This window comes from Nicotiana tomentosiformis, chromosome 6 (genome assembly GCF_000390325.3).
Source record: "Nicotiana tomentosiformis chromosome 6, ASM39032v3, whole genome shotgun sequence".
Classification (NCBI taxonomy): domain Eukaryota; kingdom Viridiplantae; phylum Streptophyta; class Magnoliopsida; order Solanales; family Solanaceae; genus Nicotiana; species Nicotiana tomentosiformis.
The window spans coordinates 79,746,694-79,818,782 of NC_090817.1; the positions used below are offsets into that span (position 1 = coordinate 79,746,694).

At 38.3% G+C, this 72,089-nt stretch overlaps 3 protein-coding genes across 6 annotated transcripts; all 3 read right to left on the reverse strand.

Annotated features, from left to right (window-relative positions):
- Window positions 1–14,042: 14,042 nt before the first annotated feature.
- LOC104107134 (inositol 3-kinase) lies at window positions 14,043–18,140 on the reverse strand. 2 transcript variants are annotated; one of them, XM_018774466.3, is made up of 3 exons: window positions 16,610–18,140; window positions 15,411–15,545; window positions 14,464–14,593 (listed from the first exon to the last, which is right to left on the reverse strand). In XM_018774466.3, the coding sequence occupies exons 1-2, from the start codon at window positions 17,462–17,464 to the stop codon at window positions 15,453–15,455; spliced, it is 948 nt and encodes a 315-aa protein (XP_018629982.1). In that variant the 5' UTR covers window positions 17,465–18,140; the 3' UTR covers window positions 14,464–14,593; window positions 15,411–15,452. The 2 variants fall into 2 exon arrangements, with proteins under 2 accessions (XP_009614157.1, XP_018629982.1); XM_009615862.4 differs by lacking the exon at window positions 15,411–15,545 and having other exon boundaries at window positions 14,043–14,593; window positions 16,610–18,126.
- Window positions 18,141–19,723: 1,583 nt separating this feature from the next.
- LOC104107133 (uncharacterized) lies at window positions 19,724–23,946 on the reverse strand. The gene is made up of 5 exons (XM_009615861.4): window positions 23,676–23,946; window positions 23,429–23,577; window positions 23,294–23,342; window positions 22,643–22,785; window positions 19,724–20,036 (listed from the first exon to the last, which is right to left on the reverse strand). The coding sequence occupies exons 1-5, from the start codon at window positions 23,722–23,724 to the stop codon at window positions 19,950–19,952; spliced, it is 477 nt and encodes a 158-aa protein (XP_009614156.1). The 5' UTR covers window positions 23,725–23,946; the 3' UTR covers window positions 19,724–19,949.
- Window positions 23,947–47,515: 23,569 nt separating this feature from the next.
- Window positions 47,516–66,146, reverse strand: LOC104107132 (ABC transporter G family member 31). Of its 3 annotated transcripts, XM_009615860.3 has the most exons (24): window positions 65,589–66,145; window positions 64,622–64,742; window positions 64,433–64,521; window positions 63,296–63,380; window positions 62,278–62,440; window positions 61,158–61,234; window positions 60,901–61,045; window positions 60,274–60,575; window positions 59,926–60,207; window positions 59,001–59,317; window positions 58,726–58,886; window positions 58,550–58,653; window positions 58,270–58,426; window positions 58,110–58,172; window positions 57,907–58,037; window positions 57,494–57,826; window positions 57,093–57,383; window positions 56,927–57,010; window positions 56,421–56,554; window positions 56,087–56,314; window positions 51,370–51,541; window positions 51,112–51,199; window positions 49,525–49,691; window positions 47,516–48,161 (listed from the first exon to the last, which is right to left on the reverse strand). In XM_009615860.3, the coding sequence occupies exons 1-24, from the start codon at window positions 65,918–65,920 to the stop codon at window positions 47,895–47,897; spliced, it is 4,293 nt and encodes a 1,430-aa protein (XP_009614155.1). In that variant the 5' UTR covers window positions 65,921–66,145; the 3' UTR covers window positions 47,516–47,894. The 3 variants fall into 3 exon arrangements, with proteins under 3 accessions (XP_009614155.1, XP_009614154.1, XP_033514792.1); XM_009615859.4 differs by having other exon boundaries at window positions 58,726–59,317; window positions 65,589–66,146; XM_033658901.2 differs by lacking the exons at window positions 64,433–64,521; window positions 64,622–64,742; window positions 65,589–66,145 and adding an exon at window positions 61,670–61,709.
- Window positions 66,147–72,089: the final 5,943 nt, after the last annotated feature.

Below are 72,089 nucleotides of genomic sequence, written 5' to 3' on the forward strand. Positions count from 1 at the left end.
CCTAGTATCGAGATAGGCGCCATCACGACATGTTGGGATTTTGGGTCGTGACAAGTTGGTATACATAAGTCTCACGACTCATGAGCAGGTTTAGTAGAGTCTTGTAGATCGGTACAGAGACGTCTGTACTTATCTTCAAGAGGCTGCAGAACCCTTAGGAAATTTTCACTTTCTTGTATTCTGTCGTGCGAATTTGTTGATTCCGGAAACTAAATTTCTATTACTCTATTCTCTCACAGATAGTGAGGACACATACTACCGGATCGGACGGTCAGCCACCAGTGCCACCAGTTAGGGCCGCGAGAGGCCGGGGCCGTGGTAGAGGCCGGGGTCGAGGTAGAGGTCGAGGTGTAGCTCGTACCACAGTTGGACCAGCATTTGTAGTACCACCAGTTGCTCCATCTCAGGAGCAGATTCCAGATATAGCTGAGCAGACAAGATCAGCTCAGGAACCAGTTGTGCCCATTGAGATTCCAGGGCTTCAGGAGACTTTGGCCCAGATTTTGGCAGCTTGCACTGGTCTGGCTCAGGTGGTTTCGGCTCAGGCCGTACCTGCCACTTCTCAGGATAGGGGAGGTACTCATACCCCTGTTGCCCGTACTCCAGACCAGGTAGAATAGGGACTTCAGATACCGGGGGCACTACCAGCCCAGCCGACTGTAGCTGCTCAGGCCCCGGTAGTTCCTGTTATGGCAGATGTGAGCAGAGGAGACTTGAGAGATTTGAGAGGCTTCGACCTCCATCTTTTAGCGGTGCGGAGTCAGAGGATGCTCAGGGTTTTCTGGATAAGTGTTAACGGATGCTTCGGACAACGGGTATTCTAGAGACCAGTGGGGTCTCATTCACTACTTTTCAGTTTTCTAGGGCTGCCTTCAAATGGTGGGAGGCTTACGAGAGGTGTAGGTCGGTCGGTGCAGCACCCTTACCTGGAAGCAGTTCTCCAGTCTATTCCTGGAGAAGTTCGTGCCTCAGTCTCGCAAAGAGAAGCTACGCAGGCAGTTTGAGCAGCTTCATCAGGGTGATATGTCTGTGACACAGTATGAGATGAGATTTTCAGAATTGGCCCGTCATGCTATCTGGTTGATTCCCACAGATAGGGAAAGGATCAGGAGGTTCATAGATGGCCTCACTTTTCAGCTGCGATTACTCATGACTAGAGAGAGAGAGTGTCTGGTGCTACTTTCGACGAGGTTGTTGACATTGCTCGTCAGATTGAGATGGTTCGCAGCCAGGAACGGGTTGATAGGGAGGCTAAGAGGCCTCGTGGTTCAGGTGATTTCAGCGGTGTTCCTTCAGGGGGTCAGTTTTACCGCGGTAGGGGTCGTTCTTACAGACACGCCCAGACGGGTCGTCCAGCTCAACGTTGTGCATCAGCTAGCCACGGTTCTTATAGTGCTCACTCAGGCCAGTCTTCATTCAGTGCACTACCAGCGCAAAGTTCTCATCATGCCTCGTCCGCTCAGGCTTCTACAGGTAATTCTTCGGGTTATCAGGAACAGCAGTTTCGTCAGAGGAGGGGTTGTTTCGAGTGCGGAGAATTAGGTCATTTCAAGATAGATTGTCCTAGGTTGTTGAGTGGGGCTCGGCAGTAGAGTTCTCGACCAACGGCACCAGTGCCAGCAGTTACACCACCTGCCCAGCCAGCTCGGGGTGGGGGTCAGGCACCTAGGGGTCGCCCAAGAGGGAGAGGCCGGTCAGGTGGCGGTCAGGCCAGATTCTATGCTTTTCCTGCAAGGCCAGATGTTGTTGCCTCAGATGCGGTGATCATAGTATTGTTTCAGTGTGCCACGGGGAGGCTTCTATATTATTTGACCCTGGTTCCACTTATTTATATGTATCATCGTATTTTGCTCATTATCTGGATATGCCCTATGAGTCCTTAGTTTCACCTGTTTGTGTATCTACATCGGTGGGTGATATTATTACTATGGACCGTGTGTATCGGTCGTGTGTGGTAAGTATTGGGGAACAGGAGACTAGAGTTGATCTTTTATTACTCGGTATGGTTGATTTCGATGTAATCTTGGGTATGCATTGGTTGTCTCCATGTCATGCTATTCTGGACTGTCACGCAAAAATCGTGATGTTGACGATGCCGGGGTTGCCAAGGGTTGAATGGAGAGGTTATTTAGATTTTGTTCCTAGTAGGGTAATTTCTTATTTGAAGGCCCAACGTATGGTTGGAAAGGTATGACTGTCATATTTGGCCTTTGTGAGAGATGTTGATATTGATACTCCTATTATTAATTTAGTACCAGTCGTGCGAGACTTTTCAGATGTATTTCCTGTAGACCTGCCGGGTATGCCACCCGACATGGATATTGATTTCGGTATTGACTTGGTGCAGGGCACTCAGCCCATTTCTATTCCTCTGTATCGTATGGCACCAGCTGAGTTAAAAGAATTGAAAGAGTAACTTCAGGAACTCCTTGAAAAGGGGTTTATTAGGCCTAGTGTGTTACTTTGGGGTGCACCGGTTCTATTTGTGAAAAAGAAAGATGGTACTATGCGGATGTGCATTGATTATAGGAAGTTGAACAAAGTGACAATCAAGAATAAATATCCTTTGCCACGTATTGATGACTTATTTGACCAGCTTCAAGGAGCGAGGGTGTTCTCCAAAATTGATTTGAGATCTGGGTATCACCAGTTGAAAATTCGGGATTCGGATATTCTAAAGACGGCATTCAGAACTCGTTATGGCCACTATAAATTTCTTGTGATGTCTTTTGGGCTAACTAATGCCCTAGCAGCATTTATGCATTTGATGAATAATGTGTTCCAGCCATATCTTGATTTATTTGTCGTAGTATTTATTGATGATATTCTGGTGTACTCACGTAGCTAGGAGGAGCATGCACAACACTTGGGTATTGTATTACAGAGGCTGAGAGAGGAGAGACTTTATGCCAAATTCTCTAGTTCTGGCTTAATTCGGTGGCATTCTTGGGACATATAGTGTCCAGTGAAGGAATTAAGGTGGATCCGAAGAAAATAGAGGCAGTCCAGAGTTGGCCCAGACCATCTTCAGTTATTGAGATTCAGAGTTTTCTCGGCTTGGCCAGTTATTATCATCATTTTGTGGAGGGATTCTCGTCTATTGCATCGCCTATGACCAAATTGACCCAGAAAGGTGCTCCGTTCAGGTGGTCGGATGAGTGTGAAGAGAGCTTTCAGAAGCTCAAAACAGCTTTGACTACAGCTCTAGTCTTGGTGTTGCCTACAGGTCTAGTCTTGGTGTTGCCTACAGGTTCAGAGTCTTATATTGTGTATTGTGACACATCGCATATTGGTCTCGGCGCAGTGCTGATGCAAGACAGTAGGGTGATTGCCTATGCGTCCAGACAGTTAAAGGTACATGAGAAGAATTATCCAGTCCACGATCTTGAGTTAGCAGCTATTGTTCATGCCTTAAAAATTTGGCGGCATTACTTGTACGGTGTCCAGTGTGAGGTATATACCGACAATCAGATCTACAACATTTATTTAAATAGATGGATCTTAATTTGCGGCAGTGGGGGTGGTTAGAGTTTCTTATGGATTATGACATTACCATTCTCAATCATCCCGGAAAGGCCAATGTGGTAGCCGATGCCTTGAGTCGTAAGGTGGAGAGTTTGGGCAGCTTAGCATACTTACAGGTAGCAGAGAGGCCTTTAGCCTTGAATGTTCAGGCCTTGGCCAACCAGTTTGTTAGATTGGATATTTCCGAGCCGAATCGAGTTTTGGCCTGTGTGATTTCTCGGTCTTCTTTATATGATCGCATCAGAGAGCGCCAGTATGATAATCCACATCTACTAAGGACACAGTTCAGCACAGTAATGCCAAGGAAGTCACTATTGGAGATGACGGTGTATTACAGATGCAGGACAGGCTATATGTGCCTAATGTAGATGATTTGTGTGAGCTGATTCTCCGGGAATCTCACAGTTCGCGGTACTGTATTCATCCGGGCGTCACGAAGATGTATCAGGATTTGAGGCAACACTATTGGTGGAGGCGAATGAAGAAAGATATAGTTGGGTTTGTAGCTCGTTGTCTAAATTATCAACAGGTAAAGTATGAACATCAGAGGCCATGAGGATAGTTTCAGAGACTTGAAATTCCAGAGTGGAAGTGGGAGCGTATTACCATGGACTTCGTAGTTGGGCTCCCACGGACTTTGAGAAAGTTTGATGTTGTTTGGGTGATAGCAGATCGGTTGACCAAATCTGCGCATTTTGTTCCAGTTGGTACTAATTATTCTTTGGAGCAGTCGGCTGGGATTTATATTCGCGAGATTGTTTGCCTACACGGTGTGTCAGTGTCCATCATTTCAGATCGGGGCACGCAGTTTACATCACAGTTTTGGAGAGCAGTGCAGCAAGAATTGGGCATACAGGTTCAGTTGAGTACAACATTTCACCCTCAGATGGACGGACAGTTCGAGCGCACTATTCAGATACTGGAGGATATGCTACGCGCTTGTGTCATTGATTTTGGGGGTTCTTGGGATCAATTCCTACCACTCGCGGAGTTTCCTTACAATAATAGCTACCAGTCAAGCATTCAGATGGCTCTGTATAAAGCTTTATATGGGAGACGGTGTCGGTCTCCAGTGGGTTGGTTTGAGCCGGGTGAGGTTCGAATATTAGGTACTGACTTGGTTCAGGATGCTTTAGAGAAGGTCAAAGTGATTCAGGAACGGCTTCGCACAACGCAGTCTAGACAGAAGAGTTATGCCGACAAGAAGGTCCGTGATGTTACTTACATGGTTGGGGAGAAGGTTCTGCTCAAGATTTCACCCATGAAGGGTGTGTTGAGGATCGGGAAGAAAGGCAAGTTGAGCCATCGGTATATTGGGCCTTTTGAGATACTTAAGAAAATTGGAGAGTTGGCTTATGAACTTGCTTTGTCACCTAGTCTATCAGGTGTTCATCCAGTGTTCCATGTATCCATGCTCCGAAAGTATGTCGGGGATCGTCTCATATTCTGGATTTCAGTACAGTACAGCTGAACGGTAATTTGACTTATGATGTGAAGCCAGTGGCTATTTTAGACCGGTAGGTTCGAAAGCTTAGGTCAAAGAACATAGCATCAGTGAAGGTACAGTGGAGAGGTCAGCCAGTCGGAGAAGCTACTTGGGAGATTGAGCAAGAGATGCAGAGCAAATATCCACACTTATTTGAGACTCCAGGTATTGTTCTAAACTCGTTAGAAGACGAACGTTTGTTTAAGAAGGGGAGAATATAACGACCCGGGCGGTTGTTTTAAGTATTATAACCCCGTTCCCCCATTTACTGCTCAATTTATACTTTATAGTTATTTTATGACTTACCGAATTAGTTGGTTCGGGTCAGGAAAGAATTCGGAATGAAATAAGACACTTAGTCTCATAATTAAAAATTTAAGTTAGAAAAGTTGACCGGATGTGGACCTATGTATAAAAAATCTCAGATTTAAATTTTAATAATTCCAACAACTCCGTATGGTGATTTTGGACTTAGGAGCGTGTCCGTAAAATTATTTGGAGGTTCGTGGTGGAATTAGGCTTGAAATGCCGAAAGTTTAATATTTGGAAAGTTTGACCGTGGGGTTGACTTTTTGATATCGGGATCAGAATCCGATTCTGAAAATTGGAATACCTCTGTTATGTCATTTATGACTTGCGTGTAAAATTTGAGGTCAATCGGACATGATTTGATAGGTTCCGGAGTCATTTGTAGAAATTAGAAATTTTAAAGTTCATTAGGCTTGAATTGGGGTGCAATTCATGGTTTTAGCGTTGTTTGAGGTGATTTGAGAGTTCGACTAAGTTCGTATGATGTTTTAGGACTTGTTAGTATATTTGGTTGAGGTCCCGAGGGACTCGGGTGAGTTTTGGAGGGTTAACGGATCAAAAATTTGGACTTGAACAGTTGCTGGAATTTTCTGATATCTGATGTTATTTTCCTTCTATGCGATCGCGTGAATGTGTCTGCGATCGCGTAGGCTTAGTTGGTCAGTGGAGGTTTTTGTTCGACGCGATCGCATGGGGATATCTGCGATCGCGTAAAGCGGGATGCGATCGCGTAGCTATGTGAGTTTGTTATTCGCGAACGCGTGAAGAAGGTCGCGTTCGCATAGAGGAAATGGGGCAGAAATGGAAATCACGCATTTGTGCTTCGCGATCGCGTGGTTAGGTCCGCGATCACGTAGGTCTGTGATGTTGTGCATCGCGATCGCGTGGGAAAGTCCGCGATCGCGTAGAGTTAAATCTGGGCGATGGAAAATTGTTCTTCGCGATCGCGTGGGAATGTTCGAGATCGCGTAGAGCAAATGTCTGGGCAGAGAGTTTAAGTTCTGAAAATGGGACTTCGTTCCATTTTCAGTTTTTAACGGATTGGAGCTCAGGAAGAGGCGATTTTCAGGAGTTTTTCAAGGAAAACAACAGGGTAAGTGTCCTTAACTCAATATTGGTTAAATTACTCGAATCCATGGTTGTTTTTATCATTTAAAAGTTGGAAAAGTTTGAAAACCCTCTTGGTTTAAATTGAAGATTTGAGGGTCGAGTTGGGGCCGGATTTTGATAAAATTGGTATGGTTAGACTCGTGGTTGAATGGGCTTCCGGATTTTATAACTTTTGTCGAGTTCCAATATGTGGGCCCCACGGGCGAATTTTGAGCTAAATTTCGGATTTTTATGAAAAAGTAGCATTTTCTTATGGAATTAATTTCAATAAATTTTATTGACTGAAACGAATTATTTATGGCTAGATCCGAGGCGTTTGGAGGCCAATTCACGAGGAAAGAACATTGCAGAATAAGAATTTCACAGCTTGAGGTAAGTAACAGTTTTAAATCTGGTCTTGAGGGTATGAAATCCCGAAATTTTGTGTCATGTGATTATTTTGGAGGTGACGCACATACTAGGTGACGGGCGTGTGGGCATGCACCGAGGAGATTGTGACTTGGTCCGTCCCGTAAAAACTGTATAGTTGAATACTTTATCGTTAGTTATATGCTCTCTATGTATTGAAGAAATTTGACTGTAAATCATGTTAGAAATCATGCTTAGGCTATGTTATAGTACTGTTGGGACCCACAGAGGTCGCGTAATTATTGAATTATTTGCTAATTGTTGTCTTGTACTCAGTCATGATTTTTCTTGCGTATTATACCTCAGTCTTTCTGGATATTTGTTGATACACTATGTTATCTTTTTTTGGGCTGATCTTTGTGATTTCTGAGAGTCCGAGAGACTAGAGAGATTGAGAACTGAGTAAGATCGAGGGCCTGTCGGAGAGGTAAGGATATTATAGTACGTGAGTTATCCGTGCAGGATATTATAGCACATGAGTTATCCGTACAGCACGTGAGTTGTCCGTGCAGATTATGGCGCTTGGGCTGTAGGAGCCCCGCTGGAGTCTGTACATCCCCCAGTGAGCGCGGGTACCTATTGAGTGCAAGTGCTGAGGGCTGAGAGCCGAGTGGTTGAGTTGTTATGACGAGTGGAGTGATTGCTGCCCTGAGAGATTGTACTTGCTTTTCATTTGTTGTTGCACTTAGTTGCTATTTGTCATTGTTGTGAATTTCTTTAAGAGATTTTATATCCGGATTACATGAACTTAAACTGTATAAATTGATTTGACTTAAACTGCTGGATTTGAAAGCATGTCTATTCTCTGTTGAAATTACTGAAAATGAACTATAACTGTATAGCTCGTCACTATCTTCAATTCCTTATTTATTATTGTTACTTGCTGAGTTAGTTGTACTCATACTACACCTTGTATTTCGTGTGCAAATCCAGGTGCTTTTGGACATAGCGGGTGTTGATTTTCTCTCACAGTTGAGTTTTCGGAGATTCAAAGGTAGCTGCCGTGTTTCGCAGACCTGGTCTCTCCTTCCCTATCTCCTTGTTTACTGTATTTAGTCTTAGACTATTATAGACTATTTTTTTTTGACTTGTACCCATATAAGATGCTCATGTACTCAGTGACACCAGGTTTTGGGGAGTGTTCGTATCAGTATTTGTGGGATTTTATATTGTATTTAAATTATATTTTCAAACTTAAGAGAAATTGTAGTTTATTGAGATTATCGGCTTGCCTAGTATTGAGATAGGCGCCATCACGACAGGTTGAGATTTTGGGTCGTGACACTCGGTAAGTCATAAAATAACTGTAAAGCATAAATTGAGCAGTAAATGGGGGAATGGGATTAAAATACTCAAAACGACCGATCGGGTTGTTACAAATTCTTATTGATTTAAGTCTAAATTTTCTTCTTTGCACGTTCATCCAATACCAAATAAAAGTCAATACTATTCTAACTCACTCAGAATGCACTCTACTAATAACAACTTTGAAATTTCAAGAGTTCACAATGTTGAGGTCAATTTTTCAAAATTATAGGGGGGAAATGACAAATTTATAGTTATTCCAAATTTATAGTTATTTCAAGAGTTCCAAATACATTAGTTTAACTTAGGTTTAAAAAATTAACTATAGTTGAAAATTCACATAGTATGGTTGTAGCTTAATTTATTTCTAAATTAACACCATTTTAGTTCAGACTTCTATAAATTTAAAGTTAAGATTAAATCAGACTCTTAAAAATTTAACAGGAAAAAGCGAACATACATTGCTGATGGATGTTCCATATATTTAGGTAATCAATTATTGGCAATTTGGAGAAAGAAATACTATTATATACCTTAGAAGCTAAGAATTAAAAAAACTTTAATGGCCACGTACTAAATTCCAAAAGAATATTTATAAAAATTGGTCAAATAAAGAAAAAATAATAATAAGGTAAATTTTAATTGAATTTGAAGACGTAAATATTAGGATCTTCTTAAATAAAATTTTAGTTGATTTTGAAGTCCTAAATATTAGAAAAATAATTAAATGACTACTTTGTCTGGTGTGAAATTAATTTTTAAAGAGTAAAAAAGACGAACGATATTTCGATAGGGGCTTCGTGCTTTTAATATAGTACTAGTCTCTATGTTCGTGCGTTGCACGAAATATCTTGTTTCGGATATTAGAAAATGCATTGCGTGATTATACTAAAACTACTTATTATTGAATATGTATGATACATTTTTGGTCTGTGTTCAATAATACATATAATATTTAACATTATTGAATTTCATAATATTTAGTATAACTAATAAATGGGTCCTAAAAATATTTAAAAACCCAAGCCATTTATAACAATAAAGAAAAAACTATTTCAGAAAGATACTAATGCTGACAAAATATATATATGCTTTTGCCGAAGTAGATTAATTGTTTCTGAGAAAAGGTTTAGTTAACAACTTAAAGTAACAAATCAGTATTCATTTGCGAATACCATATTCATCACCTACATGTTTAGCTCACTCCATAATCCTTTACCTTGTATTGGCGTCAAGCATATTTTATCAATCAGCTATATCTATCTCATATAATAAGCATCTATCTCAAATTTGTTACTCGTAATTATCTGATACCTTTAAAGAAGAAAATTTAGTTGTTACAGAGATGGCCTTTTGCCAAAATTTTACATATGATCAAGATTTATTAAAAGCATATCCAAATATTACTGAATAAAAGAAAAGAGTAGACATTTTAAAGCTACGGTCAATGAGAATAGTTGGAGAACTTCACCAGACAAAAATGTTATATAATAAAATATACAAAGACAATAATATGTCAAAATAAATATTGTACGTTAAATATATTAATCAAACAAAAGAAAATTTATGTGAGTAAACTCTTTTTGCATTAGAATTCGGTAAAGGCTCTTTTAATCATAAGAACTCCTTGTGTGAGTAAACTTACGTGATTAATTTGGTTGCAACGTTTTGATTCCTAATGAATATTGAATTCTTGAATATTAGTGTCTATTTTTTGAAAGAATAATTTAGTTTTAAAGGGCATAAAAATCTAATTAATTAAAATCAAAATACTGAGAATGTAAAGTATAAATATTCTTCAATCTGGAATTGGCACTCCAAAACAGTTGGGCATACTCAAAAAATTAAACTCCAATGGAGTTGGAAGTTATGCAATTCACTTTAGGCCTAGCAATTAGGAGTTTATGCAAATTCTTATATGGTCTAGTTTTACAAGTTTATCCTATCTGAAATTAACTTTTTGAAGACATATTTTAACTTTTAAGGATATAAAAGTCAAGTAATATTTTGAAAATATTTTTGTCGTTCAACATTTAGCGTTGAACATTCGTGCTTTTATAATAACTAGTCTCTATATACGTGCGTTGCACGTAAATCTTCAATCAATTATTTTTATGATATAGCAATAAATTAAAGTTATTAAAGTATTTTATATACAAGAGGAAAGAATTTCTTTGAATATCAATATTATTACATTAACATAAAACTTGAATTCCAACGATTGGATGTTCGTCTTAACCTGCAAAGATGATCTATTTGTTATTATGCTATAAGAACAAATACTATCTAAAGTACTTAACTAATTATATTACCTTTGCAGGTTAAGACGATATCCAACAATTGAAACATAGTTCTTGACGATGCTATAACAATTTGCAACTTTTACCTTTTCATGGAGTACATTAAGTATAAATATTAGTTAGAATTTGCATATTTGGTTATTTATAAAAATTCAAAATAAAGTTGACTTTTCGATATAATTTTTACCCAATTACTTATCAAGGAGATGTAATTAAAAATTTATTAACTTAGCTTGATGCATGACTATATATCTTTAACTTTATGACATCCATTTATAAATAAAATATGTATTCAAGTTAATAAAATACTAAAAGTATGTATTAGCTTGTAGTCCGATTTTCGTTGTCAAACACCGTATAAGATAGAGACGAAGGTAGGGATTACAAAACCAAGTTTGCTCAACCTTCGGAAAGAATTATATAATAATAATATTAAAAGAATTGACTATTTAGTAGCCGAGTAATTATAAAACACATTTGGTGACTATTATATATGCTTTCCGTAGCTTTTTATGGCTTCTATAACTTAATTTCTTTATTTATCTTCTCAAAATAAAATACCAACGACGTTTATAATTTTTTATTACAACATTTTTATTTTTTTCCTCGTGTAATCAAGATGAAACTTTGATTTATAAAAGAAAAAGGACAATTCTAAGTTTTTGGGTTAATTGAAATGAAAACAATTGTCAATTTGAATTGGAAACGATTTCAAATTCATGGCCAGTTGACCAAAATTTAGGGAGGCAGAATTTTAGTTGAATCAGAATTCGACATAGTTGATGAGGTTAATATTACTATTCTATCCAATACCTTATCTTTTTGAAAAACAAAATTTAGATTTTAGGGGCATAAAAGTCAATCAATATTTCGAGAATATTTTTGTCGTTCAAGATTTAACGGTTAACATTCGTGCTTTTATAATAATATAGATATAGATAGATAGATAGATAGATAGATAAATTTAGGCTCTAATAATTTTTTATAATTAAATATGATATTAAACAATTATTTTGGGTGCTTAATTGAACATGAATTAATTACTTTATATGATTAAATAAGAGTACTTAAACTACATATTTAATTATTCTGCATTGAAATAATTTTAATTAGACGTTATTGTGTTAAATAATTTTAATTTAATGTATTTGATTTTATGTCTCCATTTTTAATTTTTAATTAGAAATTAATTGAAGTCGCCATCGTTCTCATCTTGATTTTATACGTATTGCACAAAGGATGTATTGTCAATTAGTACAATTTACATAAGGTAAAATATTTATTGATTTTAAATTCCTAAATATTAGTACTTCCTACCTATTTTAATAAGAAAAGATTTAATATGTAAAATTTTAATTAATTTCAAAATCCTAAACATTAGAAAACTAATCGAAGTTATAAATTTGTCCATTGTAAAAGTTATTTTTAAGGGTAGAAGGCGAACGACATTTACTATTTTCTGGTCATGTAATATAATAGAAATAAATTATATATATATATATATATAAAATAATTTGGTAATTTTTTTTTTCGATTCATACCCTCGTCCTCCCTTTCTTTTAGCCAAACATATATTAAAAAACTCCTAAGTAAAAGGATTGAAAGTAATGTAAAAATAGCACGGGCTAGCCAGTTTTCAAACTGGTAATAGAAAAATAATCACTATTTTGCTGCAACACGGAAAGTTCCAGCATAATATACTAGAGATTGGTGCACCTGTATATGAACTTCCAGCATATTATGTTGGAAGTCCAACACGCGAAAAGTTCCAGCATAATATACTGGAGATTGGAGTACCTGTGTATGAACTTCCAGCATATTATGCTGGACCGGTATATTATACTGGAACTCCAGTATATTATGTTGGAAGTCCAGTATATTATACTAGAATTCCAGTATATTATGCTGGAATAATTTTCGAATTTTGAAAGTGTTTTCGTTCAGAATTATCTTTACATGAAAAAAGGCTAAATTTCAATTACTTTTGAAACTGTGGCTATTTTCAATGATCACTTATAAATCTGGCTATTTTTGAATTTCTCCCGAAAGTAATGGATTATAACCTAAAATATATATGAATACTTAACGAAACTTTTGCCTAAAATATTTATAGAAATATAATTGGTTAATGTTAAAAAAAAACTCCTATAGCTAAAAGGATTCCAAAGTGCTCATACGTTTTCTAATATGACTTTAGGAATTGAAAGTGTTCTCGTAGGCATATAAATTTTATTGAAATTAAATCCGTAAAATAATTTGGACTATATTTTAAATTCAAGATATATTAGTTCAAATAAATTTATTGGGCTATATAATTAGATTAGTTATATAAGTCCAACATATATGGATTAAATAAATAAGTCTTAATCCATTGGGCTAGCCCATTTAATTGGGCTAAAGTGATGAGCCCACTTCATTAAGCCCAAGATATCATCTTCCTAGAGGCCCAGTTTGGTGCCACGTGTCAAATGACGTGGCACGCCAAATCAAACGGAAGAGCCAATGGGATAATAACATGTGTCAACATGACAAGGTATGCCAAGTCACATTAAAAGACCAATAAAACCACGCCACGTGTGCAAGTGACATGTTCTGGCTAATCAAACGCGGCCTTGTTACACTTCAATTTGATTGGTCGGAAAGAGTTTGTTCATATCATAACTCTTCCCTCTCACAACTATAAATAGGGGTCTTCATAACCCAGAAAAGACACCAGAAGTTATAACAATAAGCAAGAAAGAACTCGTGGATCAAACGCTGCAAATTCCTCCACAAGTTTCAAGCTTCAAGCAATCAAGTCCAAGTTCAAGCAATCAAGTTCAAACTCAAGAACGAAGAACAAATCAAATTCAAGCTCAAGAACGAAGAACAAATCAAGATCAAGCTCAAAGGCCCTTGAATTTATATTGGAAAAGTAGAATCAGAGGAACCATAGAGATTGTAACACTCAAATATTTGAAATAAAATACTACGATTGTTGTAATATTTTTCGGTCTTGATTTTATTTTCTCGACGCAATTTATTGTCTACAGTTCCATCCAAAGATTTTTACATGTTAATGAAGCGTACAAAGTAATGTGTTTTTTCGAAGCTATTATTTTTTTTTACATATATGTTATATTACTTAGCTCAAATAAGAAAGGATTTGGTACACAATCTTTAATTGATTTTGAAGTCACCGTCCAAAGATTTTTACATTTTAATGAAGCGTACAAAATAATGTGTTTTCCCGAAGCTATTATTTTTTTTAACATATATGTTATGTTACATAGCTAAAATAAGGAGAGATTTGGTACACAATCTTTAATTGATTTTGAAGTCCTAAATTGTAGGGAATGAATTAAATAACTATTTCTAAATATTAGAAAGATAATTAAATTACTATTTTGTCGGGAATAAAAAAGGCGAACAATATTCACTAAGGGTTTTCGTGCTTTTAATATAGTATAGATAGATAGATATAGATAAACAAGATAGAAAGGTAACAAGTTCTATTTGTATACGTAGTTCATTGCGAGCATGTTATAACTTGAAAAAATAGACAAATAACGAGTTATATGCAATTAAATTGAATCGATTGTGTAAAAATTCTTTGCACATTCTAAATATTTTCATCATTTATTTTGCGCTTTTCCTTGAGAATTATAGCTTCTTTATTTAGATTTCTGCCTTTTACCGAGCTTCACATTTCATCTATCTTGTAAAAAAGTTAAAAACAATCTGCCCCTGAATTTGGTAAGCTAATTCTGCTATTACAAAAACGCAAAACCAACGCCCAGTAGAGAGAACATCATGCTTGACCTCTCTTTATTCAGAACTAACAAATCTAACAAAATATTCAAAGAGTGTGGAACAACCCCACACTCTTCATTCAAGGTTCACTATCAACTGAACTAATCGGTTCTTCACAAACAGGATTAAGTAGTAATATCCGCTGACCGTTGTGAATCGGCTGTTCCAATGCTCCGGGAGAACTATGCAAGTCCCACTTACATTCTTTGATAGAATGTGCTGGTACCATTTTGGCTGCATTTAGAGCTGCTTGGAATTCTTCATGATCTGATGGCTTCAGCCTCTTTGGTCCATCTTCCTGTTTCTCATGGGACCCAGAACACTGCAACCTCCTTTTTAGCACTTCATCTTTCACTCTCTGGGCGAAAATTAAGACTACATGAGCAAAAACCAATCATAGCAAAGAACAGGTAATATTGTCGCAGGCACATCAGCCGACTCAAAAATGGAGATAAAACATGATAATGTGCATTATGTTCTAGTTCTCTTCAACATACACAATTCACGACTAATGGCGCTCTAATTCGATATAGCCCAAAAGAGTGAAAAGCATATCTCTATCACCCTAAGAGAGGAAAAAGATATAGGATGAGGAAGCAGGCCAAGAAGAGAAGGTTCAATAAGAAAGCCATCCCGGTGCCTGTCACTCATTCCTTACTCTAGAAAGAACTGTCATATCAAAACTTGTCTAAGATATGATTGTTGATAGGGACTTTAAATAACCTGATGCTTCTATTCATCTGCGGTAAATCCAATGACAACATTAAAGCAGCGATTGTTGGTTACTAGGTTCCATAGACAAAATTCCTACTACAATAGCTCAATACAGAAAAAAGTATCTACGTCTGATGGGAACAAGAAAAATACCTCCACATTTCTATATTATAAGTGGAAACTAGATAAACTAACAAGATACCTAATCACTAGTATACTGCAGCATACATATTTAGTTCACTGATAGACTGCTATTCACATAACGGATGGTCATGATCCCTCTTCTATTATTTGTGATTGGAGACTGCAAAAAATTCACTTCAGAAGTTCATTTCCAAATCGACTTACTAGCTTTCTGCAGTTTCTATGAACTAAGGAACTATAAGGGGAGTGCAACAAGATGTCTAAGGAATTGGGATCTATAGAATGACTAAGCACATAAGGATTCTGCTAATACCCACCTCAAATACTGCATTCTCTTCCCCACTCTATCTGTATCAACCTTAATGTAAAGAAAAGTTCAAATTTCCATCAACTCTTGTCCACATCAAAGATATATATCTTGGTAAAATCATGACCAAGGGGATAAGGCGATCCTTCACATGTAAGGTTTTATCTCACTATCTAACCAGAGAAATTATACTGGAGATGCATTAAGCATACTATCAAAGAATAGAAATATCTTAAACTTTTCTAAAAAAGCAATGGAAGGCGAAGGAAATAGATATCACCAAATAATTGAAACTTTCTTTTCTTGTTTAAAGAAAAAGCAAAAACTAAATGTAATTCCAAATATCTTAATAGTGTAATGAAGAAAAGTATAAGATGGAAAAAGCATCAACAACAAATCGCAACATTCTATTGACACATGCAGAAGAAAATTGATTTCATCCCAAAAGAGAAGTCTTATGTGCATTTTGGCTCTTCCTCATTTTTCCATAAGTAAAGACAAAATCAGAGAATTGAAAGGTATATCCAAATGGATGGTAGCCGATGTAGTTTTGCTGTCAGTGCTACATAGCCGTCATACAACAGCAGACTTTCGTGTTAAACGTCATTCTAATTAAAATCATCCCTTCAACTATTTTCAAATTTCACATTGTATATTCAGGCACCGGGAGAAAACTAGATTAACCACAATATGACAGTCCAGTTATAAACCATTCTCATTCTTCCTCACTCAGACTACAAACTAATTAGGCAACATCTTCAACACAAACAACTATGAACTTAGAGCATGATATTCCGTAACAAACTGTTTGCAAATTTAGTGACAATTATAAGTCTGAACTTTCATTTGTCTATGCAGTTATGTCATCGCTTGAGTAATCTGTGTGTTTTTCGCCAAATCTTTAGGCGTCCTTTCTATAAAACAAAGCTCATCTCTTCATAAGTATTTTCTTCCTACTATCATATTGGTTTTGATACCTATTACTTACAACTCAAATTTAGTTAGGAAACAAAACTATGCATGCATTTAATATTCTAATTTGAATTAAACATAGTTCAACTAATTCCATTGATCTACAGTAAGAAGGTGCCAATTTCAATTATCAACAAGCTCATAAAAGCATTTAAGCAGTACAAAACCAATAGTTCAGCAAATAAACAATGTCAAACAACAAATGACATGCATAATCAGCAGCAGTATCTAAACAACCTGTACCAACCGCGAATCGAACATGGGAAGCCCAATTTGCCCTACAGTCAGTGATCCGAAAAAGTTCCCCAGCAATGCAGCATCCGGTACATTCAATCCATGGACAAGCCCTGCAACTAAACCTCCAAGAAAACTATCCCCAGCTCCTGTTGGATCAACTTGAAAAGCTGAAAAAGGCGCAACGGGCAATTCTTCATCTTTAGTATACACTGTACACCCCTCTTTCCCATTAGTCACCACCACACAACACCATTTCCTTGCTTCCTCAACATCCACATACTGTGCCTCCTCCGCAGAGGCCTTCAAAAACCCGATTTTTTTCAATAAAGGCCCAAACCCGGTTTGATCCAAATGTACAAGATTTACTGTTCCATCAACCGGGTCAAATACCCGAATCAGAGCTTGAATATCTACAAACACAACTTTACATAAATCAATCATTCGTTCTAGGGTTTCGGGCAGAATCTCCCCACCAACACCTACGGCCAAACCAAAATCGAAATTTGAGTTTGGAAGATCCGAGGGAGTTACCGGATCGCATGCACTGACCCGTTTTAGGATCCGATCTTGGCGTTTGGTTTCCGTTGAGAAATAGGCGTGAAAAACGGTGGTTTTGGAAGAAGCTGACGTAATCGGCCGGTGGTTTACGGTGTACACGAAATCGGTGCCCACTTTGGAAATGTAGTCGGAAGAAATGGACAAGCTGTCGAGGACAGCGGAGACGAACGAAGCTGCGCCGCCGAGGGACTCCGCTATTACTACGTCGTCTTTAATCAGAACGTCGTGGCAGTAATTCCCCACAATTAGGCACCGGCGGGTGGTGGGTATTGATGAATCTATCGTTTCCTTCACCATAATTAATCTCAATTTAAACGAAAATCTTCTCGCCGCACTCGTTTAAGCTCTGATAAATTTGGAATATCTATGTATTGGTAGGATTTGAACTAAATCTAATAGAGAAAGTTTTTGCATGATTTTTGCTCAGCAGGGTTAAGATTTACAGCAACATTTTTCTTTTTGTAACCGTAGCTGTTTCTGCGCGTCAATCGAGAACATGTGAAAAGGCCAGGAGGAAAAAGAGAAAAGGGTGTTGAAGAAATGAAGACAAAAGCAATTTTCGAAGATGGGAAGGATACGCGGAAAAGACAAATGTTGCTGCAGCAGCTTCTCTAAAAACAAACTACGTGCATAAGCAATTCTGTATGCTTTACATGTGTTTCTTTGCCAATTAATAAAAGGGCGAGGACGACAGAAAAAAGAAGAGATTGCAGAAGAGTTTTACATTACATGCAAATTGCAAAATAGATTGCAAATTAAGCAAAGTTGTGAGATGGAATCTATGCTTTTAGGGGGAAGGATGGACATTAACGCATCGAAGTGCGGACCTTATTGGAAAGGTGTTAATTCTGCGCCATCTTAATTATCTCATTAGTAAATTATCTTCGACTTGGGGACCACCGTCATATTTGACCAAATCATCTATTTCAAGTTTTCAACCCGTCTCCTATGATCCTACTTTGCCTAATCGCTCATAAACTTTGTATGCCAAATTTAAAGTCGATTTTTCTCGTCTTTTCTTTTTTTTTAATTGGGGCTAGGGAAAATGGGAAATAGGATTACAAGATAAAAGTTCAGATAGCCACGCAACTTAGCTACTAAAATTCCATTTAAATATTTTGACGGCTGTGGAAACAGTCGATTTATTAACTTTCATTTTTTACTATTTTAACATTTTTATTTGATGATCTTTTAACTTTTGACCGATGATAGCATTTATTGATGTGGTTAAAGTGCGTGTTACTGCACTGCTTTGAGTTCCTAAACCCAACTGCTACTCACGAAAAAAGGAAATGGTTTTGTTTGTAAATACAGTACTTTATAAAATCTGTTACAATAAAGAAACACTATTGCACATTACTGTCGCAAAATCATATATTGATGCACATTTTCACCTTAACTTATCTTTTAACAAAGAAAAATAACATAACTTGATCTAAACACCAGACACACGTAAGTTTGCCTCTTGTTTCATTTATTTTTAAATATATTTGTTTACCCTCAAAATCGGATAACAATTAAATTTATAAGTGATTTTAATGATACGCGGATCAACTTGATACAAAGCAATAAATTAAGTTACTATTGAATAAACGAAGACGAAACAAATTCAAACCACACGGGTTGGAAAGTTTCAGCCTTAGTAAAATAGCCGTTCTCGAACCGAGCTCACCAAGACCGGTATGGATGAAAAAGAACAAGAGCTTAAAGACAGAGAAAAATAATAATGTATTACTTTTAAGTGCGTGTTACAATGTGTTTCATGAATTATCATACCCCTTTATATAGTAGGGGAGTCCTATTTTAGGTACAACTCTATAAAAAGTAAAAAAATCTTCTGATTGTCGGTTCCTTATCGATACATGCCGAAATCCCCGCCATAATATTTGGCCAGTCACGGATATTTCGGTCTTCTGTTGGCTATGCTGGATTGTCTGACAATGTTCTTCGAAGTTGTTCGAGGCTAGACCGATTCCGAGACCATGGCCTCTATATTCTCGAAGGCAGGCGTCATGCCCTCGGGTTCTGGCCCGATGGGACTTTAGCTCGATTTCGGTCCGTTGTTGCCATGTCTCGAGCCCGACTTATTTTGTCGGAGGCTAGGATGCACCATGAGCTCGATTTCACCCGTATACAATATTATTATTCTTGTTAATATGATTGGCATCTTTTAAAAATGACACATTAAGAATTTAGTACTTCAGTGCATACACTAAGTGCAGGCCCCTACTATATTGACAATAATGTTGTTATGTTACTTTGAGTTTGATACAATATCCTTATATTCTTCACATATTGTCAACTACTATTATTCTACCGAAATCGAATATGTAAAGAATAATGCATTTAAACTTTATTCTTTCAGTCTTTTTGAAGGGTAGACTAAGTCGAATCAGATGAAAAAAAGGGACTATAGACAGTACTGTACAGGTCTTGCTGGTACTAAAGCTTCAGCCTATTTCATAGGCTGCTAGGAGCTCATTGATTTCTTAATCATCCGGAACTTACGTCTTGAAATATGCAAAAAAAAAAATTAGAGATCACGACAATCACCACTAAAAGAAAGACAATATCGTAGTCTAGAGATGTTCATATGCAATTATATTCATTCAACACAGAAGTGACCAATCAATGTTATCAAGTAAACAAGATGGTTACCAAGAACTGATGCTTCAAAATACAATTAGGAATTCCAGTGGACAGCTTATCACCTTGCTTCTTGCCATGACAATGCATATTAGGAAGGTCCATAGTTATAAAGAAACTTTGAAGATAGTAAATATCAAGTTGAGCGGATTCCCCCCATGAAGGTCCTTGGATCAGGACAATTACCGGAGAATTGTGCCTGTGAGAAGTCAAAACCTGGATTCTGCAGAGAAAAAACCCTTTGTTACCATTAGAAACTAGTCAAAATATTTTAAAATCCTTTCTGCGCCCAATTTATAAACAATATGTAGAAGATGCATAACAGCTCAAGACAGATACGTGTAGGTACCCTGTTCCAGAGTTCAAGCAATACGTCTGGAAGTATCACAAGCATCCGCTTTGACGAAATACAAATACATTTAGTAACTGAGGAAGTTAATATGGACATACCTATTGTGATCCAATCAATAATACTACAGAAAAAAAAATAATACTACAGAAATTGACCCCCAAAAAAGCATTAGTAGATGCACTGCTCAAGAGGTTTGAAGCAATATATGTACATGGATATATACATTAATTCTTTTCATCTATGTTGCTCGGACTCTCCAAAAGTGTTGCCGCACCCATGTCGGATCCTTCAAAAATGCACTAAATTTGGAGGATCCGACACACACCCAACAACATTTTTGAAGAGTCCGAGCAACATAGCTTTTCATACAAGCGTATGCGCACAAGAAAACACGTCTTAAATAATTAAAGGAAACAAAACCACACTGTTAGAGAGAATGATAAGAAGTAAACCCTAAGCAATTTCCAATATTTAATCATGAGTCTGACTCATCAATTATCTACATATAATCCAAACACCCAAAAAATGATAATGATGTCGCGATAAACATTCATTTTCCCGAAAAGACAAAAATAGCTGCATATGGGCGCAAACAACAAAATGGTTAAACAAAAAAAATGAAAAGAAACCTCTTTTTTTTTTAAAAGAAATGTCAAATTCCTAAATTTCAGCCACAAGTATACAACTAAAATCCAATTATTAAATCTTAATGTTTGATTAAAGCTAAATCTTAATCAAGCAGTTTACGAAAGCAATCCAGTTTTGCAATTCAAAACTTCCAAGTCCCTGAAGTGAAGCCAATTGAATCTGGATTAAGGACTACGGTATGAAGTTTCAACTACAGGTAAAACAAGGTTCACCCCGGTGATGATCTTTCAGAAGCTTCATGAGTGTATTCATGCATTTAAAAAATCTCATTGGGTGGGAACTCCTAAAAGCCTTCCAAAGTTCAAAATTTCTGTCATACCCCGTCGTTTGACTGTTAATCACTAGGAGATAACTCCTAAGAAAAATATCAGCAGTGACTGAAACAATTAGTCAATCGCCTGCAATCATTGAGCTAGTATCTAGATCTGCTTAACACTCACGTCAGGATTCATGAACTCAAATGCTTAGTGAGTCCTGCCTTTAACTTAACTCAGTACATAAAGAAGCACACCATCTTGATTTCAGTCATATTATCATCTAAGGGCTGCTTACACTCATTGAAGCTTTAAAAACCTAGCAGCCCAACTAACTACTGACTCTTGTGTGACAGACATTCAATAGTAGAGCTCTTCCAACCTTTTAATTATCTAATTGATTTGGCTACATTAAACTATCACAAGTCTCAATACGGACTCATTTACAAAGTTACACTCATATAATTCTATCTTGATCCATGTGTCTTGTCCATTAACCTCTACTTCCAGAAGACCCACCCTAGCAGAGAGTTCAAATATCACATCTTTAGCAAAACACGGAAGATATTAGTGTTTTTCAAGGCAGCTTGTCTAAATTTCTGTAAAAAACTTTGAAACCTTGGAGCTTGGACACAGCTTCTCCGATGCTCCAAAAGTGTTGCTGTTCTAAAGAGGGAACACTAATACTATGCTTATTTTAAGTAAAGGTAAAGAGGGAACAATAATATAATCGTACTTTTAATTTGGAACCAAAGTTTACAGCACTGTTATCTGCTTCTTTCTATATAAGCCGCATTTATGCAAAAAGGATAAATGAGCCACAGAGCGTTGAAGAAAGGAATTAAGCGAAATAAGAACTGCTGCAGAAAGTGACAGACATGCATACAAAATTATTGACAATTGAAGCAGTCTTCGTTAAGGCAGTTAATGACAAGAAGAGAGTTCTCCAGAAAATGGCCTGCAACTATACATCAGATTATCTCCGAGCTTAGCAGGATCAATTTCCGCAAGCTATAAATTACCCTTGTCTAATTTCTGCACTTTCCTCTTCTTTTTTTTCCCTTTAAAGTTCAGTAATATCCTGATATATACATCATGAAAATATTAAATACTGCTATGTAAGAAACTCTTCCCTGTTAGTATTAAATTTCATTGCTTTCAGGAATTTTAAAGCTCCTATATACTATAGCAATCTTACAACAGAAGATGAACCGAATGAAGTTATGAACCCAACCTACAACGAAGCCACTTCAGGGAAAAGCATCAGATATCTCAAGTCCAAGAAGAATGTCAATGACGACACAATCAACTAATGAAATAACAATAATTTGAAAGGGTCAAGGAATTCATGAGTATGACTAGTCCACCAAGAAGGGGCAAGTCAACAAATCAACCAATGAAGGAACAGCAAACAAGCAAGTAATAATTTGCAGTTCAATGAATCAACACGAACCAACAGCTTGGAAGTAGCAATTGCGGGGAACACTTCAATAAAAACAATCAACGGGGCACTCCTAGAAGATAGGAAAAGGCAAGGACTGCAACATAGATTTTAGTAGAGCTTAATCATATCACCTCTTCTTGGAACCTTTGGAGCATGAGCCTCTTCTGTTCAAGATCACTGGCTAAAGGATCCAATTTCCCTTCACCCATTATGGGAGAAGACCATGTCTGACCTATATCCCTCTTCTGCAAAGTTACATGCATTGTATCATCCTCTGCAATTTACCATCTCTGTTAGATACGACTTTATCCGCATATTAACTAAGCAATTATCAACGATCAGTCCAAACTAAGCATATCTAGACCTCATAAGTTTCATCAATTGAGTAAAACTTTGCACAAATATACCCAACTTCAACTTTGCACAACAGTTAACTCTTATATCCATTAATTACGCTGACCTGACTAGACTCCATGTTCTGAACAAATAAACTTCACCACCCTTCAACTTTCCTAAGAATTTCAGAGACATTTGCTCACTAGTATTTTAAATGCTCGAAACTACATGAGTTGATTCACGGTGCTTTCTAAAAGAGAGACCCAATTCCACTGTACCACGAGAAAATCATCGGAAGCAGCAACAACTATTCCACAATCTCAAACTCGTATGGTCAGCTATATAAATCCTCTATATCCATTCCACTCCATTTAAGCCCGTTCCAATAGAAATTCGTTACCGGAATTAAAGAAATATTATCTCTATGAAGGAAAAAAATTAATTACCTAGAGTCCAGAAGGAACAATCGGTCTTAACTGGGTTCATAAGATCGTGCTGCAGACAAAAAAAATATTAAACAAAGTTAACACCATCGGTGATAGAATATTAAGTTTAAAGAAGTACGAAATTAAATAACTGACATTAAGATAAGGAGGGTTGCCTTTGATCCCAACTTCCAAATGCTTGGATTCAACCTTGCAGTAAAATAACTTCTTAGGAACATTTTCAGGAAGAGTTATGTAAATGTTCAATTCTTCAAGCGTTTGGTCCCACTCGAACACCTTCTGGCCTGAAATTCAATTGTCAATTTCACAATCGATGTTAACATTTCCATATGCACAAAAACACAAGTAGTAGATGAGGAAAAGGAGAAGGAGTTAAAAATACCGTTGTGGACGAAGCTGTGACGTTTTTCGGGGGCCAATTTTTCAGCCATCAATTTTAGGGTTCAGCTTCTGGTTTTAGGTAATTTTCTCTTATTTTTGCTCCTCCTTGGCGCGGAATTGTTCTTTCTCCCCCTATATCTCTCCTTCTGTCCGGTTCACATGCTCCAACCGGGTTTGGTCGCCACGCCTTGTATGTCTTGATTTTTTTATTTATTTTTTTGAGAAACAGGATATACTAATTTATATGTAGGTATCGAATTCGAGTATAAATCGTTAATCTGTTATGTCTGGCTCATTTTTATTCCATGGAATAATTTATCTCACCGCTATCCAACTTATAATAAAGGCATGTTTGGTTAGACTTCAAAAATCTGTTTACTTGCAAATGACTTTTCTTCAAATGATGTTTTAGATACATTTTCGCATGAAAATAATGTAAGAATTACAAGAAAATACACGTGACTTCACATTATAATAAAAATTAGCTCATATTTTTTAATTTTACCCAATCTAATCTATTATTGTACATATTTTGAAAGCACTAGCAAAAGCATCAGCTAACAGCCTATTTCAAAATTTATTTTCTTACAACCACTTCTCCTAAAAGCTATAGATTAAATATAGTTGGTCAATTTACCCATTTCGTTTGATGTTACGATAAGAAAAACTTACTGCAAAAACTAAGAATATTTTTGTTCTAGAGCCTCAAGGCTTTTAAGGCTCTTCACGAATTAGTTTTTAAATTTCTCCTTTTTAATCTTTGAGTTGAATTTTAGATCTGGGTTTTATAGTTTGTTAATTCCTTGGATTGAGTGTTTCTCCAATTGATTGAAAATATTAAGAAGAGTTCAAAACTTAAATGTGAAGTGATCTGCAGTAGATTTGAGCTATATTTGAGTTAAATTTCAGAAGAGAATCAAGGGCAAGACGAAGTCAATTTTTGTATAATAGTGTATAATATTAAATAATAGTATATATGAGTGTATAAACACCTCTTATATACTATTATGCTCTTTTATACAAGCATATGTAGCCGAACTTCTTTCACGATTTTCAATTATAATTCTTGTTCAAAACCAGACCAAATCTCCATTAAATAACTTCAAATTTTATATACAACCTCCTTTTACTATTTCTAACAAGTCTAACTAACACCCAACTCTAACTTTCTCACAAGACCATATTCAAAATTTAAACTCATTTATTTAAGCTTGTTCAACAATGGTGGACGGTCCATATCTTCATTAAATGATTTCAAATTTTGTATATAACGTCCTTATACTATTTCTAACAAGTCTAAACAACATCCACTCCAAATTTCTCATTAAGCTAGATTTGAAATTTAAACTCACTTATTTAAGTTTGTTCAACAATGATGGATTATCTTAAAATTTTGATTTTTACCCCCCAAATGGATTTGGTTTATTGAACTAATTAATGTTTGAGTCATAATTACTAATTCGAAGATTCGATTAAAAGCTTGAGTATTTTTAAAATAAAATAAAAAACTAAATAGTAATTTCAAAAGCTTATTTGGAGTTGGATGTTGAATCTTAGCCTATTATTTTTTGTTACAGCTTTACAAAGTTAAACATAGGCCACTTAGTTGCAATGTATGTGGGCGAGTTGTATTTATGTGTAATTCCCCCAATAATAATTTGTTTTTGGTCAGATCATTTGAGAATATTGGTATATGAAAAACGATTAGTATTTGACTAATCTTTCTAAATAATTTCGATAATTATATTACGAGAGGCATGTAAAGATTGACTTTGCAATTTGATATTATTAAAATACATCTTTCAATCAGCGTGGTACTCGTACTTTGGAATCTTCAAGAGTGAGTTCAATCGAGTTATTTTGATCTTATTTAGATGTATCTCTCCTTCTGCTTAGTTCTCATGCTTTCGGATCTTCAAAAGCAGATCCACTTGAGTCTGGTTACGTCATCTAATATACTTTGTTCTTCTCTTTATTATGTTTAATCTTATGCCATTTTAGGATTGGAGTTGTATGTGACTATGTGCAAAGTGGATTTAAAAATTTAAACCGTATTACACTCATTATTTTTTTGTGACAACAAAACTGACTTTAGTGTGATGCATCATCTATTCAAAAATAAAATAAAAAATAAAAAATACAATTCAAAGATAGAACTGCGAACTATAGGAAATCAAAGCATCTTGTAACACTCTTCAAATTTTTCAAATCTATAAAAGTTTTAAAACGCGCTAAATATAGAATTTAAATTTTTTTATCTTAAATTATACTTCTATTACGGATTTAAACTCTTGTGATTGATTTTCGAGTTACTTTTCTATTTATAAATAATTAGATATACAATTAGGGAAATATTAATAATTTTAATATTATTAATTATTAAAAGTAGATATCATTAACTATTAGTTAAGTTAAAAAAAAAAAAAAAAAAAAAGGAAAAAGGGCCTAAAGCCCATAAAATGGGCTGTTGGAAAATAAAGGCTTCAAGCCTTGAGAAAAACAGAACCTTGGTTCTGTCATTCACGCAAAAAAGCAGAAGGCAAAAGCCTTAGACGAAAAACAGAACTAGTGTTCTGTTCGCTCACGAAACAGAGAGCCACGAAACAGAGGTTGCTTACTCACATAGGCAACGGAAACTTTAGGGTTCTTTACAAATTATTAATTCTTGAACTCAGGTATATAAAATGTCCTATTATTAATTACCCTACAGTAGTAATAGGTAAGAATTGAATACTTAATTCCCTTCTTTTTCTATATCAACAATAAATTTCATGTTTAAGTGAGAGACTTTAAAATTAATTAAAATACACTGGTTGTTGTAGAATCGGTTGTTTGACAGATATAAATTGGACTGGGGCCTACGTATTGGCTCAAGGAGTTTTGAGGTGAGTTGATATAACCCTAAAGTAAAGTGGTTTAACTCACAAAAGCACATATACAAGGTGTTTGATGAATTGCTTAAAAGAGTTTATATGTACTTAATTGGAGCGAGTGAGTACCTATTAACTTAGAATTGTTCTAGCTAAAGTTTAGATGATTTATTATGATATATGTGCATAAATTTTCAGATTTTTGTGTTATTCTTATATGCCATTTTCATGTTGAAAATTTATGAAGGAGCAAGAATCTTTAGATATACTTTTGAATATATATTTCATTCTTATGCCATGCTTTACAATTAAGGATACCAGTATGAGTATGTATAGGATGTTTTAAAAAATATTTAGACTTGAAAAGTCACAAGAAGAAGTTTTAGAAAGAAAAGATTTTTGGGAGTATCCTCTATTCTAAGAAGGGGTCATCGTCCAGACCGAGGGTCCTGACCAAGGCGTTGGCTTCCTGAATCTACTTGTGCCAAAGTAAGGAGCACACGAGGCGAGGGGCTCGTTGCTGATAATTTGCCTAGCCAAGTTAAGGTATGGCACATGAGCGTTGAGAACCATGAAACGAGTGGCACCTCGTGGATTGGGCCTATTCGATCAGGTTGGGATCGAACTCGTACCGATCACACGGTGACTGAGACAGAATTAAGTCAGGATAGTTGGAACTCCCGAAGTATAAAGTGAAGTATTTTTTTTTATAAGAAAGAAGAAGAAAAGAATTTCTTTTAAAATATTCATAAACTGCTATTATGCAATTATTTTTGAAATCTTCTTAGAAGCTTTATGTCTTCCATGCATTTAGAATCTTTGCTCGTAATGTATATTTTATTAATATTTAGTCCCATGTCGTTGAGACTCACTGAGTACAATGGATGGTACTGACATTCTCTTTTGGGAACCTACGTTGGTCTGCGGTACAACGTAGGAACCGGTTTTGCAGGTGAGCAGGCTACGGGTTAGGACTTCCCTCACTTTCAGTGCTATTGGTGAACTCCGCTTTTGTTCGTGGAGTACTCCTTTGAGTCATAGTTATTTAGCTATTTCTTTGCTTACTTAGAGAACTGGCCAGGAAATCTCATGTCCTGAGCAGTGCGTCAGTTTATCAGTAGAGGCTTCATAAACACAGTCGGTAGGTTAAGATTCGGATATTTTTGACAATAACTTAGCAATATTTCATTAGTTACTACAAATAAAGTTTTGGAGTTGGTCTATTTTAGATATTTAAATTAATTAAAAGTATTTGGTTAAAGTATTGTCTGGTTGAATATAAAGTTTAAAGTTATAATAGATTTGATAGGCGCAGATGGTTCACTCGGTCACATTTAGTGATCGGGTGCCGGTCTCGGCTTGTTCAGAAAATGGGTCGTGACAAACTTGGTATCAGAGCCTCAGGTTTATGGAGTCCTAGGGGTCTATGAAGTCGTGTTAGTAGAGTCTTGTTTATGGATATGAAGCGCGCCATACTTATAAACATGAGGCTACAAGCATTTAGGAAAAGTCTAATTTTTTCATACTTTAGATCGTGCAGTAGATCCTACCTCTAAAAAATTATCTAATGTATTCGTTTCTCTAAAACTCGCAGAAATGGCTCGTACTCGCAACTCTGACACCGACACTCAGGACTGCTCAAGAAACTATTGCTACTATTGTAGCTCAAGATAGAACTAAGAAGGCTTCAACTCAGAAAAGGAAGAGTAAATCCACAAAGGGGGTTCAAGTACCCCGGGTTGAACATGAAGAAGGGGTGGAGCATGATGATCCAGTACCTCAGGATCCAGTGCCTCCCCTAACAGCAGCTCCGGCTCAAACTACTATATCTCCGGAGGTGGGTCCGATGTTTAATGCTGTCAACAGTGCTATGGAGATGTTTAAAGCCTTCATGGCCAACCAGAACGAGAGAAGAGATGAGATTCCACATCAATCAAATAGACAGAACAATTCTGAGTCCTCAAGAGTGAATAAATTTTTGAAGTTGAGTCCTCCATTGTTCCATGGTTCTATAGCTGATGAAGATCCAATGTTGTGGCTGGAGGGTGTCAAGAAAGCCCTCCGAGCGATGAAGGCATTTGATGATGAAGTTGTGAAGCTGGCTGCTTACTAGCTTAGAGATGTGGCTGGCGCTTGATTTGAGATGTGGGAAAAAGAAAAGAGATGAAGATGATGAACCGCCTACTTGGGAAGAATTTGAAGAGGCCTTCATGGCTAACTTTATCCCGGAAGAGGATAGGGAAGCTAAGGATACAGAGTTCGAACAACTAAAGCAAGGGAATAAAAGTGTGCAAGAGTACTACATGGAATTCATAAGGTTGTCTAAGCATGCTCCCCACATGGTTAAGACAGAAAAAATAAAGATTCGCAGGTTTGTTGACGGTTTGGCTTACCACATTACGGATACGACATCAGCTGTAGCGGCAGGAATAATAGCTTTCTCCTCTATTGTGGGATTTGCCAAGCACTTAGAAAATGACAAATAATAAAGGAGAGAAGAAAAAGAGCATAACAAGAAAGCCCGGACAACGGGCAGGTTTAATGGTACATCCAGCGGAGGTGGAAGGGGTTCCTCTGAGTCATTAGCACCAGCTCAGTCCAATCATCAGTCAGGTGGTGGGTCTTTCTTCAGACATACTCAGAGTTATGGAAACCAGTCTTGCAAGAATCAGAATTTTAGGACATCATCCTCACATAGCCAGAGTCATGCTGAGCAACATTCACACCAATAAGGTCTTTGTGGAACATGTAAGCGGCAACATTCAGGTCAGTGCAAGCTCGGGTTTCATGGTTGCTATCATTGTGGAGACATTGGTCATATAAATACTAACTGCCCAAAGTTGCGATGTAATTTCAGTGGTGGATCAACTCGTCCTTCTAGTTCCTCAGCTACTGTAGTTGCACCACCTCAGGCTCGTGGTTCTCATAATCAGACCAGGCATGGGGCAGGCAGAGGTGCAGATCGAGTTACTCAGGGAGGGGGACAACCCCGTTTGTTTGCTACACTTGATCGTTAGAGTGCAGAGGCATCTACAGAAGTTATTACAGGTATACTTCTAGTCTGCTCACATAACGTTTATGCCATAATGGATCCAGGTTCAACATTTTCATATGTGACTCCATACTTTTCAATTAACCTCGGGCTAGAACCGGAATAACTTAGTGAGCCATTCATAGTATCTACTCCAGTTGGTAAGTCAGTGAAAGTCACAAGAGTCTATAGAGGTTGTATAGTTTCAGTCCAATGTCGCAACATCGAGGCCGATCTCATAGAGTTAGAAATGGTGGATTTGGATGTGATCATGGGTATGGATTGGTTGTCTTCCTGTTATGCCATGTTAGATTGTCGTGCCAAGATAGTCAGGTTACAATTTCCAAATGAAGAAGTCTTAGAGTGGAAGGGTAGTTCAGCATCGCTGATAGGTAAGTTCATTTCTTACCTTAAGGCACAACAAATGATCGGTAAGGGGTTTCTCGCCTATTTGGCTCACATCATTAATCCAGAATCAGAACCACCAGCTCTTCACTCTGTGTCAGTTGTTAGAGAATTTCAAGAAGTTTTCCCAGATGACCTATCAGACTTCCTCCTGAAAGAATCATAGACTTTGGCATCGATCTCATGCCAGGCACTCAACCCATATCTATACCTCTTTATATGATGGCTCCAGCAGAACTTAATGAGTTGAGAGAACAGTTGAAAGACCGTCTTGAAAAGGGCTTCATCAGGCCGAGTGTTTCACCGTGGGGTGTCCCGGTCCTATTTGTCAAGAAGAAGGATGGGTCTCTCAGATTGTGCGTCGACTATCGGCAGTTGAATAAAGTTACCATTAAGAACAAGTACCCACTGCCAAGAATTGATGATTTATTTGATCAACTTCAGGGTGCAAAGTACTTTTCAAAGATAGACTTGGGGTCGGGGTACCATCAGTTGAGAATCAGAGAAGAGGATTTATCAAAAACAGCATTTAGAACTCGTTAGGGGCGCTATGAATTTCTAGTAATGTCCTTCAGGTTGACAAATGCTCCAGCTACATTCATGGACCTCATGAATAGAGTTTTCAAGCCATTTCTTGATACCTTTATTATCGTGCTTATAGACGATATTTTGGTATACTCTAAGAGTAAGGATGAGCATGTCGAACACCTCAGAATAGCCTTGCAGACCTTGAAGGAGAATGAGCTTTATGCCAAGTTTTCAAAATGTGAGTTCTGGTTGCAGTCAGTGGTATTCATAGGTCATGTGGTATCTAGTGAAGGCATAAAAGTAGATCCTCAGAAGACAGAAGCAGTCAAGAACTAGCCTAGGCCAACAACGCCAACCGAAATTAGGAGTTTCTTGGGATTAGCTGGCTACTATAGAAGGTTTGTAGAGGGATTTTCCTCAATCGCAGCTCCATTTTCAAGCAAAAAGAATTAAATTTGAGACAGAGAAGGTGACTCGAGCTATTGAAGGATTATGACATCAATATCCTTTATCACCCGGGCAAAGCTAATGTGGTAGCAGATGCACTTAGTAGGAAGTCAATGGGTGTCTTGGCCCATCTTGCAGTACAAAGGCGAACTTTGAGTCGAGAAATTCAAAAACTGGCAAATGATGGAATTAGACTGGATGAGACCGAAGAAGGAGGTATAACTGCTTATGCCTTAGCGCAATCCTCCTTAGTTGCGCATGTTAAGGCTAAGAAAGACGAAGATCCACACTTAGTGAAGTTAAAATAAGGAGTTAGAAACAAAGAAATCACTGCTTTCACTCTAGGAAGAGACGAAGTTTTGAAGTTGAATGATCGGTTATGTGTTCCTGAGGTAGATAGTCTAAGAAAGGCCATAATGGAAGAAGCTCACAGCTCGAGGTACTTTATCCACCCCAGGTGCTACAAAAATATATCTGGACTTGAAAGAGTTGTATTGGTGGAAAGGCATGAAGAAGCAAGTAGCAGATCATGTGGCTAAATGTTTGAATTGCCAGCAAGTCAAAGCCGAGCATCAGAGGCCTGGTGGCCTAGCTCAAGATATAGAAATACCACAGTGGAAATGGGAGATGATTAATATGGATTTCGTAGTAGGTCTACCTCGCACATACCATAAGCATGATTCAATTTGGGTTGTTGTAGGCCGGCTGACAAAGTCCGCGCATTTCCTACCAGTAAAGACGACAGATTTCGTAGAGCAGTATGCGCATTTGTACATAAAAGAAATAGTCTGATTGCATGGTACTCTAGTTTCAATCATATCTGATAGAGGCCCTTAGTTAACGGCGTATTTTTGGTAGGCATTTCAGAAAAGATTAGGTACCAAGGTCAATTTGAGCATCGCTTTCTATCCACAGACCGATAGTCAGGCAGAAAGGACCATTCAGACACTTGAAGATATGCTGCGAGCATGTGTTATAGATTTTGGAGGTAATTTGGATGATCACTTGCCACTTATAGAATTTACTTACAATAACAGCTATCAGGTCAACATTGGTATAGCTCCTTATGAAGCGTTGTATGGGCGAAGATGTAGGTCTCCAGTAGGTTGGTTTGAACCAGTAGAGGTGTCGTTGATTGGTCCAGAGTTTGTTTGTGTGGCCTTAGAGAAAGTTCAGCTAATTAGAGAAAGACTGAAAGCGACTCAGAGTCGTCAAAAGTCTTATTCTGACAAGAGGAATCGTGACTTAGAGTTCATGGCCGGTGATAAGGTATTTTTGAAAGTTTCACCAATGAAAGGAGTTATGAGGTTTGGTAAGAAAGGGAAACTGAGTCCTAGATTTATCGGACCTTATGAAATTCTAGAAAAGAAAGGAAACGTGGCTTATGAGCTAGCGCTGCCCATTGAGTTGTCCTCTGTTCATCCTGTCTTTCATGTGTCTATGCTTAGAAAGTACATTCATGATGAGTCGCATATAATACTTGCCGATACCATAGAAATTAAATAAGGCTTGACTTATGAAGAGGTACCTATAAAAATTCTCGATAGGCAAGTAAGAAAGTTGAGAACAAAAGATATAGCATCGGTAAAAGTTTTGTGGAGTAATCATGATTCAAAAGAGGCTACGTGGGAGGTCGAGAAAGATATGAGGAAGAAGTATCTTTATTTATTTGAGGAAAAAGGTATGTGAACCTAGGTTTGGTTTGACATTTATATTTTATTTATTAAATACAAGTTAGCATGTGTTTATGTCCTTCCTAGATTATACTTAGTTGTTGTAGTAATTTAGTTTATGCCAAAGTATATTTAATTCATTAAAGTGATTTACTTTTGCTGAAGTGTTGTGCTTTAGATTTTTGGTTGGTTATTGTGGTACCTCCTTGCCAGAGTATGAGTAATTAATTTATGAGCTGTGTATGGTGCCTATGAATGGCCTCTTATGGTATATTTAGTTGTTGTTGGTGTAGTTGTGGTATTTGTGACAGGAATATTTTTTTTGGATAGTCCAATTTACAAGGGAAACTCTACCGAAAATTTTAAAAATTTAAGGAGTTAGCAAACATTTTGAGTCCCTTGGAAGAATGAGTAATGCTAAGAAAACGTAAGAGGTTCAAGGACCTAAGGAGTGGTTGTTAGCTTAAGAATAAGACCCTAGCAATATTCGAGGACGAATGTTTTTAAGGAGGGAAGATTGTAACACTCTTCAAATCTATAAAAGTTTCAAGACGCGCTAAATATAGAATTTAAATTTTTTTATCTTAAATTATACTTCTATTATAGATTTAAACTCTTGTGATTGATTTTCGAGTTACTTTTCTATTTATAAATAATTAGATATACAATTAGGGAAATATTAATAATTTTTATATTACTCATTATTAAAAGTGGATATCATTAATTATTAGTTAAGTTAAAAAAAAAGAAAAGGAAAAGGGCCTAAAGCCCATAAAATGGGTTGTTGGAAAACAAAGGCTTCAAGCCTTAAGAAAAACAGAACCTTGGTTCTGTCACGCAAAAGGGCAGAAGGCAAAAGCCTTAAACGAAAAACAGAACTAGTGTTCTGCTCGCTCACGAACAGAGAGCCACGAAACAGAGGTTGCTTATTCACGTAGGCAACAGAAACTCTAGGGTTCTTTACAAATCATTAATTCTTGAACTCGGGTATATAAAATTCCCTATTGTCAATTACCCTACAGTAGTAATAGGTAAGAATTGAATAGTTAATTCCCTTTTTTCTCTATATCAACAATAAATTTCATGTTTAAGCGAGAGATTTTAAAATTAATTAAAATGCACTGGTTGTTGTAGAATCGATTGTTTGACGGGTATAATTTGGTTTGGGGCCTACGTATTGGCTCAAGGAGTTTTGAAGTGAGTTGATATAACCTTTTACTAAAGTGGTTTAACTCACAAAAGCACGCATACAAGGTGTTTGATGAATTGCTTAAAAGAGTTTATATGTACTTAATTGAAGCGAGTAAGTACCTATTAACTTAGAATTGTTCTAGCTAAAGTTTAGATGATTTATTATGATATATGTGCATAAATTTTCAGATTTTTGTGTTATTCTTATATGCCATTTTCATGTTGAAAATTCATGAAGGAGCAAGAATCTTTAGATATACTTTTGAATATTTATTTCATTCTTATGCCATGCTTTATAATTAAGGATACCAGTATGAGTATGTATATGATGTTTCAGAAATGATTTAGACTTGAAAAGTCACAAGAAGAAGTTTTAGAAAGAAAAGATTTTTGGGAGTATCCTCTATTCTAAGAACGGGTCATCGTCCAGACCGAGGGTCCTGACCAAGGCGTTGGCTTCCTGAAACTACTTGTGCCAAAGTAGGGAGCACATGAGCCGAGGGTCTCATTGCTGAGAATTTGCCTAGCCAAGCTAAGGTATGGCACATGAGCGTTGAGAACCATAAAGCGAGTGGCACCTCGTGGATTGGGCCTATTCGATCAGGTTGGGATCGAACCCGTGTCGATCACACGGTGACTGAGACAGAATTAAGTCAGGATAGTTGGAACTCCCAAAGTATAAAGTGAAGTATCTTTTTTATAAGAAAGAAGAAGAAAAGAATTTCTTTTAGAATATTCATAATTTGCTATTATGCAACTATTTTAGAAATCTTCTTAGAAGCTTTATGTCTTCCATGCATTTAGAATCTTTGCCCGTAATGTATATTTTATTAAAGTTTAGTCCCCTGTCATTGAGAATCACTGAGTACAATGGATGGTACTGACGTTCTCTTTTGGAAACCTACGTTGGTCTACGGTAGAACATAGAAACCGATTATGCAGACGAGCAGGCTACGGATTAGGACTTCCCTCACTTCCAGTGCTATTGGTGAGCTCCGCTTTTGTTCGTGGAGTACTGCTTTGAGTCGTAATTATTTAGCTATTTCTTTGCTTACTTAGAGAACTGGCAGGAAATCTCATGTCCTGAGCAGTGCGTCAGTTTATCCGTAGAGGCTTCATAGACACAGTCGGTGGGTTAAGATTCAGACGTTTTTGACAATAACTTAGCAATATTTCATTGGTTACTACGAATAAAGTTTTGGAATTGGCCTATTTTAGATATTTAAATTAATTAAAAGTATTTGGTTAAAGTATTTCATGGTTGAATATAAAGTTTGAAGTTATAATAGATTTGAAAGGCGCAGATAGTTCGCTCGGTCACGTTTTGTGATCAGGTACCGGTCTCGGCTTGTTCAGAAAATGGGTCGTGACACATATCCACTCTAATCTTTTTGCTCTCATATTTACGTACACCCAAAAAAGTACCATTTTTCTTATGTTCTGTATTCAAAGTGTTCACCCGAAAAATGGATAGAGTTAAATTTGTACGTAGTTCTAAGGGTATGTGGTATAACTTGACACAAATCGTATGAGTAAATAGAAATATCGGATATTGATTGTAAAGGATGAAAGATAAGCAAAGTTGAAAAGAGAATGATTTATGGATTAAGCACGATGAATCAATCTATGAAGCTAAAAAAGGATAATTCTTCAATATGGGAGTGTATGATATCTAAGTTACAATGTATGCAAAACTTGATTCCTTTATAGAAATATAGTCATCCCTCTTATAGTGGAGGGATCCTACTTTAGATATAATTTAAAATACATAATGGGGAACCCATGATAAATTAGCTTTTCCTCAATTTTCGCAGAGATTCTCTCCCTTAGTGCGGTTGTAACGGCTCTTTGTCTATGAGCTCGATCTTGACCGGACTCGGTATCTGTCGGTTTCCAGGTTTAGAGCTCGATGTGGGTTTGAGCTCGATGTTGACTCAGGGCCCAGTATTGGTCCGGTATTGGTTGGCCTCTGGATCTTAAGCTCGATCCCATCACATCTCATCATAGTTCAATTTGGACCCGAGCTCGATAATGACTTCGAGCTCGGTATTTGACCTGTCCCTGAAACTTGAAGCTCGTTTGTGCCTTCTTCGGATCCTATCTCGATATTATGAAGACTTTCTTCGGTCCATTATGTTCCTATCTCGATCAGTCGTACGAATGCCAAAATTCATTTCGACCGTATACAGATAGTCCCCTCGTTTCTCGGGAAGGATGTGGCGAGAAACGATATGATTTCCCAATGGCTCGATTGGATGTACACTTACATTTGCATCGAGTCCGACCATGACGTACGTGATATATGTCCCGCCGGTTCAGTTTACCAAGGTATTTAATACGTCTCAGACGGTGGTCGGCCACCGCTGATATTGAATCGCCACTGCTCAATCTATAAGTAGCCCTTCCTTTTACCATTTATCACTTTTACATCTTCAATCTCCAAATTTTCCAAGTTCTTTCTCGTATCTTCTGAGTTCATCATTAAGTCTGTGATTTTTCTACAAAATATCTTTCTTCTGTGATTTTCACTGCAAAATCTTTCTTTAAAACACAATATCTTTATCATCTCCTTCTATTTTTCATCTCTAAATCAAAAATGGCGAAAACATCGAAAACCGTTCCTCAAAAAGAAAAAGCTTCTTCTTCACAGCCTACCGTCGACAAAATACCGGTGGAGCCACGACCTGAGGAGTGTGTTCCCGGGACGTGTGTTCTTACCTCCGATTTTAAGGTCGATAAAGGTTCGTCGGTTCCCAGTTGATGCGAGCCAATATTGAGGTATATGTGCTCGTTAACCGAGGGGTATCTCGAGCAGCTGAGGAAAGACTGTAACTGGGAGAAAATAGAAGTGATAATCGTCTCCCGAAGAAGATATCACTACTTATGTGAAAGGGTTTTTAAGTGTGTATACTTACTCTTTCACACTAGGCCCCCTCGACCCTGTCGTCATTGATTTTTGCCGCCAATTCCGAATAACCCTAGGTCAAATCCATCCTTCATTTTTGCAGATCATTATTCTGATCCGCTTCTTCGTGAACAAGATCGAGGGGATGCCTTTCACCCTCGACCAACTCATTCGATTGTACAGCCCCCGCCTCTTTCGAGGCGGGTTAACAAAACTTTAGCGCCGGGCCACCAAGGTTCTGTTCTCGAGTATAGACGAGGACAAGGATCGAGGTTGGATGGGTAGGTTTATTGAGTGAAGACTTCAGACCTAATACCGGCCGAGAAGATGCCATTTCCCGAGGAGTGGAACATGAAGCGTAAGTGCAACTCTGTTGTTATTTCCTACTGTTTTGTTCCTTTGTTTCTTTCTCACTGATATCCCCTTTTGTGATGCAGCGGTTCCTTGGATGCCTGGTGTAGTTCCTGACCTTAAGAACTGGGTACGGGACCTGGCTTCGACCTTTACATACACCGAGAGCTCATGGCGTGATTTGTCAAAGGACCGATGGGGGCCAAAAATCATGGTAAGCCTTTTTCTCGTATCTTTGATAGTTCGAACGAAGCGTTTTCCATATACTTAATCAATTTTCTTGTGTGTAGGCCTTGGCAAAGATGCGGTTTTGAGGCCCCCATCCGACGAGGAAGAGGCTTCGGCCTTTGTTCCAAAACCGGTGAAGGATAATAAAAGAAAAAGGGTCTCTACTTCCGAAGATCCAAAACCGAAGACGAGGACGACTCGTAAGCCAAGGAAGAATACCATCCATTTGACCAAAGAATCAGTTCAACGTCTAATGGATGAAGACGAGGAATAAGAAGACGACGGGTCCGTACTGATGGCCCGAGTGAAGAAAACCATCGATGCCTCAAAGGTAGCTAGATCTATGGTGGTTTGTGTGTCTCCGTCTCGAACTGAGGTGGTATCGGAGAAAGATTCAGGTAGAGTCCCCGAATTGTTAGAGATCGAGGATGCTTCCCACCTAAGTCAACAAACGGTGGGTATATCTGAAGGGGCCGGTCTTGAAGCTCTCCGAACTGAGGAGAACGCCCTAAGGGAGTCACTTGGGGCAATAGTAATCGGAGACTCACCCACTCTCCCTGCTTTTTCTGAAAGGGTGATTCAGGAAGCCCAAGCTTTGGGGGCCCTCGAGGTAGACCGGTCTCATGAAGAGGAGGACCCCTTTCGTGATTTGTTTACTGGTGTCGAGGATGTTGTTGTCCCTAGTGATGTGTCGGGCCTTTTCTGTGAAGTGCAACAAGCTCTGAATCGGGTGAGATCTAACTCCCTTCGTTGATACCACTTTCATGTTTGCTATTATTTTCTAACTTCTTTTCTTATTTCTTCGTAGGCCGCAATGGTTTATCGAGAAGCATGTTCTCGGTCTCGAGCTGAGCTGCGTCGGTACGAGGCGGACCTCCGACGGGTCACGGAGGAGAGGAGCGCCCTTAGACTCCTCTTCGGACAAAGGAAAGAAGAAATCAAGGACCTCTGAGCTTAATTGGCCAAGGCTCAACAAGACCAGACCGACCTAACCGAGCAGGTAATGGTAATCTTAAAAACCCATGGGCTCGATTCTAGAACGGTGGCTAATATTTCGATCTCACAGCTGCAGCAGAAGGTTGAGGTGATTGGGAAGCTTTGTGAGGAGGTCGATATGATAAGGGCAGAAACCTTGGGATTGAAAGATGGCATGGACCGTCTTGCCACAGAAAAAGAAACTGCTCGAGCCCAATTATCATCAGACGAAAACCAACTTCAAAGCATGAAGGAGAAGAGCTTGGTTCAAGCAAGAAAAATAGAGGAGCTCGAGGCTCGGTTGGCCTCCGAACTTGCCAAGGCCAAATTTGACGCCAAAAAAGCAAAGGCCAATGCAAATGCATTCGTGGCCATCTATCGGGCCGATGCTGAAGCTTCTCGGGTACAAGCAATAGAGGCAGTCGAGACCGCTAAAACTCGAGCATATTGGGTTGCTGAACTTACCAAATGCCAATCTCGGAGGGTGACCCTCGAGGAGATCCATGCCCGAGGGTTCGATCTCACCGAAGAGATAAAAAGGGCTAAAGAGCTCGAAGCTGATGCTGAAGCCTTGGCTTCTGATAACGACGACGGCGATGATGATGTGAGCGAGAGTGGGTCCGAGAGAGGGGAGGAGCCCGATGGAGAAGAGACCTCCCCCTAAGATAACCAGGAGACTTAGAGTTTTTTCTATTTTCTTGTGAAGGTTCCTGTTCGGGCATTGTAAACACTCTTATATATATATAAAGGTCTTTTTCCTTTACCGGCTTCTCTGTTTTATTTTCTGCCTTGTGAAGATTTTGTTTCATTCATACTTTATGAAAGTTTTCATAAGTTCGAGGCTTTAGGTCATTTGATCGAATTCTGACCTTGTAGCCTTTATAACCGAGTGAGTGCTTGCTCAAACTCGAAATAAGGTAGCCCGTAGGCTTAGTAGTCGAGTGAGTGATTACTCGAACTTGAAGTAATATAGCCCGTAGGCTTAGAGGTTGAGTGAGTGATTTCTCGAACTCGAAGTAATGTAGCCCGTAGGCTTAGTGGTCGAGTGAGTAATTGCTCGAACTCGAAGTAATATAGCCTGTAGGATTGATAGTCGAGTGAGTTCTTTGTTCGAACTCGAAGAAAGGTAGACCGTAGGCTTTATAGTCGAGTGAGTGATTGCTCGAACTCGAAGTAAAGTAGCCCGTAGGCTTAATAGTCGAGTGAGTGATTGCTCGAACTCGAAGTAAGGTAGCCCGTAAGCTTAATAGTCGAGTGAGTGATTGCTCGAACTCGAAGTAAGGTATCCCGTAGGCTTAATAGTCGAGTGAGTGATTGATCGAACTCGAAGTAAGGTAGCCCGTAGGCTTAATAGTCGAGTGAGTGATTGCTCGAACTCGAAGTAAGGTAGCCTGTAGGCTTAATAGTCTAGTGAATGATTGCTCGAACTCGAAGTAAGGTAGCCCGTAGACTTAATAATCGAGTGAGTGATTGCTCGGATTCGAAGAAAGGTAGCCTGTAGGCTTTATAGTCGAGTGTGTTTTGCTCGAACTCGAAGAAAGGTAGCCCGTAGGCTTTATAGTCGAGTGAGTGCTTTGCTCGAACTCGAAAAAATGTAGCCCGTAGGCTTTAAGTCGAGTGAGTGATTGCTCGAACTCGAAGTAAGGTAGCCCGTAGGCTTAATAGTCGAGTGAGTGACTGCTCGAACTCGAAGTAAGGCAGCCCGTAGGCTTTATGGTCGAGCGAGTGATTGCTCAAACTCGAAGTAAGGTAGCCCGTAGGCTTTATAGTCGAGTGAGTGCTTTGCTCGAACTCGAAGTAATATAGCCCGTAGGCTTAGTGGTCGAGTGAGTGATTGCTCGAACTCGAATTAAGGTAGCCCGTAGGCTTAATAGTCGAGTGAGTGCTTTGCTCGAACTCAAAGAAAGGTAGCACGTAGGCTTTATAGTAGAGTGAGTGCTTTGCTCAAACTCGAAGAAAGGTAGCCCGTAGGCTTTATAGTCGAGTGAGTGATTGCTCGAACTCGAAGTAAGCTAGCCCGTAGGCTTAATAGTCGAGTGAGTGATTGCTCGAACTCGAAGTAAGGTAGTCCGTAGGCTTTATAGTCGAGTGAGTGATTGCTCGAACTCAAAGTAAGGTAGCCTGTAGGCTTTATGTGGGGCTTGGCCTCATTGATTCTTCGGTTGGTAGTCCCCGATTAATAGGCTAATGGTCGATCCTTGAGCCTGTTTGCGTAATAGATCATGAAATAGAGGATGGGTTTTGAGACATGAGATATAGGCAAAGAAATTTCTTTTTATGCCATTATACATGTGTTTATATTTTGTACCAGGGATCGAGCAACCTACACGAGCATGGTTCATTTTGACCATTTGGCTATTACAATTGTCCCTATTGGAACCCTATTGTTATGAAGTAACTTTCTTGCATCGAACTTGATATATTTGAGGGTAATGCCCCCCAGTATTTGAGGTTGATTGTAAAGAGGGCTCAGATACTATTGAATTATTCTAAGTTAGCACGATCAATGGTTGCCTCATCAAAAACCTTGCCGAAAAATCCATTTGGGACAAAAATCGGTCAAAGGGAAAAAGAGTGCAACGCGTGCTTTCAGGCCTGAAGGCTTCGAGCCGAATAATCCATTCCTATTTCTAATCGGACACATGCAATTGTTAATTTAATAAAAATGAACATAGGAGGTTGTACCTTAACAGTAGTATCATTTTAGGTGCGACACATTCCAATTGCTTGGTAGTTGCTTGCCGTTTATTATACCGAGCTTATAGGATCCTTTACCAACAATTTCGAGGACCTGGTATGGTCCTTCCCAGTTCAGACCCAGTTTTCCTTCATTTGGATTTCGGGTGTTGAGGGTGACTTTCCTTAGCACTAAGTCCCTGATTTTGAAATGGCGAAAATTGGTTCTTCGATTATAGTATCTTTCGATCCGTTGCTTCTGAGCGGCCAGTCGGACGAGAGCGGATTCTCATTTTTCATCTAATAATTCGAGGCTAGTATTCATAGCCTCGTGATTTAACTCTTCTGTAGTATGTCGAAACCTGGCACTGGGTTCCCCGACTTCGACTGGAATCAAGGCTTCAGAGCCATACACTAAGGAGAACGAGGTTGCCCCCGTACTGGACTTTGATGTTGTTCGATATGCCCAAAGGGCTTCGGGTAGAATTTCTTTCCATTTCCCTCTTAACGTCGTTCAACCTTTTCTTCATGTTTTGAATGATAGTCTTGTTCGTCGATTCGTCCTGTCCGTTCCCACTGAGGTGATACGGCATTGTTAATATTCTCTTTATTTTGTGATCTACGAGAAATCCCGTCACTTTGCTGCCAATAAACTGTTTTCCATTGTCATACACTATTTCGGCGGGTATCCCAAATCGACATATGATGTGATCCCTGATAAAGTCTATAACTTCTTTCTCTTTCACTTTCTCGAACGCCTGTGCTTCAACCCATTTAGAGAAATAGTCAGTCATAAATAAAATGAACTTAGCTTTACCTGGGGCCGATGGCAGAGGGCCGACGATATCCATCCCCCATTTTGAGTAGAGAGAAATATCGGTGGCTTCGATCCGACGACTTCGAAATGAATCGGCCTAAGGCAGCTATCCTTCCGGTTAGCCTCTGCACGACTTTTACATTGTCTACGATGGTGATGTCTTCGATGGCCTTAATTTTATCGGGGTTGATCTTGATCCCCCGATTTGATACCATGAAGCCAAGAAACTTGCCCGAACCAACCTCGAAAGCACATTTCTCGGGGTTGAGCTTTATGTTATATTTCCTTAAAACTTTTAACGTTTTCTGCAAATGAGCCAAATGGTCCTCTGCGCGTAGGGACTTAACTAGAATATCATCAATATAAACTTCCATTGATTTACCTATTTGTTCCTCGAACATTTTATTTACTAGGCGTTGGTAAGTAGCTCCTGCATTCTTTAGCCCGAAGGGCATTACATTATAACAATATGTTCTGTATTTGGTGATAAATTAAATTTTTTCTCGGTCCTCCGGGTTCATTTGGATTTGATTATACCCGAAATAGGCATCGAGAAAAGTAAGTATCTCGTGGTCGGCTGTGGCATCGATCATGCGATCGATGTTAGGTAACAGAAAAGAATCTTTGGGGCATGCCTTGTTTAGATCCTTATAATCTACACACATTCTAAGTTTGTTCCCTTTTTTAGGGACTACAACTATATTGGCTAACCATTCGGGATATTTCACTTCCCGAATGGACCCTATTTTGAGAAGTTTAGTTACCTCATTCTTTATGAATGCGTGCTTTACCTCGGATTTGGGTCTTCTCTTTTGCTTCACCAGTTTGAACCTACGGTCCAGACTTAGCCGATGCGTCATTATATCTGGTGGGATCCCTGTTATGTCTAAATAGGACCAAGCAAAATAATCTACGTTATCAATAAGAAATTGAATAAGCTTTTTCCTGAGTTCGGGGGTTAATCTCGTTCCCAGGCATACCTATTGCTCGGGCAGGTACTTGATCAATATAACCTGCTCCAGCTCTTCGACCGTTAATTTGGTGGCGTCAGAATCTTCGGGAACGATAAAAGTTCGAGGGGTCAAAAAATCCTTCTCTTCTTCTTCTACCTCCTGCTTCCTCGATTCAGTCAAAACTAGCAGTTGTGATTGCTATTTGACTTCCTGTTTACCTTCGATGTTCGACTTTTCCGAGGTTGATAGTGTTGATATCGGTGTTACCTCATCGACCGCAAATATTTTCTTTGCAGCATGCTGCTCCCCGTATACTATTTTTACACCGTTCGACGTTGGGAATTTCATCATCTGGTGGAGAGTCAAAGGGACTGCCCTCATATTGTGGATCCAAAGCCTTCCGAGCAGGGCATTGTACCTCATGTCACCCTCGATTACGTGGAACTTGGTAGCTTGAATGGTTCCAGCCACGTTCACCGGTAAAGTAATCTCCCCTTTAGTTGTTTCACTGGCCATATTGAAGCCGTTTAAGACCCGAGTTGCGGGCACGATTTGATTTTGTATGCCAAGCTGCTCCACGACCCTTGATCGGATGATGTTCGTCGAGCTGCTTGGATCCACTAAAACACGCTTAACTTGAACTTTATTTAATAAGAGAGAAATTACCAGAGCGTCGTTGTGGGGCTGAGAAATGCCTTCTGCTTCTTCGTTGTTGAACGATAAAGTGCCTTCGGGCACATAATCTCGGGCTCATTTTTCCCTAGTATTGATACCTTAGTGAGTTTGAATATGGGTCCTTGTGGAATGTCGACCCCACCGACGATCATATGAATGACATGTTGGGGTTCCTCCTGTTCATTTTTCCTGTTGGCGTCCCTGCTCTGAAATGATTCTTGGCTCGATCGCTGAGGAACTTTCGAAGGTGACCCTCATTGAATAGACGGGTTACCTCTTCCCTTAATTGCCTACAATCTTCGGTCTTGTGAACATGCGTGCCATGATACTTGCACATCAAATTCGGGTTTCTTTGGGAAGGATCAGTTTGTATGGGTCTGGGCCACCTAGTATCTTTGATCCTTCCGATTGCCGATACAATGTCCGATGCATCAATGTTAAAGTTATATTCCGATAACCAAGGTGCTTCTGTGGGGTCGGCATACTTGTAAAAACCAGTTTTGCTCATAAGTCCCCGAGAATTCTATACTCGATCACTTATTCGATTGTTCCGGGCGGAATTGCATTCTGAAATTGTTCCTTCGATCTGCGGTATATGGTTAATATCGGTCTCTGTTCGACCTTGAATCCCTGGCGACGTCCCTCTGGTTTTTAACTATAGACCTGTTTGGATGTACTGAACCGGAAAGGGCTCCTAATTAGTCGTCCTCGACCCTGATCTTCGATTGATATTGGTTGTGCACATCTGCCCAAGTTACAGCTGGATATTCGATCAAATTTTATTTCAACCGACGTGATGCTACCGAACTCCGCTCGTTCAATCCTTGGGTGAAAGCTTGAACGACCCAATCATCTGTGACCGGTGAAAATTCCATGCGTTCCATTTGAAACCGGGACACAAATTCTCTCAGCATTTCATTATCCCTTTGTCTTACCTTGAAAAGGTCCGATTTTCTCGTTGCAACCTTTATCGCTCCCGCGCGTGCCTTTACGAAAGAGTTTGCTAACATGGCGAATGAGTCGATGGATCTTGGTGGTAGGTTGTGATACCAAATCATTGCTCCCTTCAAGAGGGACTCTCCAAATTTTTTCAACAGCACAAATTTGATTTCATCGTCTTCTAAATCGTCACCCTTGATGGAACATGTGTAAGAGGTGATGTGTTCGTTGGGGTCGATTGTTCCATTATATTTAGGAATCTCGAGCATACAAAATTTTCTGGGGATCGGTTTTGGAGCTGCACTTGGTGGAAAAGGCTTCTGCAATAATTTTTTGGAATCCAACCCTTTCAACACTGGTGGTGCCCCCGGGATCTTATCGACCCTGAAGTTATATGTTTCCATTTTTTTATCATTTGCTTCGATCCGTTTTGGGAGTTCCTCGAGTATCTTAGCAATTTCGGAATTAGTCCCTGACTCTTGCTCATTTGATCTTATTATTGATGGCTCCATTCTGTGGGTGATTTCTCGAGGTAGACTGGGCTCCGGCCTGCTCGGTACCTGGGTTTGACTCTGCAACTGAGCTATCGCTACCTGTTGAGCTTGTAACATTTCAAAAATCATATGCAAGCTGATTCCATTTTCCTCAACGTTATGGGTTTCTTGAGCTGCAGATCGAGTACCACCATGAATGCTATTTTCAGGTTCAGAATGTAGGTTTGCCTCAATGGCCACATGCGAATTAACGTCTAATAGTACTTCGACTCGAGCTCCAACGACGTCGACAAGTGGCATTCCGGCCCTGGGCATCAAGTTGTTGTTCTCACCTTGAAGGCCAGCTTTGTTGTCGATAGGTAAGGCTATTTAAATGAGAACTCGTTGTTGCTAATCCGAAATCAAAGATACTTCCGAAAACTAGCTTAAAATGGTGTGTTTTGCAGATTCGTATTAAATAACCACTGTTATCCTTAGCCCCACGGTGGGCGCCAAACTGTTTACCCGAAAAACGGATAGAGTTGAATTTGTACGTAGTTCTAAGGGTATGAGGTATAACTTGACACAAATCGTAGGAGTAAATAGAAATATCGAATATTGACTGTAAAGGATGAAAGATAAGCAAAGTTGAAAAGATGATGATTTATGGATTAAGCAAGGTGAATCAATCTATGAAGCTAAAAAAGGATAATTCTTCAATATGGGAGTGTATGATATATGAGTTACAATATATGCAAAACTTGATTCCTTTACAGAAATATAGCCATCCCTCTTATAGCGGAGAGATCCTACTTTAGATATAATTAAAAATACATAGTGGGGAACCCATGATAAATCAGCTTTTCCTCAATTCCTGCAGAGATTCTCTCCATTAGTGCGGTTGTAACGGCTCTTTGTCTATGAGCTCGATCTTGACCGGACTCGGTATCTGTCGGTTTCCAGGTTTAGAGCTCGATGTGGGTTCGAGCTCGATGTTGACTCGAGGCCCAGTATTGGGCCGGTATTGGTTGGCCTCTGGCCCTTAAACTCGATTCTATCACATCTCATCATAGTTCGATTTGGACCCGAGCTCGATAATGACTTCGAGCTCGGTATTTGACCTATCCCTGAAACTCGAAGCTCGTTTGTGCCTTCTTCGGATCCCATCTCGATATTATAAAAACTTTCTTCGGTCCATTATGTTCCTGTCTCGATCAGTCGTATGGAGGCCGAAATCAGTTTCGACCGTATTCCCAAAGAAAAAAAAAATGAGGCATCGTTCTAACAACTTGTTTGGATGGTTGTTACCCATTGTATCGTATTGTATTGTTATCCCAAAACAATGTTTGTTTTGATTGTTTAGTTAAAATTTGTTGTATTGTATTATTAAATTCATTGTTCCGGAACAATGAAAAGTCCCATTTTTTGAAACAATCAATTTAGTGTGGTGGGATTGTTTCTTATTTTTCTTTCCAACTATGCCTTAACTTATTACTCCATAATTCTATTTTACCCTTTACCTTTTTTGCATTTTAACTTCAAATCTCTAACTTATAACCCACTTTGTCTTCCTTGCCTTTTTTTCTGCCAACTCCAACATCAAAGTAAAAAAGTATAGATTTTGCCTTCTTTTTTCCGTTTTTTCTCCTAATTTGATTTTAACTCTAATTCTAATTACTTTAGTCTCCAATTAGCTGCATAATATTAGTTGTTTTCAAGTGTGATTGTTTTCAAGTGTATAAAATGTTATTATTTATCTTCCTAACTCCTTGTTTCTTTATCATTGTTCTTTTTTTAATGATAGTTAAGCTTATTTTTTAGGTTTTTGCTCTTGTTTTCACCTGCAATTGAGTTAGAGTAACATTAGTTATGGTATAATTGCTAGGATTTCATGGAATATGAATATTTTGTTATGGATTATACGTCACTTTGTTGGAAAACTATTATGTTATGCACTTTAAGTTATGGATTATATGTCATGTTGGGAAATACAGTCAGACCTCTCTATAACAGTATCCCTGTATAACAACACTTCACTATAAAAGCCAAGTTTTTTCCGGAACCAATTTTCATATTATGTTATAATATATGTTCTCTATAACAACACTTCTCTACAACATCCAAAAATATTCGGAACAAACGAGGTTGTTATAAAGAGGTTTGACTGTATTACATATGATCTAAATTCTGAATAGAGTGTACTTAACATTTTATTTTTTATTTTATTATTATTATGATCTACTTATAAATGGAGTGTACTTATTATTATTTTTAATATTATTAACTTGTTATACTAATTTTATTAGAATTTGCATGAATTTAACTGTGTAATCTATATATAAGACATAATTGGTGATAAATTAGTAGAAGTGAATTTTCTTAAATTATTTTTAGGCGTAATTCTTGATAAACTTAATATTTAAAATAATTGAGAGTATTTTAATAAATTTATCAGTTACAGTACAATACGATACAATCAAACCAAACAACAAAATATTATTTAACAACGGCAAATCATACAATCTATCCAAACGCCGTATTCATAAAACGATACGATACAATGAAGTACAATACATTATAAAGCGATGGGTAACAATGATCCAAATAAATGAGCAGAACCCATTAGTAAAAGAAATTTTTTTAAAAAACTTGTGGCTCATATGTAAGGGAATAGTAACTTCTGGCAAATAGAAAGGAAAGATACTGGCAACAAAAATGCAAGTCAGATTAGTGCTATTTGTTGAGTGAAATTAATGTATCAAGAAACATCCCTCTCAAGAAAAGGTGAAGGCAAAGGGGGTATCCTATCCCTTACAGAAATTTGAGAGACGATGAAAAGAATTCTCATTTCACAATTGCAACATCCCGTATGTTTAATCCTGTCTAAGAAATATCTTGTAACAAGGCAAATATTTGCAAAAGTTTTGTAGCCCGGGGTCTGATCAAAGAAATTCTACAAAGCAACCTCCTATCTGATTCAATCCATATTGATATAAAATGAAGCTTTTAGTTGCTTCATTGGGCCTTTCAAGATCAGCAATTCACAGATACCAACAAGAAATTATAAGGATCTCGATTTCTGATCATCTTTTTTGGAAGTTGAGAACTTTGACTGATATTGCAAAGACAGAGAAGAAGAGCAAGCTAAATCCAACAAGTATGACAGCTGACCACGCAATCCACCCAGGTTCAAAACCTAGACTGACCTCCAGATACTCTTTGACAGTGCCTTCAAACCCAGGTCCTGTAATTCGTTCTTCTACATCTCCAAGTTGAGAGCTAATGATGCCTCGTAACGTCCATGCCACTGGGCTGATGTAGTAGAACCATATCCACCATCCAGGGATACTCTGCATGCATAAGATAGAGAAACAACAAAATTCAAAAGGACTAATTGTCATAAAAAGATCCAAACACTTGTAGCGCCGGAGGAAACCATGAGTTTGGCTTTAACAAAGGTTGCAATTTACACTCCATAAAGACTTGCATAATTTGACAAACATGCAGAAATTCTTAAGTAATAAGCCAGAGACAGATTTAGGATTTAAACTTAATGAGTTTAACTATTAAGATTTTAGCATTGATTCATTGTACTTTAATTATTATGATCTCATTTGTTGAAATTTTAGTGGTTACTATGTTTAGTTGAACCCGTAGAACAAAATGTTGCATCCGCCTCTGCAATAAGCCACAGTACAATTGACAACACTGCAATGCTAAATAAAAAACATAGGCTTTTTAGCAAAAGTATGCAACGCATGCTGCAGAGAACAGTAGTCAAAGCATCAGCAAACACGTTGATGACTCCTTCCAAATTCAATTAAAGCTTAACTTTCTCACTTCCATATTGCACTAGATTTCCAATAGAAAGGTCACTTGATGCCACATTAAGATACAATCTCTTCCTGCCAATTAACTCCTCACAGGAAAAAAAAGAAAAAGAAAGAAAAGAGTGGAAAAAATCTCTAGTACAAACTACACAGTTGCAGAGTTACTGTATTCAGTAAGCAAAGGAACCACAGTGGACAAACAAACTATGGTTCCAAATTCTTCCTCCTTTGATAATTGTTAGTATAATTTTTACAGCTCCGCTGAATTTTTCTATTTCCCTTCTTTTACAACAATTCTAAAAAGAAATTGTTGCTTATATTTTACAATCAAAATCACCTGCACTTTAACATAATTGATGATTTTAGGACAGGAATTGTAAAATACGAGTTAACTAACCATATAAACAAGTTTGATTAAAATAGACTGTTTAGAATGAATTGCCTATACAGAACCATTTGAAATCTAATGTGGTGCTTCATCATCCAAGAGGGGTTGCTCTGATGGTAAGCAATCTCCACTTCCAACCAATAGGTTGTGAGTTCGAGTCACCCTAAGAGGCAAGGTGGGGAATTCTTGTAGGGAAGGATGCAGAGTTTCTATTGGAAACAGCCTCTCTACCTCATGGTAGGGGTAAGGTCTGTACACACTACCCTCCCCAAACTCCACTAGTGGGATTATACTGGGTTGTTGTTGTTGTTGTTGTTGCTTCATCATCCCAAAACTCTTTTTCCTGCATGTGTGTATATGTATATATCCAAACACACACTTTTGGCTCTCGAATTAAATACTATAAGCAGACAAAAGAAGTAGGAAGGGTAATTTTCTTAAGCACACAACTGCTGTAATTTCTGATGAGTGTGTGTTGAGGAAAAGAGTACTCACGGGTGCTGGAACAAGAAAGCCAGACATGAGGTTCCACAGCGAATAGAATGCAGATGAAATGACAGCAGCCAAATGTTGAGTTGGCGTAAGACCAACAGCCATCATGCCGTAAAAGGTGAAATAGCTGAATGTCAGAAACATGAACAGTAGATATAGGAAAAATTTGGCTGCAACATACCAACAAAAACACGAGTTAGATTATCTGACCACCAAGTACAAACAGCAAGGAATTTAACTTAAATTGCTATTAGTGCAGTTCCCATGAAGGCCATGGATTAATGAAATTAACATATCGAAATTCAAAATGAGTAACATCAGAGAAATATATATTAACTACATGAATTGAAGTTAATGGTCGAAATGTCAAAGGAAAGACGTACATCTCATTATATTTTTCATTGATCACCATAAAAAGGGTTGATACTTCAATGGCTATTTTGTTGCATATGCATCTTTATTTCTTGGTTAACAAGTCAAATTTTGTTCCCTAGATTTCTAAAGAAGAGAGAGAAAAGAGACAAGCAGAATGTCTGTTCCCTGAGTAAAATCCAAACCTAAATTGCTTACCTCAATGCAAAAAGAACTAATGCATGTTCATGGATTTATTTTAATAAATTTCCAACATAAACTGCAGTAACTACTGAAGAAAAAAATCCAGGAATCAAAATAGACAAACATAATAAGCTGCAGACTGCAAAACAAACAGATGATGTCTGACACAAGGCAAGCTAACAGGCACTAGTTAGCTGACTAGGACATGGCCCTAGACAGGAGGGTGTGGAGGTCAAAGATTAGGGTGGAAGGTTCGTAGGTAGTCGAGCGGTTCGCTTTGTCTTACTCAGTTCGCTAGCATTAGTGTTAGTATGATATCTTTTATTCATAGATGACTATTACTACCTAGAGTTTGACTGCATTCTTGGATTCGATTTTATTTCATCTTGTTGTTATTCCTACTTGTTGCAATTACCTTTTCTTTTCCAATCGTTCTCTAGCCGAGAGTCTATCGAAAACGGTTTCTCTTCCCTTCTAGGGGTAGGGGTAAGGTTGCGTACATCTGACCCCAGACCCCACTTGTGGGAAACTACTGAGTTTGTTGTTGTTGTTATTGCATTTCTTTGAAAAGTGGAAAGCAACATTGTGATCCAACTACTGCTTTACATAAAGAAGAATATGAATGTATGGTAAGCATTCCCATTCCTTGGATATGGGAGATCACACTTTTTCATACTACTTTGGAAACTCAAATATTTAGGCATGATTTTTCAAGAATCACATTTCTTTAAATAACGCAAAGCAACATTGTGATCCAACGACTGCTTTACATAAAGAAGAATATCAATGTATGGTAAGAATTCCTGTAAAACATCAGAAAATGATATATGCAACAATGGTCTTTGATATTCATGTTACACAGATACACTTTCATAGAAAAGCAGATGAAATCCTTGGGGGTTGTTATTCAGCAGAATGGTTTACAGATAAACCAACCAAAACGGCCGCTCAGCCCATTCCTAGAAGAACTAGGTATAGGTAAGAGCAAAGACAAAATGGAGTTGATCATGAAAAATAACAATTCTTAGTTCATACCAGGTGTCCTTTCAAAGTTGATCATGAAATATGTAATGACTCCATATAGTAATGTCTGGATGAGGATGTATGGAATCTCGACTAACCCCTGTTTGCCAAAAGAGAAGAAGTTTATTGATATTAGTAATCAATCACACCATCTTTTTCTACAAACAATTCAATGTGGTGTCTTATTGAGTAGTCCAGAAAATACTAACATACTATATTTGTTGCAACTCGAAGCAATTAAGATGCACTTGATGTGAATTGTGTGCTAACCTGAGCTACTGCATATGGTAGGGGAGAGTACATTCCAGCAGCTTTCTCCCTGTAGAAAACTGTTCTCTCAATAGCAACTACCGGCTGTACAGAAGAAGCATTATTGACTCCCAGGAACAAGCATGAAGAATAAAGTGCGCCCATAACAACGAACAAATTTTGAGTTGAGTCCCTGTGGAATCGTTTTTCATGGGTACCACCAGTTAATGGTTTAAGAAGTCGTCCAGTAAATTGATACCAATAAAGGATCAAATATTACTGAGATCAATTGCCATTATTCCAAATCTGGAAACTGAAAAACCTATTGGCTAAAACGGCATTTCCAACTTACACATAGTATTCAAAAGAGCAATCCATAACAAAGCAATATAGGGAAGAAACATATAAAGATGACAAGTGAAACTAATATAGCTTATTCATTCAGATTCACCTACTCAAAATGTAAGTTTTTATCACCTCAGTTCCACAACCCACCTTAACTGAATGATGCATCTAGTACAAAATAATTTAAACCATAGTGCCTTTATCGCACCACTTAAACATTTTTTTAGGAGCGCATTTGTGTATGTATTTGGTTATAGCTAACTTGTGTATTCGAAAGAGGGAGGAGCATTGGGTCACCTGCCAAAGTACGTGGCCAAGACCCAGATTAAAAGGGGTGATAGAGGTCTGCTCGGAATGCAAGGTTATTCCGAGCGAGAACATTGTGACCCATCATAGACTCTTGGTTATGGACTTACATATTAAGAGGAGGAGGAATAAGAGGGCGGCGTATGGCCAACCAAAGATCAAGTGGGGAGCCTTGACTAAGGATATATCCCTACAGTTGGGGGAGAAGTTGCAGGCAATGAGGGCCTGGAGGAGTAGTGGCGATGCGAGTAATATGTGGATCTCGATAGCGAATTGCATTCGGAAAGCCGCTAGAGAGGTCTTAGAGGTCTTGAAGGGTTACCGTAATGAATACAAAGGAGGCTGGTGGTGGAATGGACAAGTCCAAGGAAAAGCAGAAGCCAAGAAGGCGGCGTATTTGAAGCTAGTGGAGAGAAAAGACGAGGAGGAGAGGAATACAAACAAGGAAGAGTATAAGAAGACTATGAAGGAGGCGAAGTTAGCCGTTACGGAGGTTAAGAGTGCATCGTTTGGACGTTTGTATGAAGAACTCGGGGCCAAAGGCGGGGACAAGAAGTTGTACAGGCTAGCCAAGGTGAGGGAGAGTAAGGCCCGTGACCTAGACCAATTGAAGTGCATCAAAGCCGAGGATGGCAATGCATTTGGTGAATGATGCACTTATTAGACGAAGATGGCAGTTGTACTTTCATAGACTCTTGAACGAAGAGGGGATAGGGACATTGTGCTGGGACTTGGAGCACTCCGAGAGTCGTCGAGATTTTGAGTTTGCAGGCGTATTAAGGATGAAGAGGTTGTGAGGGCTATGCACAAGATGAGCAGGGGTAGAGAAATCGGGCCAGACGAGATCACTATGGAATTTTGGAAGAACGCGGACATAGCAGGTTTGGAATGGCTTACTAAGTTGTTTAATGTTATTTTAAGACGAAGAAGATACCCGGAGGATGGAGGTGGAGTACGATAGTTTCGATGTAAAAGAATAATGGGAATATCTAAAATTGCAACAACTATAAGGGCATCTAGTTGCTAAGTCACAACATGAAAGTTTGGGAGATGATGGTGGAAGTTAGGGTAAGGAGAAATGTGTCTATTTTCGAGAATCAGTTCGGATTCATGCCGGGGCGATCGACTACTGAAGCCATTCACCTTATTAGGAGAATGATGGAGCAGTATAGAGAAAGGGAAAAGGGACTTGCATATAATGTTCATTGACCTAGAGAAAGCTTATGACAAAGTCCCTCACAAAGTCCCGAGGGAGATTCTTTGGAGATGTTTGGAGGTTAGAGGTGTGCCTTTAGCTTATATTAAGGTGATCTAGGATATGTATGATGGCGTTAAGACCCGGGTTAGCACGGTGGGAGGAGACTCAAAACACTTCCCAGTCGTGATGGGATTGCATTAGGGATTCACGCTTAACCCGTTTTATTTGCTCTAGCGATGGATGTTCTGACGCGGCACATCCAAGGGAGGTGCCATAGTGCATGTTATTTGAGGAAGACATAGTACTAATTGATGAGACGCGAGGCGGTGTTAATGCGAGGCTGGAGATTTGGAGACAGACCTTGGAATCAAAAAGTTTTAAGTTGAGTAGGACTAAAACAGAGTACTTGGAATGCAAGTTCAATGACGTGACTCATGATGCGCGCGTGGAAGTGAAGCTGGATTCGCAAGTCATCCCCAAGGGAGTTTCAAGTACCTCAGATCTATAATCCAAGGTAATGGAGAAATTGATGAGAATATCACACATCGAATTGGAGCGGGTGGATGAAATGGAGGGTTTTATGTGATAAGAAAGTGCCACCTAGACTTAAAGGTAAAGTTTTATAAAGTGGTGGTTAGACCGACTATGTTGTATGGGGTGGGGTGTTGGCTTGTCAAAAACACTCATGTTCAGAAGAAGAAAGTAGCAGAAATGAGGATGCTGAGATGGATGTGTGCGCATACCAGAAGTGATAAGATTAGGAATGAAGATATTCGAGACAAGCTGGGAGTGACCCCCGTGGAGGACAAGATGCGGGAAGCAAGACTGAGGTGGTATGGGTATGTAATGAGGAGGTGCAGAGATGCCCCAATGAGAAGATGTGAGAGGTTTACCATGGTGGGGCTAAGGAGAGGTAGGGGTAGGCTCAAGAAGTATTGGGGAGAGATAATTAGGCACGACATGGGGCAACTTCAGCTTATTGAGAACATGACTCTTGATAGGAGGGTGTGGAGGTTTGAAATTATGGTAGAAGGTTAGTAGATAGGCATGCATGCCTCCTTTCATGCCGGTAGCACTAGTAATAGCCTCGTATTTTCGTATCTTCTTATCCGCAAATTTCTTTTACTATACGTTGTTTCCTTCACTTCGATTATTCTATCACCTTATCACACTTCCTTGCTATTGTTACTGCTGATTGTTTCTACTCTTTTTCATTTTTCCTTGAGTCGGGATCTATCAGAAACATCCTCTCTACCTTCGCAAAGTAGGGGTACGGTTTGCGTACACTCTACCCTCCCCGGACTCACTTTGTGGAATTACTTTTGGGTTTGTTATTGTTATTGTTGCTGTTGCATTGTGTAGGTATTTCTTCGAAGAACCGATTAGGGCTTAAATTATAGTTACCCTTTTCACCGTAAAGAAAAGAGCGAATGAAAAGGAAAACTTCAAAAGTGATAGAGCGACAACTGCATTATTTCGTCCTTAGGATTGGCAGAAACTTGTGCAGTTTGTGTAGGTAATTAATCTTATACACTCAATAGGGATAAACTGTACTAGAGAAACATAAAAAGTTTATTATGCTACCGGGACAGTCTAGAGATATGCCTATAATTGTAGGGTGAATTTTCACCTCGGGTTCTATAATTGTAGGGTGAAATGGTAGAAAAGGTTCCAACCTCCTTCAAACTTAATTCTAATCTTCTCAACAAAGTGGAGAAGAGATGCATATTAAGTTTGAGCAGCCATTTTAAGTTGACTTTCTGTTTAACCATTACTACTATTTCTCAACTATAACTATGGACCACAAAGTTTTGCAGTCAAGTAGGCTTACTTGGAAGGTTAACCGCTACCACTACTTCTCAACTATAACTATAAAGATGACAAGTTTTGCAGTCAAGTAGTTTCACTTGAAGGCTGGATGTTTTATGTGACTGGCTGGCTATTGAAGCCCTTTCAGGTGCACTATTCCTGGTCCAATCACTTTCTGAAATCCAGCTATGGAGAAAATATGATGGATCGGACAACTAAGAGCAGTTTCTAGTCACCACTTACATGTCAGCATCGAATGTTCTATTTTTCATCCACTACAACAACGTGGCCCTCGCAATTCATCAATGTTTCTCAAATTTCAAATTCAAGAACTTCTTGCATTTTTACGGTTGTCAAGGTGATTGAAACGTCGAATTAAAATTATAAAACACTTCAAGAGGATGATTCCAAGAGAACAAGTAGATAAGGAGGATCCAGTTATTCTTATGCCACATGAAAGTAGATAAGGAGGATCCAGTTATTCTTATGCCACATGAATATGTAACTGAAATTAGACATTATGGGATGATAATACTTAATTGTGCCTACGTGAATTCATCGTATAAAAAGGCAATGCACACTATATAATATTAGATTGACACATAAAATACATTTCCTTAAAGTACAAGTATATGTGAATTTGTTTTTCCATGTCCTCATAATTTGTTTAGCATTTTCTTGTGGTGACATATCCAAATTCAATCCTTGTATTCAATCTTTGCTAAATGGACTGAGTCCTATGGTTTAACGGTTGGAATGCTAAGATCTGTCCTAACTTCTAGTTTACTTGCTTGTTTTCTCTCATTATGTTAATTTGCATAGTTCTGCTCCTTTCAATCTGGCACTCCAACTATTTTGTCCATAAAAGTTCTATATTTATATCCTTAATAAAAAGAAAAAGAATAGCAACCCTCTTGTTCTCACTTATCCTTCTTCAAGAATCCCCCCAGAAAATAGTATGTAGCGAAAGTTGTTCCACAAATACATCAGAATGAAAAGCGCCCACCCCGTGTCTGCTTTATATAGACTGAAAGAATTATCCAATAGTTTGCTCAAGATATTTCATAAAAGAAAAGTTACCTTCTCGAACCAACATCCCAAAATATAGAACCGAGAATAAGAGCACTCAATGTTGTGAAGAACAACCTAACAGCATTGTAAGACGGACTTCTCCAGTACACAAGATTTTGCTTCCACAGACAGATCCTAAACTGAGAAAGTGCACCTTGACTGTACGTGGTGGTGAACTTTAGAGGTTGTGAATTCTCAGGTGGGACGCTCAGATGCTTAATTGAGGCTTCCACCCCCCTATTTTTAGAGAAAGATATAAGTCCTACAAAATTGTAAATAATGGAAAAAGGAAGAGAGCAATAAATAGTACACTTCAGGTGAAGAAGACATTTATTAAGATCACCTGAACTGCTCAGAATTTCTGTATATTACTGCAAAATCTTCTCCTATTCTCTCTTCAGCAGCTGGCGTACTTATCTCAAGCATCCAGGTTGCAGGATTATAACCACTAGGAATTGGGGGTATCCCAGGAATACTCTACAAAATATTATCACAAACACGTGCAGCATGAATAATAATAGATTTAGAGAAGTTATTAACCAAAATAAAGGAACTGCGTCGTATAATTGAATTCTAAATTTCTAATTGTTTCTTTTATAAGTACAATCAGATTTTAACTGTATCAACATATGAACTATCTATATACAGAGACCACAATGAATTTTTTTTATGTAATTAAATCAGTAGTAACTAATCAAGATTAAAAACGAGGGTAACACCAAGAAAAGGTTAGAAGAATCTTTCTCTCAATTTTAAAGTTGTACAGGACACTTTATATCTCTTGAAAGTCGTTTTCCTAGCACAGTTGAATAACTGTACTAAATGAATGATGGAGGCATAGGCACGTACCTGAAAGTAGTCAATCATAGTTTGCGACTTCTCCCCAAGCTTTCCCCCGTATATCACTTGTCCTCCGCGTTTCATAAGAAGAAGCTACATGATTTAACATCACATGAGCAGATGCCTGGCGCACCTCATGTAACTTATCTATTTCAGAAATGCCTTGGTAACATACCTCGTCAAATGCTTCAAAAATGTCAATACTTGGCTGATGGATCGTGCAAACAACGGTTCTGCCAGTGTCTACAGTATTACGAACAGTTCGCATTACAATGGCTGCTGCTCGTGCATCAAGCCCAGATGTAGGTTCATCCATGAAAATTATGGAAGGATTTGCCACAAGTTCTACTGCAATTGTCAAGCGCTTTCTTTGTTCTGTTGATAAGCCAGAACTGCCAGGCAAGCCTACCAAAGCATTCTTTAGAGAGTCAAGTTCCACCAAGTCCATTACCTCTCTGACAAACTCCTGCAGAATAAGATAGTCAAATGGGTTTTAGCATTTTAACCAAATAGATCAATCAGAATATATTGAAATTCAGAAGATAAAAATGAAAACTGAACGGTGGTTGCAACTACCTCTCTTTGTTCCTTATTCACTTCTTTGGGAAGACGCAGATAAGAAGAAAACAATAGGGATTCATAAACTGTCACTTGAGGAGAATGTATATCATTTTGTTCAACATATCCTGAAATTCTAGCAAAAGTCTGTTGTTGTTTCGGGTATCCTGATATCCTAATATCACCCTCTATATATCCAGCAGTCTTTCTTCCAGCTAGGCAATCCATCAATGTGGTTTTTCCTGCTCCGCTCGAACCAACCAATGCAGTAAGAACACCGGGAGAGAATACTCCGCTAACATTTGACAGTAGTTGCAGCTTCCTTTCAGGTATTCCTTCTGAACTCATTTCCTGAAAAAAGTGTACATAACTTCTGCTAGATATGATGTGATTCAACATGTACAAGTAAACAAATTCTTCCGTACGAATACCTTTGGCATGTCAACAAAGTATTTGACATTATGGAAAGTCATTGTCAGTGGTTGGAATGGGAGTATCATCCCCTTTTTTTTAGTCATCTCCTGTCCAGGGTCTCCATTTGACTCAGAAATCTTACTCTTTCCTGCCAAACATATTATCATAAATGGGTAAGAAATACACATCCAGTCAGCCATGAGAGAGAGGAATACTTTACCATCTATAGCTGATTTTAGACCAACGGCTTCTGGTGGGACAATTGCCTGAGATTTTCTTATTGCTGAAAGAATAAAGAGAGAAAAAAGAAAGTCTAGTAAACACTGCAATAATATGCTGGCAATTCAAAATATATAATACACGTGTTCAGTATCACTTACGGTTGAGAAAAGTCAAGGCTAGAGTCAGAACAATGTTGAAAAACAAAATGTAGAGCAATAAAGCACCTACTCCCAGCCAATACCAGTTATTGGATGTTGGTAAGCTATGCGATTGCAGAACAGCATTCCCAAGAGTAATGTTTCCGGTGGTTGTCTTCTACAAAATTTCAATTTAAATGGTCCAACTGGTTAAGCTTCTAGAATATATAATAGTTCATTCCTCCTTTTTTTTTTGTCTATGAATAACAAATCCAGTTTTCCCCAGGTATAGAGAGCACACCTCCATCCATCGTGCGGCAGTAAATTCATTAACTGAAATCGCTCGTTGTCCGTAGGACAATGGTGAAACCCAAAATGCCCACACCCACCATGGCTTGATCATTCCTGCAAGGATAGACCCCCTTTCAATAAAAATTACTTCCTGTTATAAATATTTAGAGAAAAGTAGAAACTTACCTTTTGGCAGGATAAAACCGCCCAATAAAAATGTGACTAGCAGTGCAGCTGACGCAATTGTATTTGAGATAACTAAATCTCGTGCAATAGAAGCTACTGATCGGAAGAGACCCATTCCCATCTGGTGTACTGCAAATAGTGCAAACAAGTAGCAGAAAAACCTGGAACATAAAGGGGATATGAGTAGGATAAACAATGAAATGTAGCTTTGTCTATATGTGTGATGACAAAAAATAATGAACATGCCAAAAGAAAAAGAAAGAAACCGAACATACCTCCCAGCACCAGGTGCGAAACCAACAGCCCAGTATACCACACAAGACCATACAACAGCTTCAATTACAGAGTAAGGTAAACGCAGAATCCAACTACAGAAGGACCACGCCCATGCAGGATAAAACAAATTATCTCTTTGCTTGTAGAATACTGGGAGGCGGAATATTAAGAGAGGCAGTTCTGAAAATCCATTGAACATCATATGAATCAAGGCGAAAAACAAGCAAGAAAGATACAAGTTGCCATTCACCAAATCTGTGGGGTGTATCCGCGTTTTTAGAAACATTGTGCATGTTACAAATCCAACAAAAGCAACCTGCAAAATATGTAAGAAAAGCCTGTGATACATCAAAATTAAGAGACTAACAACTCTATAGAGACGTTGAATGACAAGTTATTGATGCAGGGTCTGATATGAAGTCTAAGAAACAACTTGATGCGCTAATCCAAATCATTAGAAGAATTAGATCCCAAATGACATCTCCTTAGAGGCTTTGATTTATACCCAACTCTTCTATACTGAATATAAAATTGTGCATCATTGCTTAGAAGTCATACTGGCCCGAAGGACCATGCATACTTGAATACAAGGTATAATGGAGACTCAAACTCTCAACCAGCTCAAGTACTCTGATATTTTCTTATCACGTTTTCAATCTCAGAACTTCACGATGAGCATGCATCATGAAGTTTCTTGAGAAATCCCTCGGTCATATTTGGATGCTCTTGTTTGGCCAGCTTGGAGAGCAGAAAACTAAATTAAGAGTCTTGAAAATTGTAGTTAAGATGTGTAAATGATGAGTAGTTTATGGAAGGATTAAAGTTAAGTATCATCTTACATTAGTTTGATAATTTGAAATTGGAGGCAGGAAATGAAAGTAGGTGACGCACATTTGTGTAAAGAATGTAAGCTTACAAGCATACCTGACATGTTCTGAAGATATAAAGAAAACTATGCCTAGTCATTAGAAGCCACTCTCTCGAGAAACAAGCTTTAAACAGCTCCCATCTGGGAACAGCAAACTTTGTTGCAGATAGAGCTGAAGGATGGCCTTTGGATCTATCATATGGAATAGAAAGGGAGGATTTTAAATCCTGCCCATATCTGGAATTTCTAAACGCTTCAGCTATTGCAGGAACAGGAATGAATTCATATGGTCTGGAATTATCAGCCCAGTATTGTGCCTGATCCTTTCTTGAGGTAACCTGCGAACAAACTAATTTTAAGTACCAAATGCACTCCGGGGCTATAGAGAGCCAAATGAAAAGTACCTCTTGAAGAAAATCTGCGACACCCTTACGAGGTGGCAGTCGAAATCCTAATGACTCAAAGAATTCAATAACATCCGCTCGAGGACCATGGTACACGACATATCCTTCAGAGAGTAATACCAGATCATCAAACAATTCAAAAGTCTCAGGTGCAGGTTGAAGAAGCGCCATTAACACTGTTCCTTCCATTAAATGAACAAAATTTCTTATGCACTTGACGATTTGGTACGTTGTAGAGCTATCAAGTCCAGTAGATATTTCATCCATGAAAAGTGTTTTCCTGGGCCCGACAATCATTTCGCCTGTGTATGGAAAACCATTAATAGCAACTGTTCTGTCATCTGGACTGAAATTCCATATAGCCACATTACTTTCCTTCCATACGTCCAGAAAATAGAAAGTCTGAAACTATTTACTGAACTCAAGCTATCTCACTTAGTTCAAGCACCCAACTATTATAAGGAGACATGCCACCTCATAGACAAACAAAATTTATGCATAGGTAATCTTTGTACTGCTCAATTAACACTATTATAATGAGTCTATGGATGTCAATATTTGCTCTATTACAACCAGAATTATCTTCTTTTTTTTGTGTGTTGGGGGGGGGGGGGGGGAGAGAGAGACCTGTCGTAACTCTCTTCCTTTGTCCACCTGAAACTCCTCTCATCATGTCATTGCCAACTATTGTATCTGAACATATATCAAGACCAAGAACTTTCAAGACGTAGTCTGTAGACACGCTGTGCTTCTTACCACCAACAGAAGATGCCTGAACAGTTATTGATTGCAACAAATATGAACATGAAAATGACATAAAAGTCCATGAGAAACCATATCGTATACATGAATTAGCCTGGAATATAGAGAAGCTCAAATCAAACCTTCATATACGCGTCTATTTCAGAGTTTGGACGTATATTCCTTTCCTTCTCTAGACGATCAATGTCTTTCATATAGTCTGCAAGGAAAATAACAGGGCAGGTTTGGGAAGGAAACATGCTATGTCATATTAGAAACACCTTAATTGGCTCTGATAAGCAGGCAAATTTGGAGATTTATCAATCACTAATTACATGACAAGAAACAGAATTTACCTTTGCTCTAAATATTCTTGCAATTTCAGGAAACAATCACCATAGATATCTTTGTAATCAAGTGAAGAAGTTTTGTGATGGGATTAGATTAGATTAGGAAAGATATTATCTGGAAATTTAATGCTCTTAAATCTAAGTACACTACTTCCTTTTGCCAATAGAATAAACCGAGTGTGGCAGGGAATTTAGTTACTACTCGTAGCTGTATTTCACCACTAGGCTAAATTATGGAACTAGATAAAAGGCATTGTTCATAACACGCCAAAAAAGAGAAAGAAAAAGAGAAGTTCCAAAAGTACCTATATGTTCAATTCCATTCTCCTTCGATCTAGCTTGTTGCTGTAAAACCATCACAAACATTGTGTTGCAATAATCTTGTTATCCTTTTATTTTATCTCATGGGTCAAATGACAATAAAGAAGTAACATCTTGACCTCTAGAAATTAGCACATTCGGCTATTTCAGATCTACATATTTCCTGAACTTCTGTTTAGGAATTAATTTTCTGGGATCTTTTTCCTTTAAGTTATTTCTATTCAAGCTCTAGGGTAGTCAAATACATATTTAATGTCTTCTTTTTTTTGGGGGGGGGGGGGTGGTGGTGTGTAAGGGGCTTTGATCTTTTTCTTATGCGAATGGATTCTGCTTAGGTCACTTATATTCTTCAAAGCAAGCTGAAGTACATGAAAATGCAGAGAGCACAAAACCAGATAATTTAAAGAAATATATAGCACAAGGATATAACATGGTTCAGCAAGCTTAATTGTGCAGCATAACAAACTTGTTTACTAAGTGATACTCTTAACAAAGATAATATGAGAGATTTCAGGAAAGCTGTGACACACATCTGCATGAGCAACCAAAATAGAATTCGTCAAGTACATGAAGTGGAAATGTTTAGACAAACCTGCAAAACCTTGACTTGCACCTTGGAATCTCGCGGCATAATCTAAGGTTTCTCTTACAGTTAACTCGGCGATATGATTATCTGTCTGGCTTATGTAAGCTGAAGTTCTTTGCACGCAAAATTCATCCAGCTTATGTCCATTATACGTAATAATCCCTCTTTTCTGAAACAAAGAGTTACGTAATTATATATGGTATTCTTTTTTTAATTCAATGGAACACAACGTCTGCACGAGCTCTTTAAAGAAGTAAAGCGAAGTGAAGTTATCTTAATTAAATCGTGCAAGTTAGAAAGGTAGTCTAGGAAGCAGATTATCTCAAAGAAGACATGCCCATCAAATTAAGCTAACAAAAAACTTAAATCTATGATCAGGATTTATTTGCCCCCCCCCCCCCCCCAACCACAACACACACACACAAAGCCCCCAGCAAAATTAAGGGAGGGTAAAACATTGCCATGGTAAAATCCCTTGTAATCTTTTGCAAGAAAAAATGTATCTGCACCCAAGGTTTGATCTAAGCAGCCAAGAACAATAAGCATTAAAGAGTTGAGAGTCTACATGAAGAGGACCATGCTTCAGCTTTAACTTACATCATAACTTCAAGCTGATTATCATAATGTAAAATTTTCATTCCAATAAGTGATAGTTCATATATACTATAAGTTTTCAACAAAGCATGGAAAAATAAGGACCTCATGTTCTTATTTGTTCTTTTTGCCAAACCTCTAAAACTCCTACCTTTTAGCCCCAAGTTACAAAGTATTTTAGTGATGTATGTTATTAGGTCAATTAAAAATTATACTACAGTTTTGGAGCCACTAATGTTCAAAAGATGATAATCTGAGATGAATATGATTTATACATCTCATTGAGAGTAACTATCTCGAATGTAAGATGTATAAACGAGTAAAAGAGCTTATAACATCAAGGAATCTTTTCAACAGAACTCAACTTCCATTAAGGAATACACTGATTATGAAATCTGAAAGTCATAACAAGAGATAGGCTAGTACCGACCTTTAAGCCATTATCAAGCTTCCCTGAAAGCGCTAAAAGCAACGTAGTTTTACCAGAACCAGGAGGTCCCAGGAGCAATGTCATCCTAGCCAGAGCAATACAAACAGATTCATAAGATGCAATTTCTCTTATAGTCAAATTACTAACTTAAATTGCTATATTTAAATATGTTTAGTACTAAGCTGTTTTCACTTTCAGTTGATCAAGTATAAAGTAATACATGGTAAAGTGTAACTATAGGGATTGGTGAGAAGAAACAACCGTGGGGATGATTGATGCTCATAGTTATTTGTGGTACTCTATTGATCCTATGTTGATGGACATGTTTCGGCCATTCCAAACTTGTTATTTGGTTTGGAAAAAGCCCGTATGTTATACACTAATGTTATTTTCTTAGCTTTTGTGATGTGGTTTCTCGAAAGACTATTAAAAAAGCAGGAAATGGACATGTCTACTTACTTGGGACAAGTTTAAGAAGTTATAGAGGAGCTCAATATGCTGATATCAATCACTGTTAATAATGAGAAACAGTTGGAACAACAACAAAAGATGTTTATAGTTTCAAAACTTGTTGGGCTTCCCAGTGAACTTGACGAAGTGCGAGACCAGATTTTAGTTAGTTCAAGTATTCCTATATTAGATGAATTGTTCTCCCGCTTACTACATCTTACTGCCTAGTCAAACAGTAATCCTCTCATCAACGGTGGGTTCTGCTGTCCTAGCATCTCAAACTATCGATTCATCAACCAGACACATAGGGGTGGAGCCAGGGGAGGGAGGGCAGAAGGGGGTAGCCAAACCCCTTTCGCCGGAAATTAAATTGTGTATATAAGTCATTTTTTTTTGTATATATATTAGATGTTAAATCCCGTTGGCTTCTTCGCATGTTTACCTTTTTTTATTTTTTGAATTTCTTTGGTGAAAATCCTACCTCCACCACTACAGCCACATCATATCCAGGCTGAACAACCTTCCAGATTTCCAGTGCATGTGTTGGTTATAACGAATTTGAAGAATGTTGCTAATAGTAATTAAAAGCTACCAACATAACAACAGTGCTTCTTTCAACACAAGGCAGTTATCAGCAGTAAAAAACCCAATAAAGAAAAAGAAGAAGAAGAAGAAGTCAAAGCTTACCTTCCAGGTTTTACAACACCATTGATGTTATTCAAAATGGTTAGAGAGTGTTTCTTAGGGCGGAATATCCTCAGTCGAGTCAATATATTCTGAAATTTACAAAATACACATAGAGAAACTATCATAAGCTTTGTTAGTCTAAGGTAGAAGACTAACAGAGAGAATTAGTAGCAGGATTAAATGTTTTACCTCAAAGACATCGCGGACAGAATTCATTAAAGTAGGCAAAGCTCTGGAGCCAACATTCACATTTGCTGTGATTGTTATGTCCTCGTATCGAACTTCAACTTTAGGAACCTCCAATCCCACACTTTTTCCAGAATGAAAATTTAAAGCCGTTATTAATAAGCTATAAATATTAATATTGCAAGTTATGAAAGTTGGCAGAAAGAATAATAGCCTATCATTACCGTTTCGTTAACTAATTTCTCAAGATTATGCCATCTACGAGTTGATAATAGTATCTAAAAACTCAATATAATGGCTTTCCTTTCGCCTATTTTGGGGACATTATCCTAAATATTTTCCACAGTTCTCATCAGATATATTGGCACTAGGCGGACAAAGAACCAGCCACTTAACGATTTCAAATTTTATTGTTTATCAATTTTATTTTATTTTTTCTCAATTTATTGGCTCTACAAGTTCAATTTATTGTTCTGTATTTAATTCAAGTGCATTCTAATTTAAGTTTTAATTTAAAGTAGCATGTGCTTAAAATCAAATTTGTCTTCAGTTCTTAATATGAATATTGATTGTTATATAGTGTGCGCATTTTTTGATAGTTGATTAGATGCTGAAATAATAGATTAAAATTTGAAATTCGACATATATTTTATTTCGAGTGATGATGAATCTTCCTCTAGTTAGATGCACATAGTATAAAATTGTAGAAATCTTTATGCTTCTTGTTTAATTTATGTGATCTAATAATATTATAAAAGCATTGTAACTTAAGAATACTTTACATTCAACTTTAATTTCTAAAGTAAATTGTAGTAAAGCTCGATTGAGGTATATGATAAAAAATGCAGTTAACGGATGTATCAGATTCATGCAGAAATAACTTATATACGCATTAAGAGATTGTACGTTGTCGTATAGTAATCAGTCGCTAGAAAGGAAAGAGAGAAATGGATGTATCAGTTGAAAATACCTATCGAGGCGCTCTTTAACGCCGGAAAGCAACTTGTAGTTATCCTGTTCGGAAGTGGCCATTGCTCTATCGACGACAAGCTGGCGAGTATTCCGATCAAGTTTTCTCACATCGACAGTGTCAGTCCTCTCTCCCACGCTGTCGTCAGATTCCTCCGCTGTCCGCTTCACCAAAGCGAGATTCGTTCGCTTCCGCGTCGGCAATTTCTCTAACGCCGCCCACATCAGCTCCTGTTCGTCTTCCGCCACCGACTCCGCATTCGACCGCCGGCCGAAACTCTCCTGTGCCTCCACATCTAACTCAAAGTACTCACTCCCATTCGACGCCGCCATTACAAAACAAATCCAATAATGATCAAGTTACAAACAGAAGTAGTTTTATGCAGAATTCGAGTGATCTCCCCTGTTTCTATTACGATTATCTAGACGTAACGCTTTTGTTCTTACACAGCTATGCATGTTCAATAGCAGCAATGTGTGTGTGTGTGAAGCAGGAAAAGTTTTACACGATTTTGTAGCCCTATTCGCCAGCTTTTATTTCTCTCTATGCACGGGTGATTACGAGCCTTTCTGTTAAAGCGGGACGTTGTCACTCTTTAAGCTACATTTATGGGATTTCGAAGGATATCAAAATTACAGAGATGTCCTCGCGCGGCGAACGAAGCGTGACGTCTGTTCGGGTAGTTACCCATTGCCCTCTTCTTGCGATCACCATTATTAAAACACGTCACGTTTCTCAGTTTCTTTTTGACAATTTTCTACAAAGTTGGGAGGCCTGATAACAGATTACTCGAATTCGATACCTACATATTACTACCTAGTAAATATATTTTTGGAATGTAAAGGGGTTTTAGTCAGAATTCACACGTGCAAGTTTTCCTGATACGTACTTTTTAATTATTATTTATTATTGATGAATCAATATAAAAAAAAGAAGAAGAATGGTGAAACAGACTTTTAATATAAGTTAGTAACTCTCTAGTCTCCACTAGTGAATTTCATTCTTCTTCACTAGTTTGTGCATGTTAATTCTCCTTTCTTGGATTTGGAAAATTTTGTGGTTATAAATAAATTACCGAAACTGAGGATTTAAGCAATCTCATCAAATTGCTTAAAGGCTGATAAAAAAAAAAAAAAGGCAAGGAATAAAAGGATATTCAGGTTAATTTCACATATTATTATTGAACTTAATTCGCTCATATTAATATATAGTATAGTGACAAAAAATACTTATAAACTACACGCAAGTTATTCAAAATATACAATGACTGGAAAGTCAAATTTCTACACATCCAAAAAATAGACTAGTCAGTCATAACCGTTATATTTTAATTTCTTGAAATTACTCCAGATCTTCTAACTAAAGAAATAAACTAGTCTTACCTTATATTTTCTTTTAATCTATCTTTACTAAACTAAACAAAGAATATAAACTTATTATTATTATTATTATTATTATTATTATTATTATTATTATTATTAATGAAAGGAATTCGAAAAGCTAATTTGTACACTTAAAAATTATTAAACACATATAAACCCAAAGAGTCCGGCCCTTTCCCACTATTTATGTAACGACCCCACTGGTCGTTTTGAACTCTAGCGCGTCGTTCGGCGGTTTGAGGTCTTGAATAGCTTTACTTCAGGTATTATGACTTGCACGTAAAGTTTTGCGTCATTCCGGGATGTTTTGATATGGTTCGGACGCGTTCGTCGAAGTTTAAAGGTTTGAAAGCTTAAAGAAGGGTTTTGATCGTCGATAGTAGTTTTGATGTTTTGGTGTGATTTAAAGGCTCGACTAAGTTCGTTTGATATTTTAGGATTGGTTGGTATATTTGGTCGAGGTCCCGGGGGCCTCGGGTGGTTTCCGGATGGTTAACGGATTGAATTTGGCCTTATAAAAATGCTGGTGGCAGCATATCTGGTGTAACCGCACCTGCGAGGTTTTGGTCGCAGGTGCGGAGCCACAGAAGCGGCCAAGAGGGTCGCAGAAGCGGCCAGGCGTGATTGGGGTTGGGGTCGCAGAAGCGAGCAGGTGGACCGCAGAAGCGAAGTCGCACCTGCGGCGGATCAACCGTAGAAGCGGAGTCGCTTCTGCGGAGGAAGGAGCACAGAAGTGGAAAGTCCTGAGAGGGTTGTTGATCGCAGAAGCAGACATGGTTCGCAGTAGCGTGTGCGCAGAAGCGCACATTGGCCGCAGAAGCGGAAGCGCAAATACGCCTTTTGGGTCCGCAGATGCGGACGTGCCTGGACTAAGTTAGAACCGCACCTGTGATGGAAATTCCGTAAGTGCGGAGCCGCAGGTGCAGCTGGTGTTCCGCAGGTGCGGCTGGTGTTCCGCACATGCGGAAAGTCGGTAGGCAAATTGTTTTAAAATCGGGGTTTTGCTCATTTTCCTCATTTTCTCACTTGGTTGGGGCGATTTTGGAGAGCTTGAAGGGGAGATTTTCATCAAGCAACATAAGGTAAGTGATTCTCATCTATTACAAGTTAAATACATGGTTTGTATAAGGATTTAAACATGAAAATTAGTAGAAATTGTGGAGGGTTTTTGGTAGAAAATCTAGAATTTGATATTTTTGAAATTTGGCCACGAAATTGGACATGGAATTTGGAATAAGTTATATATTTTAGTTCGTTGTGTTATGGGTAAAGTTTATCTTCAAAAATTTTAGAAATCCGGGCATGTGGGCCCGAGGGTTGATTTTATGAACTTTTCGAGCGGAGTTGGGAATTATTTAAATTGATTAATTATGGGTATTATAGTATCTTTTGATTAGTTTGCACATTGTTTGAATAGTTTTAGATCGATGGGCTTTGGATTGAGGTGTTAGAGAGGCCTTGGAGCCGGTTTTGGAACTTCGAAGTGAGGTAAGTCTCCCGTCTAATCTTGTGAGGGAGAAACTACCCCTATGTGATATTTATTGTTATGTGCAACTAGTTGTGGGTGCTACGTACGCACGAGGTGACAAGAGTCTGTACGTAGCTACAACATATTTATGTCCGAGTAGACTTAGGATCGTATCCTGTAATATTTGAATTATTTGAACTCATGTTGCTGATATTAATTAATCGAAGTTATAAATGAAATTAATTTAGAAATAATTATATGTATACTAGGCCAAGCCTTAACACTTTGAGTTGTGGGTGAGTTATTTGAGAAACGATAAAGATTATATCCATTTTGTACTCATGCACTGTGTTGTAAACACGTGTCTCGTAATTCGGTAACTTTCTTCCTTTTCTTGTGGAGCGGGCCGAACGCCTCGACAGTAGATAGATGCATCTATGGTTCGTGCCGCTCGACCCTCGATAATTTATATATTATTCCGGATCGGGCCGAACGACCTCGGTAGAATCGTGCGTTATATCGCTTGCAACCCGAATATTCACGAGTTAACCTCTCTACTGATGCCTGACATTTTATCTGGTACTCTAGATTTATTTGATTATGAAACTTGAAAATTGTTTGAGATATTAAGGTAGAATACAAGATTTAGAAATTCGTACTTTAAAGGAAATAATTGGAAACTTTTGAGATTTACAGATTTACTTTACTATTGTTGTGCACTTCATACATGTCATGGATTATTATATTATCTGCCTGAACCTATAGTAAGTGTCGATGTCGACCCCTCGTCACTACTTCTCCAGGGTTAGGCTAGATACTTACTGGGTACGCATTGATTTACGTGCTCATGATGCACTTCTGCACTAAATGTGCAGGATCTGACAGGTTCATTGATGACCACCTTGGTGCGTAGGCGCACCTTTGTGGGAGACTTCATGTGAGTTTCATTCTAGGCTACGCATCGCAGTCCACCAAGTCTCCATTGTACTACTTATTTTATTCTGTCTTATTACATTCGGGACAGATGTTGTAATATTATTGTACTCTTTAAAAAAATACTCATGCACTCGTGACACAGGGTTTTGGGGGTTCCTTCGGGTTATCATTATTGAGTTTCGTGTACATATTTTAATTCACTCTGTAAATTATATTTTATATTGTACAATTAAGGAAAAATTATGATTTCAAGATACTAAAATGAGTAAGTAAAGTGGTAAATCACCGTTGGCTTGCCTGACGGCGGCGTTAGGTGCCATCACGACCTATATTAGATTTTGGGTCGTGACAACTTGGTATCAGAGCTCTAGGTTCACTTAGGTCTCGTGAGTAATGAGCAAGTCTAGTAGAGTCTTACATATGGGTATAAAGACGTCTGTACTTATCTTCAAGAGGCTACAGGGATGTTAGGAGCACTTCTCTTCTTGATTTCCTCATCGTGCGATTTGATTCCTTTGAGGCTTGTGCCTTTATTTCCTTCCTACTGAATCTTATGCGATGCGAAGCGCTTGTTATCAATTGGGCGTCGAGGAGTTGTAGTGGTACTGCAAACGTGGTGCAGGATATTTTCCCTACGTGTTCGGGCAGGCTATTATCGTTGCCTTGCGAAAGGATGTTCTATCGTTTCAGTTCAGTATCTGTACTTCCTATGGTTTTGAGGCTATGGACGAGTTGCTATGTTGTTCATGAGTTGTTATCGCACAATGTTGGTATAATGGTAAGGTGCTCGTTTATGTGTTGGGGCAGTGAATGGCTTGAAAAGAGGATTTCTCAGGGTATGATTTAGAGGTTCAACATTTAATTCCAACAAAAGAAATGCAATCAGACTATGGATGTTTAGGTTTTGGTCGATGGAGTAACGAGACTTTGTATTTTCGAGCGTGGTGGAATTTTAATTGTGATATGGTATCGCCGTCCTTGTTTGAACGCATTACGGTTCGCTGGTGTTATGGTCTTCTTGGATTTTGCCTTCGGGGTAGAGTGTTGTGAGATGGTTCCTGAGGGGCGGTTGCCAGAGATAGAGGTGCACATCGGTTCAGAATCGAATTGGTATTTTTAATGTTGATGACTCGCGAAAGATGATCTTCGAAGAGGCTTAGAGTCAGTAACATTTTATTGGTTCAGGTGCTACAGAGATGGATTTTTGATTTGATGCAATATTTGGGCAGTGAAGTATGAGGAAGGACATGGCGGGAAGTGTTTCGTGGTGGTTGAAGTACTAGCAGGTTAAGTATGAGAAGCGTAGGTTGAGAAGTTGCTTAAAGAAGATTTTTCAACCGAAGTAAGAGTGGCAGATTAACATATGGATTCTGTGGAAGGATAGCCGCGTGCCTTGAGAAGGTGTAGAACAGTTTGGGAATCGTGATGGAGGGTGATTTGATCTACGGATTTTATTTGGGAATGATGGTTACTATACGGAGAAAGATTGAATATGGCAAGAAAGAGTTTGCTTGAAATGTAGAGGGGTGTGAAGATTTGATTATCGTTTCGGATGCAATATGACTTGAGTTCGGAAGGTATTGTTGACTTTCAGTTGATGTCAATGGGGAAGGAACAGACTTATACAGTTGGTGGGCGAGCATGGGCTCAGAAGGGTTTACTGATTTCGTGGTAGTTGTAACCAGTGCAGCGCCGTTGGAAGATGTTAGCATGGAATTCCACAAGTGGTTTATCTCCTGTGGGCAGGTTAGCGGTTGTGTGATGTTGACGAAGCTTCTACAAAGAATACTACTTGCTATCCGGTAAGAGGCCAAAATGTGATTGTGACTGATGATTCAGAATGTTCATGAGAAGCTTAACATAAGACTTCGAGAAATTTGGCGGGTTAACGGTACGGGATCATGTTAAATGAGAAGGAGGAATCGTTGTGGGCTCTACATTATGTGATGGTAGTTTAAAGCTAAGTGGGGAGGGGGGGGTGGGAGCCCCACCATCTACGATTGGATCGCGTGGTTGTTGGCTTGTGCAACTTCTGGTTATTGGTGCATTGGTGGATTATTTGTGACCAAGAAAAGGAAATATCAAGGGTAATTTGAGCAGAGAAATTGATAAATGTGTGCTATATTCTGCCTTATCGATTCATGTGCAGGTTTTGGGAAGACTCGAATTTTATGTTTTGTAGAGGTGATGTACAAGGAAAAGAGTTCAGCCGGTTGCTTGTTCGAGAGGGTGTTCAGGTGCTAGTAGAGCGTTGGAGTTTGGTCATATTTGGTACCAGGTCAGAGTGGGTAACTCTCGACAACGGTCCTAGTGGATTCACAAATTGAAGTGCAGTATTAAGGGAAATGAAGAAATAGTTGCGCACTCGCGGAAGGTCTTGCAGAATAGGTGCACCAGTTGGAGATACTATTGTGCGCATAAAGAGGGTATGAGATGGCTCATGAGTATTGAGACGATGTGGTATGCGGGTCACTCGGGATGAGTACGGATTGAGTTCGTTATGTTGTGAATTGAGCTATTATTATTTCTAAGACTAGTCGAGAGTAAATTAGAAGCAGTTGGGTCGGTTAGTAATGATTGAAACAACATGATTGTGGCAGTGATAAGTTCCTTCAGCGTGAAGTTATACATGTGGTTTGTGGTTGTACGTGCGGGCTTGACAACCACCATGACCTGATTGATTTGGGAGGTATTTGATTCAAATGGCTTTGTTGT

Bases quoted from the DNA above. Each gene is read 5' to 3' on its own strand.
- LOC104107134 (XM_009615862.4), bottom strand. From the start codon at position 17,464: ATGGTGAAGGAAACGATAGATTCATCAATACCCACCACCCGCCGGTGC. The intron at 14,594-16,609 runs GTTGTTTAGATA...ATTTTCGCCCAG, and splicing joins TCGATTCGCGGTTGGTACAG to AGAGTGAAAGATGAAGTGCT.
- LOC104107133 (XM_009615861.4), bottom strand. From the start codon at position 23,724: ATGGCTGAAAAATTGGCCCCCGAAAAACGTCACAGCTTCGTCCACAAC. The intron at 23,343-23,428 runs GTCAGTTATTTA...TTTTGTCTGCAG, and splicing joins GCAACCCTCCTTATCTTAAT to CACGATCTTATGAACCCAGT. The intron at 22,786-23,293 runs GTAATTAATTTT...GGTAAATTGCAG, and splicing joins TTGTTCCTTCTGGACTCTAG to AGGATGATACAATGCATGTA.
- LOC104107132 (XM_009615859.4), bottom strand. From the start codon at position 65,920: ATGGCGGCGTCGAATGGGAGTGAGTACTTTGAGTTAGATGTGGAGGCA. The intron at 63,381-64,432 runs GTAAGCTTTGAC...TGCTCTGGCTAG, and splicing joins GGTGTTGTAAAACCTGGAAG to GATGACATTGCTCCTGGGAC. The intron at 57,011-57,092 runs GTATGTTACCAA...TAAATCATGTAG, and splicing joins TTTTTGAAGCATTTGACGAG to CTTCTTCTTATGAAACGCGG.